The following is a 60,948-nucleotide window of genomic DNA, read 5'->3' as shown; positions in this document are numbered from 1 at the left end:
TTCAAAACCCTTGAAAAAGAAAACAATGTATTCGTGATACTAGTTTCGTGATAAAATTTGCAGTTCAGCATCATCTTAAATATCTTAGAGTTGCTGGAAAGTTCTTTCACTCACCCGAAGGAGGCGAGCCGGGTTCGAATCCCACCGATCGGTCGATTCGAATTCCGCACCCGACTCGCTTCGACCACTGCGCTGACGTAAAATATCCTCAGCGGTAGGTGGATCATGGTCTCGAGTCCCCTTGCTGTCGGGGTAACCGAGGAGGTTTATCAAAAAGTCCTCCACGAAGGCAAATTTCTCAAAAATACTTAACCCAGGTGCTCTCGTCTTCTGAATTGGGTTCAAAATTACAAGGCTACGATGTTGAAAATCGGTAGCGCCGTAAACTCAAAGTTGGGTCAGCTGTTAATTGAAATTAAATAACATTAAAAATAATACATAATTGAATAATTTAAATTTTAGTTGCTATGTTTTTAAATTCATAACGTTTGTTATATTGAATTTTGCAGAAATATGCATCTGATAGCAGAATTTATAATAAAGTGCCTATCAAAGTTATTCAAGATTGATTCAGTATTTAGATTATATATATATATATATATATATATATATATATATATATATATATCCAATATATATATATACATCCAATATATATATATATATATATATATATATATATATATATATATATATATATATATATATATATATATATATATATATATATATATATATATATATATAAACAGAGAAAAGTATAAGGAATTAGGAGAACAGAAGTTAAGTATTTTAGTTGTTCTTTAGGTATCTAATTTAAAATTTCTAAGAAAATGGCCAAAAGCCATTGAAAAAATATATTCTGAATATTTATAAAGCAATAAACACATTTTTATCCTCAAAATATTAATTCGTTCCTCCTGAACTCTTCTCAGACAGAAAGAAAAATTTTTGAAGGAAAAAATAACTTGTCTAAAAAAGATGCACATTTATTACCACTCATCATGCAGGTATTTTTTTCCATCCAAATTTAAAAATCTTTTCTCCGAGTCATCAACAACAATAACAAAACAATTACTTTTGCCGTACAGTTTCGATGTTGACCCACTGAGTAGCCATTCTGGTGAGTCGTAGGCGGTTCTCACTGCTTTCTCCTGCCATTCCGAATGGTAGCTTTTTTTAAAACTTTCTTCCCTTTCTCCTTCATTTTCCGTTTATTTTAGTTCAAGATCTTTAATTTTGCTTTTCTTTCTATTTTGCTTTTCACCTTTTACATTTGACGCTGCGGTGTCAAAGAACTTCCGATCCAGGGGTTCACGATTTTTTTCCAGGGTTTAAAAAGGGTTTGCGTGTCATATTCGTGGTCAGTTTTTGCTTGAGCTTACTCGGAGTATCATCTTCTTTTGGAATACCATTTCAGTGTAAGGATTTTTAACTCTTATAGGTAACGTAAGAATAACGAAAAATGATTTTTTATTTTTAATTTAGATGAATAATATATTTCATTTTTAAAATTTCGTTACAAAATATTTTATTTATATTTAAAGTATATTGTGTACCTTTTAATGCAGTTTTCTGGGTAATTCAAAAAACATTTTTTAGCTTTTTTAAAAAAATATCATTTTAGTTGTAAGGATTTTTAACTCTTATAGGTAACGTAAGAATAACGAGAAAAAAAATTTATTTTTAATTTAAATTAATAATATATTTTATTTTTAAAATTTCGTTAAAAAATATTTTATTTCATTTTTTATTTATATTTAAAGTATATTGTGTACCCTTTAATGCAGTTTTCCGGGTAATTCAGTAAACTTTTTTTAGATTTTTTAAAAAAATATCATTTCAGTGTAAGGATTTTTATTTCTTATAGGTAACGAAGAATAATGACGGATATTTTTTTTAATTTCAAAATTAAGTGAATGATATATTTTCATTTTAAAATTTCGCAAAAAATATTTTACTTTCAATTTTATTTATACTCAAAGTATATTCCGTCACTTTTAAAGCGGTATTCTAGATAATTTCCTCAACTTTTTTTGTAATATTTTCTGATGATATAACTTTCAATGTAAGGATTTTTTAACTCTTGCTTGAGCTCTGTACTAGAAATAACGAAAAATTGTTTTTATTTTTAATTTAAGTGAATAATATATTTATTTTTAAAACTTCGGTGAAGATTTTTCATTTTCATTTTTTATTTAAAATATATTGTCTCTCTTTAAATGTTGAATTTTAGGTAATTCGATAAACTTTCTTTGCGAGTTTTTCTAAAGAAATATCATTTCAGAGTTATGATTTTGAAAGTCTTAAAGGAGTTTATGGTAACAATAACGAAAAGTGATTTTTATTCCAAATTTAAGTAAATTATAAATTTTTATTTCTGTAATTTCGTCAAAAAATATTTCATTTTCATTTTTATTTATACTTAGAAAGAATCGTGTACCTTTTATAATATTATTTTAGGCAACTCAATATTTTTTTAATATTTACTAAGGAAATATAATAAGGATTTATTAGATAGAAAAAAAAACACTATCTCAAACAATTAATAAATTTCCAAAAAAATTCTTTGGAAAAAAGTTTTTAACTAGCCTAAATTTTATCTGAATAGTTTAAATTCCCAAAAGGTTTAATGAAAACAATTTACTTTCATAAATATCTAATAGTACCACAAATTATTAAAAATATCTAGTAGAATCAGAAAGTATTACTCAAATAACTGGAGAAAAAAAAATATTCGAAATTTCTAAGCATGATACAAAATTTGGTGAAAAATGTACCTGTAAGAAAATCACATTTAAATCACAAATAATTTTCTTAGCAATCATTGCTAATTTTTATTGCTAATTTTTAATTTAACTTTTATGTTAAAAAACACTAGGTGTTATTTTAAATTGCGCTTTTCAAGTAGATAAAAAATTAATGAATTTCATATATTTATAGCTTGAGTTTTGAGAATAGTTTCAGTCTTTATATTGAGTAACTCAATGTCTATCGAAACATGGAAACAAGTACTCAAATAAAATTAACTTTTAAAGATTAAAACAAAATAATACACAAATATTTTTTTCAAATGTGCTTGTAAAAGCAAGCTCATTTTATAGTTTTTTTTTTTAAGTCTTTTATTTGTAATTACATGATGAGGCAGCTACGTTACTAATCAAGCTCATATCAGTGAAGAACATTTAATTCCCATATTAGTAAATGCTCATTATATCTTTATTGAAGAAAAGTTTCTAACGGAAATATTAGTAGGATTTTTTTTTATTGTAGTAAAATATTATTATATGTAAAGATAATATAGTACGAATAATTTTTAATGAAAATCAAAATCATAACCATGTACTAAACTTTAATAAAAAATGTTTTTTTTTAAAAAAACATCCAATTGGTGTACTGCCAAAAGGAAGAGAAAAGTATGTATTCGTGTGGCTGTTTTGTAGGAAGACTAAGAGTGATTGAAAAAATTTATTTTGTTTCGTAATTTTGGAAACAGAACTAAATAAGTTATACAAATAAGTTATTTAATTTAATCATCTACATGATCAGTTTTTATTAATACTTAAAGCGGAAAAACAAGCTTTTATGAAAATTTAAATTTTTCCTTACTATTTATGAAAACACTTATTTTTCAACAAATTTCGCAAAAGAGTATTATTAATTAATTAATGTTTTCAAATTTTAGTTTAAGTGATGTAGAATGCGTGAAAAAAAAATTATTTATCATTTATTTTAAGGGATATAAATGATCTAATCTAATGGTCTTATACAGTAAGTAAAATCCCTGGATATGGTAATATAATTAAAAAACAAAATTTCTTATTCAAAATATTTACTTATCCATTAAAGTGTTAAAATTAATAATACATAAATAAATCACTTTTTTTTAATTATTATAGATTAAAAAAAGCAAGAAATACAGAAAAATTATTATTGTTAAACAAAAATTTTACATGTTGAGGTATTTTTATTTTAAACAGATATGCTATTTAAGAAATATTATTAAAATAACTTTCTGTTTCTCAATCTCTCGAAGTACGATATTATGCTTAAATCTTCTAAAAACGTATACTTTTTAAAGAGAAGAAAACTTTTATGCAAATTATTTAAAACTATTTAAACATTTCTGAAAAATATTTTTAATTTTAAGTTTTATTTAACATTTCTGAAAAACATTTTTAATAGAATTAACTATTTTTCACTATTATTATATATTTCATTACATTATTATTATTAATTCATATTTTTTGGTAGAATATTGTCATGCGTAAAAAATGAATTATCAATAGTTTCAAGTTTTTTTAAATAAAAAAAAGAGCTTTTAAAGCATGCGAAAAAATAGGTGGCTGTTTATGTTTGAGAAAATAATAACCAAATAGTTCTACACATTGTTGCCGTTTCAAATTTTAATCTTTAAAATGCTTTCAAAAATTTAAAACTTACATCTAATGATATCGTATGAATTTAAATCATGTAATGTTTGACTCATAAATATTAAAGTACTTTTTATGAAAACGAAGATTGCGTGCACCAAAGTTAAATTTGAAAAAATAGTATTAGTTGTTTGTGTTATAAAATTACTTTATGAATAGTTAAACTTTGAGTTCCATTAAAAATTAGGCATTGATTCTAAAAATAAAGTTCTTATGTAAATTCGAAGTTATTTTAAGTATAAACTTTTTTTGATGTGTTTATAACATAAAATGCGCATTATTGTTATAAGGTTTTATAAATAACAATTCAAAAAATAAAATTTGAAGAGAATTAGAAGTTACTTTTATTTCACGTTCTATGAAACTAACTAATTATCGTCACTACAGAATGTTTATTTTACGATTACATTTTTTTCTCTTACTTCGTGAATTATTTATAGTTCAAAAGGAATAAAAGCAGGAATCTGCAAAAGACTTTGCCATGTAAATTGTATAGCTTACATTTCCAAAAACCTCTTATTTTAATACATTAACTAATACAACTTTTTTCAATATTGATTTCAACCACTAAAACAGTAGTTGTGTTTTCAGTTAAAGTCATGATCTAATTCCTTTATAATTTTATGTAATAGAAATTAGCCTATTCTGTACAATTATAGTTTAGTAAGTCATCAAAAAATACCAATACATCATAAAATCTTTTGAACTAGAGTAAAAATTTAATAAAAACTTTATTAATTCTAAAATAATTAGTAGGCATTTCTCTCTCTCAATTAAAATATTTTTTTAAATTGTAAAAATTTTGTTAAAGTTTATTACATTGTAATAACGGTAATTGTTAAATTTATAAATTGTAATAATATGGTATAACATTTTAAAAAGTTAAATTCTGAACTACAAGACTATTTGATGCATATTATATGCTATTTTTTAATCAATCGATAATCATCGCTCTTTTTTAAATATGTGGATACTAAAAATATTAAATTCTAAATTTACTAAAATTAACTCTAAGCTAAAACTCTTCTTTATACTTTCAACTTTATCATTATTAATTTGTTAATTAAAGCAATGAATATTTTCTTATTAAAAAATAACATTATTATTGTTATTTTTAAATTAGCTATTATCTCGAACAGTCAGAATTTCTTTAATAAGTTTTGCTCTATGCTGTTGCATCTTGATTGTTGTAAACAGTGGTCAATTCTACGTTAGCGTTTTATGCAAGAATCTATGGCTGATATAATTTTGAACAACCAATAATAATGTTTTAGAATAAAATAAACTTTCAAATTTTCTTTAAAGAAATTGTTGCAACCTGAATTTCTTATTCATGGGATAATATTGGTTTAAAGACTTTTAAGGAAACTATTTTTTGCAAATTTATTTAGAATTCATCTTTATTTGTGATCGATAAAAAATTAGAAAGCTTTTTAAGCCAATAACAGCCTCTTCAGTCGATATTTCTATTTTTGAATCACTTAAGGACAGTTTTCACATTTTTTACTGTGCAGAATATATTAAAATGCAATATACTCGAATTGTGACTAATATGGTCGGATCATGTTCATTCTTTATTAAAAATTAGATTTCCGTATTAAAAGTTAGAAAATATATCCTGTATCGTAATGTCAAGAAAAAGGGAAAAAATTATTCATTATAGGGGTCGCAAATTAATAAATTTAGGGGTATAATAAACGAAATATATTAATAAAATCTGCTGCATTATTAATAAGAAAATCTAGAAGAAAGCTGGTTTCTAATTATTACTCTATTTTTCCTACTTCAATCAAACGGGTTTGGTTACGTCTCACCTTCTTCAATAATGCTTTGCTTGATTTCAACAGCATTTTGGCAAAAGCACTAAAAATGCATTAATGGAACGGTCTTTTGAGAAATAACTGCATTTTAAAGAATGTATTGTTGATATAGAATTATTTGCTTTAAAATTTACATTATTTTCTAACTTTAAAAGAATAATTTAAAATTAATGAATCACATCTAGAAACATATTAGTTTAGCAATTATTTTACGTTCGTAAATTGTGGGAAAAGTCGCATATAATTTCTTACAATAAATATAAATAAAGACATTTCCGTTACTTTCACATTACGGGTAATTCACTGGTTAAGTAAAGTATTTTAATTACATTAAATATTGGTTTAAATTAATAATAAATTAAATAATTGATTGCTGTTTTTTTTCTCGTTTCAGATCTCAGTCATAATGAATCGAAAATTCATTTGCCTATCTTTAGCAATATTGGTATTTAGTTCCTGCCTAGTTCGAGATATAGAAGCTGGACACAAACTACATCTGAAAAGAATAGCCAAGATGATTTTAATAGCCAATGCACTTACAGGAAAGAAAATTCTATTCCCCCTACCACTTCCCCTTCCCATCCCAGTATTTCAAGAACATATCAAACATGTTCCTTATGAGTAAGTATTTTTTTGCACAAAATGTATATGTAAATCCCCTTTTTTGTGATTACTTGGTACACTGTCAAAAATTTCTCGGAAAAAATTGGTTTAGCAACAATTGGTTTATTGGTTATTTTATCATATTCGAACGAAACAGTCAAAGAACCATAAATAAGATGGTATTCAAACCGTTAACTGTGAGAAAGCCCGTCTAATAACTGTTTTCCCCTAATACGGTTAAACAACTAATGAAGTCACTTAGTTCCTCGTAGCTGGGTACATGTTATAGCCGAGAGTGTTAATTCAACAATCTCCTGACAGACAGAACAGGGTTTTGAGTTCCAAAGCTGACACCACAATATTTCCTCCATTCCCTTAAACATATGGAGACTTTCCAGATTTGTGACCTTGCAGTATTAACATAAGATTATCTCATTCACGCCTAGATGGCAGCAACATACAGCTGCTTAACACAAAAACGTCTAATATTCCTAAACAAAAAGATAAATTAGTTAAACCACATTCATTGGCTCATTTGATAAAATACAAATCATTCACAGCCTACCTCCAATGTTTATTACCTAAAGAAAAGCCTACCTCCAATGTTCAGTTAAATTTGTATTTTATGGTTTTGAAACCATGCTAGTTGTAAATGGTTGCAAAACTGTATAATTTTGTATGCATGGTCTTTTAACCATACTAGTTGTAAACAGTTCCAAAACCATAAAGGTAGAAAAAAGTTCTTTACCGTAAACTTTACGGTTAATTGAGGGGACAGACAGCTGTCGGTCATTTTACAGTAATTTCAGAATGAAAAGTTCAACTGCGTATTCTTTATGTCCTTGTGTCAGAATGTTGTCCTTCTGAATTTTGGACAACGACTACATGGAGAAATTTTCACCCCGATCCTTGTGTTTTCCAAACACGCCTTTACAAAATTAAATAATTTAAAATTAAATAAAAATTTTATGAAATTAAATGAATTAGATATTACAAAATTTAAACATCCACTATAAGGAAAACTTTTAGCCTCCGAATACAAAAATAATTTTAAAATTTTAGTTAGTCGGTTCAGGAGAGACATTTAAAGAAATAAATTTTTTCTATTACCCTAGCACTTTTAAAAATAAACTGTAGACGATTCTGTTTCGTAATTTATTGCACGCTGTAATTTTCTAACTTTTTTTAATAAAATTAAATAATTTAAAAGCAACGGCATTCGAAAATAAAGAAAACTTATGTACTAAAAAGCGAAATTAATTGCTAAAGAAAAATTAATTTCGCTCTTACGATTTTCATTTCATAAGCCTTACTTATCAAGAATAACAGGCAATAGTTTAAACCTGAAATAAATTGCATTAAAAACTATTTAAATTTGAAAAAAAAAATTAAAACAATTCAAATTTGATTTAAAAAAACTTTGTAATCGTAATTTTAAGTAAACTACTACATTTAAAATAATTCAAACTTGGAAAAAAATTTTACGATTTCCATTTTATAAACTCACGCCTTACTTATCAAGAATAACAGGCAACAGTTTAAACCCGAAATAAATTGCATTGAAAACTATTTAAACATGAAATAAATTAAAATTAAAACAATTCGAATTCGATAAAAAAAAAAATTTCAATCATAATTTTAAGTAAACTACTACATTTAAAATAATTCAAACTTGGCAAAAAAATTTAGTGTCGCCTAGCTGCGTGCATTAAATCAAAGTTCAATATCCTAAATAATCTTAAATATTTTTGAATAATAGCAAATGTTTATTTACGCCTTTCAAAAAAAGCCAATGTTCCAAACTCATAAGTTGCCCATTGATTTTCTCCTTTACGACTTTTTGATTATTTTTATCTAAATCAGGAGGGAAATGACAAAATTCCAACTGAAACTCCATCACATTACTTTTGCAATTTTAGGAGGAAGGTAATTTTCGTGTAATAATGTTAGAAGACTTTTCAAAATTACTGGTTGAGTTATATCCGCATGACCTGAATATTGATATCGTCTACTTGTTATTTTTCACACACCGAAATGAAAGAATTTTAAGTATTTCTGTGAAAATTGGCAATAATAATAAAAAACTATTCCTGTTCAAACAATAGCTTGAAGGAAGTGATGTTTTCATAAAGATAGTAAATTGAAATACTAAAAAGAAATTACTTTTATTTTTATTACAAAGCCAGAATATTTACTGCCATTCTTCATCGTATTCACCTATAAACCATGGGAACATTACCATGTAGATTTTATAAATCGAAAACGAATTTGATCAAAATAAATTGGTGAGAAATTCAAGTTAATGTAGATTTCTGTCGCATTCTTTTACTTAGTTCTATATTGAATTGTCCCTTTAACTTGATAATCTATTTTAGCAGTTCCCAATTTTTTTCCGCAATTGAACCCTAACTGATCAAACTTCTATCGATGGAACTTCAACTTTATAAAAATGTATATAAAGGTAATTGTGAACGAATTCAACAATAATATAGTACTTAATTTCAAGAATACTTAATAAGACAAATGAGAGTCGTTTAGGCTTAGAGGATAGAGCGTTGAACAAGGTGAGGTAAACCGGGTTCGCATCCCAGCGATGGCTGGTCTATACGAATTCCGCCCCTGGCTCGCACCGACCACAGTGCAGACGTAAATTATCCTCAATGGTAAACGGATTATGGGTTAGAGTCCTCTTGCCGTCAGGCTAACCGTGAGAGGTTTTCGTGGTTTTCCTCTCCAAGTAACGCAAATGTTGATGAGTTCCATCAATATGACCTCTACAAAGGCCAATTTTAAGCATAAAATAATACTTAATACTAGGTTATACTTACACATATTAAACAATACTTAAACCAGGAGTTTCCTTGTCTTCCGGAAAGGATTTAAAATTACATGGCTACGGAGTTCAACATTAGTAATCGTAAACCCGAAATTGGGTCGGCTGTTCAACCACGGTTATAAAATAAAACCGGACGAATGACCACAGGGCTGACGTAAAATATCCTCAGTGGTAGACGAAACATATGTTCAAGTCCTCTTTACTATCAGGGTAGCCGTGGGTGCTTTTCACGGTTTTTCTCTCCAAATCAAATTTGGATTAGTACCATCAGTAAGTCCTCCACAAGGGCAAGTTTCTCTCAATACTTGATCCAAAAGTTCCCTTGTCTTCTGGGTTGGATTCAAAATTACAAGGCTTCAGAATAAAGCATTTTCGGTTGTTAACTCAAAATTAGGTCGGCTGTTATAGAATAAAACAAAAGGATGTTTTTCATTAATAATCTTAGTTTAGATTTTTTGTCCTACAACTGAATTCGCAGTCCCAGAGCTTCGTCTTGTCTAGTACTGAATTGATTTTTGGTGTATATACATGAACTGAAAACGAATAAAATAAAATGAATTGTGTTTTTTTTTTCAATGAAAACTAAAAAGAACTGCTCTAAACCTTGAAAGCGATTATTACGGAAACATATTTTTTAATTAGCAAATTTAGTTTGATATGAAAAAACCAGTGGTAAATAATATTTTTTTTTAAAAAATGCAAGTCTTTTTCCTAATTTATTTAATATATTGTTATTAAAGGAATTATGTATTTATTTTTTTATAAATTGCCATTACCTTTTTACTCGCCTTTCAACCGAAATATTAAATAAATAATGGCTTATTGATTAGATTTAAATATACTTAATAGTTCAAAAATCCTCGCGTTTTAGAACGAAAGTTCTAAATGTTAGAACCCCTTTAAACGTTCACGAAACTCTAGGGTTCCGCCAAACACCATTTCGAAACTGCTGATTTATTTTAAAAATTGATAAATGCAAGAAAAAAAAGGAAAGTCTATTTATTAATCAAAGCTATGTTTGGCAAATTAGTTTATATTCTTAAAAAAAAATATTTTCCATAAAATGTGTTTTGAAAAATATCGTTTAATGAACCATTACCAATGTAACAAATTCAACTTAATTACACTAAACCCTTTTTATTAAATCACGTGTTTTGCTCAAAATGTAAGATATTTTAATATTTTCAGCGAGCTTTTATTTATTTTATACTTTTCTTAATGCTTCTACTACCAAATTTTTCTTAAATTAAATAATAAAATAAGTAAAAAATATCATTTATATTGCTATTTATTGCAAAACTTTCGGCTAAAGTAAACATAAAGGAATTAAATATAAAGCAACAAAATATAAAGTAATTAAAAGATCCTGTTTAAGTTGCTCGTACCACGCATTTTTTCTTAGTGTCAAAAATAATTGAAAGTAAACATATTTAAACAAATATAAACATAACTAACGAATTACAGAAGTTAAGTTTATTTTATAATTGAACTTGATTATATTAACAAATATATTTAAAGTGAAAAATAAAAATAATTTTAAAGAGTATTAGAAAATACCATACTTCAGACTTTACTGAAAACCATTTTTAATTTAACGTATGAATTAATTTAGTTAGTTACTCAATATTAGTTCCTAATTCAATGTTTATATTATAATAATTCAAACTAAAAAAATTTATTTAAATCAAATTTTAATTTAAAAGCAAAATTGGTTTTCAATTAAAAGCTTAGTGTAAGAAAGTACCAAGTGACATTATAAAAATTCGAAAAACGTTGAATTTAAAAAATATCATGATGTAACTTACTTTTTTCTGACTAGTGTTTCGTAAACAGCTTCCTGTTATTTCTATAGTTTCTAAAGCTGACCTAAATTCCATAAAATCTCATTTAGAACCTTCATTTACTAACTCTTCAAATATGTGCTAAGTTTTCTGCAATTACAAAAATGTATAACTTCTTAAATATAGTAAAGAAAGTAATACTTTTGTTTTAAATGAAAACGATTAATTAAAAAGAATCAAACTATAATTTCTTCTTTTTTTATTTTATTTCAAATAATTTTTCATTCACAGAGCTTCCTATTGTTTCAATATTTTTTTTAAACTGATGTTCCCTAATTCACTAAAATGTATCATAGAACCTTCTTTCGCTAATCTCTTCAATTATATGTTATACTTTCTGAAATAACAAAAATTTAACCAAAATGACTTGCGTCAAAATTTTTCAGAAAAAAATAAAAGGAAAAATAGCAATACTTTTCTTTTAAAAACGAACGATGCTTTTTACAACAGTCAAAAAATAGTTTCCTCTTTTGCTTGAAATATCTTTTCAATCTATTTCCAGTTCTTCTTCTCAACATTCTTCATTCATAATACTTTAAAAACAGAAACTGGAATAGATATTCGAACAGAGGCTATTCATCTAGAGCAACGCTATTCTAAAGAATATTATTAACCAAAAACAAGTTCATATTATAGCTCTCATCTGCATTTTGATTTCTATGATTGATCTATTCAAGAACTCTTCTTTTCTTTTGTTAAGTTTCTTACTTTCCTTTTAACAACCTATAAATCTAGATTTGAATTTTTAATCAAAAACTAAGGTCATGATTTCTTCACCTTTCTATATATTTTTGAATCATTCAATTTCTTATCGGAGGACCAATTTAATGATGATGACCAGCTTTCGATTCTTTTAGAATCACGACTGCGGTGTTAGAAATCGTTATCTGAAAACTTGAAATAATTAGATTTCCATTTTATGCGTTTAAGAATCATGCATTAAAACGAAAGAGATAGAAATATTTTAAGTCCTATTTTCAGCTTTTCCTGGAGTGTTTTGACTTCCTCATCATCAATCAAACTAAAACTTTTGGCTTATAGTGCAATTTCTATAAGTTTTATTTTATCATTGTTACCTCTTCCTTCTTTAGGCTCTTCACATCATATATATATATATATATATATATATATATATATATATATATATATATATATATATATATATATATATATATATATATATATATATATATATATATATATATATATATATATATATATATATATATATATATATATATATATATATATATATATATATATATATATATATGTTTGTGTGTGTATGTATATATAAATTAATCAGACAAGAGAACAAGGGGAGAGATCTCGGACTCATTTGCAATTCAGTGCATAATAAAGATTTTGTTACATTTATAATTTCTGCTTCACACATTATCGGTAGTAAAATGGCTTTAAAATATAATTTTATAGTTAAAAAATCATTTTAAGTGGTATAACCAATTAGATCTTGAAATTTTAAACCATAAGGTAATCATTATTTCTATTTAATTAATTCAATTCAAACAAAAAATCTGCTTTCTGGGTAAGAAATACGTAAATTGAAATCAGCACTCATTATTATTATTGTAGCAATAGTACTTTATTTACGTCGTACTGGAGCAGCACACTAGGGTATAGGTGATGATCTGGGAAGCATGGCATGCATTGATCCAAAGACACGCATAACAATTTTGATCCTCTCCGACGATCAGCGAGCGAAATCAAGCACTTTACGGTAGAACAGTAACGAGAAACGATGCCGCACACCCTTGGTCCTTTCTTAGACAGTCAGTAATGCTTGACTTCTATGGTCTACTTGGAATTATGATCTACTGTTTAACGATCAGGCTCAACTGTGCGATCACTTATTTGGGTGTGGATATTTTCATTTACTATAAGTTACTCATTACAGTGTACTAAGAATTTATTTTTCTAACAGTGTGTTTTAAAATAAAAGAAAGAAAGAAACTAAGTTCTATTAAAATTATGACTCAATTTCAGAATTAAGTTAAAATATAGATAGAATTTAGTTTTACTCATCCTAATGTTTGAGCATTGACTGAGTTCAAATTCTGATCCGGTTCCTTAACTCTTCAATTTAGAGTTTTCGTAAATAATTCAATATGGTAGGCATAAAATAACACGAAAATTACCGTGATGTATCTTACTAGTATTATGGATATAAAATTTAAAACATCATGGATATAAATCTGTACATAATAATATTAATAAAGAAAGTTTATCTATCAAACTCCAGTGTTTAACGAATTGTTTAGTTTGGTTTAACAAAATGAATTTTTTTTTCCTCACTAAAAAATATTATTTTTATTGTTGTTAATAAATGCGAGAAACAAAATGAAAATTACTTTCATCAGCAATTATTTGTTACTACAGTAAACAATTTAAAAGAAAATATCACTTTAAATTGCTAGGACAATAAGAGGACAATAACAGTAAAATATATTAGATACTCCTCAATTATATGCATCTAATAATTGTTTTATACAGATTTTCTGACATCACAATTCTTTAACATGTATTTTTTATATTTTAGGGCTATGGACTATGGCATGGGTGGAGGCTATGGAGGTGGCATGGGAGGCGGCTACGGTGGCGGCATGGGTGGTGGCTATGGAATGATGGGAGGAGGCGACTATGGTATGGGAGGCATGGGTGGAGGTGGTGGATATGGCATGGGAGGAGGTGGAGGATATGGTATGATGGGTGGTGGAAAAGGCGGTTATTAAAAAAAGCATGAAAAATGTTTTTTCAAAAGTATTAAATCTTGTTCACCTCTTCTTCAAGAATACAGGAGAACTAATGTCAAATATAGTGGATAAAGAATTCATTGTAAATATTTCATCCTCATTTTTATGTACAAAATGTTTTAAGGTTTGAGGTATGTTTATGACGGTATGGCTGATGTATTTTTTTGTATATAGGTATTTTTCTATTAACATTTTGAATCGTATTTTGTTCTAACGTTAATATAAGTTTCATAGCTACACTACACAACATTCGAAAAAAATTAACTGTACAACTAATTATAATTTTTCTCTTAAAGAAGTAGAACTTGAGTAATCTAATTATTATCTCGAAATATTTACAATGATATGTTAACTATAGTTTACAATATTTGTTTTGGTCTCTATTTTAAAAGCATTGTTAGAAATAATACCAGGGCCTGATTGAGTTAGAACACATAATAGAATAATTTGCTGATAATTTCCCATTCAAAAAGTTTATGAGGCTTTATAAGAATAGCGTTCCCCATCTACCCATGTGATTAACAGGCCCTGCATGATCCAGTAAAATTAATGTTTATTGTTTCAATCGAGTTCAATTATAAATTCAATATACATATTGGCAGTAAATATTATAGTACTGGAAATATTGCAAAGATTTATGATTACATTATAAGGTAGTAAATTTTCTAATATAATTGACTAAAAGAAATGGAAAGTCAGAAACGAAATTTTAATCCTAAAAATTGCAGAAATATCACTTCAGATCTAAGCTGCTAACATATTATCAAATGATTATCATACGCTCATAAAGTTCTATCCAAGTAAAGTGTCAGCTGAATTTATTTGAATTTAAATTTATAAATGCAAGAGATAAATAAATTATGCTACCATTTTGAAAACCGAAATAAAATCTAAGAAAAATCCGTAAGAGTTAGCAGCTATGGGAGGGATAATTAATAAATAAACTAATAGAAAAAATCTTTTTTTAACTTTGTTCGATTATACTACCTTACTATCACTGCCTGTGTCACTTTAAGAAAGGGTATCAAGAAATTATAATGATATAATCCGAACGATTGGTAACAAGAAATTTACATTGCAAGAGTAAGCTTCTATTTTTCGTCAACTTTTGCAACATTTTTTTTAAATTTTATTATTTTAACATGGTCTTTCGAAACTCTTCCTCCAAGAAAAACATAAAGGTCAAAACTTGAAAACAAAATTTCAAGCGTTATATGCCATCTTGCTGTAAAGAATTATCTGGGCCTCAGAGCAGACAGTTAATTAAAATATTTCAAAAGTTTTTTAGTTTCTCTAAAAATCGCCGAGTTGGAGATAGTTTCCCCCTTTATGAAAATTAGCAGTGCCTTCAAAAAACAGCTTTAAGATGATCTCAACAAAATAATTAGTTATCTTTGTTTTCTAGATAAACAAATTTATAAATAAGGATGTCAATAATTTCTTGTTTCAACTATATGAGTTTTAAAATTTGTGAAAAAATTGAAACGGATGGAGTCTGACTGAAAGATTTTGTCCAGATTTTTTTACTTCCCAAGCATTTATAAACATTCAAAATGTGACATGCTATTGTTTGTAAATAGAGGTTCATTTATCTGTACAATGACTAAGAGCTTGAAAATTGTGCTTATTATTTAATAAAAGCAATAAGGAAAGTTTCTTTCTTTCTGCAATCAAGTTCATTGTTTTAAAAACATGTTATTCAAATTTTAAGATACTTACAAAAATTTATATCAAGAACTTTTTTGTCTTCCTAAAACAATCAAGATAATAATACTTAATGGTTATTACATTTTTTAAATACTTAAAAAATTTCAAATCTTTTGATATTTTATAACATATTTTGGCTTTTTAAAATAATGAGTTTTGGCAGATTGCTTGGGAATATGAAGATTTTTTTAATGAAGTAACATTTTTTTAAACTTATTCAATTTATTTTGTAAGCAATTGATTCTCAATTTTTTCACTAACAGGTTACGTATTGAAAAAAAAATTATCCATTCTTTCAATTGTTCAAAACGTTTCATAAATATATCTTATTATAATTATTAATAATAAAACTATGAATATCATTAATTTTATAAACATTAACTTCAGTCCTAACATTCGTAAAAATCTTTCCTAAAAAAATAAATTACAACAGTTTAACAACATTTGCTTTCATTTAAAAAGTATTTCAGTTATTAATATTTCGTCATAATCAATGCCATAATTGTACATATACAAACATTGTGATAAATTATGTACTCATTTACAATCTGTAATATATGTAAAATGTTCATTATAAGAAATATATTGTATATTTTGTTGTATAAAAATTGCCCCTGTCGTTTAAGGCAATAAAACATTTTATAAAAAAAAATATCCCTGCTTTGTTGTTTACATGACTCAGATACACACCTATGCAAATACTGTTTGTCTACGATAGGTACTCTGTCCGCCACAAAGTCTGCGGCAGTCTGGTGCTATGGAAACAAGAAGAGAGCATTTTAGGGAGGGTGGCTTCGATGAAGAGGTCTCCTTTTCTTTCGCCTTCGATGATAGCTTGTATGGGGAGTATACCAGATTGGCTGACTCAGCCACCAGTAGGAGACTTATTTAATCTGATTCAAGAACTTTTTTAAGATTCGCATGAATATTTCTTTCTTACTTAAAATAATTCTCTCGATTCAATCAGTTGTTATTTTTTAAATACAAAGGAAAAAAAGTGAACAAATTCTGACATTAAGGGTAGTACAGGTTTTTTTAATATTACTTTTTAATTTTACGATATTTATTATGAATGTTCATTGATTGTTAGATGGTTTAATTTCTAAACTTGCACATTTTTTAAAGCAGTTAATTTCTTTTATTACTTGAATTTTCTGGAAAAAGTGAAGAGCTTAAACTTAATAACTCTGATTTTAAAAGGAGATAAAACTTTTGCTGAAAATAAAAATAGTTCACGTTATCTGTGCCGGAGAAATATTAAATATCTTTGTTTTGATTATTAATTTTTAAATATTTTATTTATTTATTTATTTTTTTTTTTTGAAACTGAAAGCAAGTGACCGCAACTAGGATGAAATCTAAAACTATCAACGATGATTTTTATCAGCACCCATCAAACCATCTGAAATTATCTGAAGTTTTTTTTGCTTAAATTACGTTTTCTTATTCATATTTTATTGTAACCTGTACAGTTTTTTTTCACTATTTATTAAAAACAGTTTTTATTAGCAAATTTATTTTTTTCTAAATAACCAATTTACTATTTATGATAAATTTATAGATGAGTTATTTATTAATAAAACATTGAGCTGCTTTAAACAATTTTATACAACTTCCATACATATCCTATTTATCAATCGTTATTCATAGAAATAACAATTTCAATTTGTCATTGTATTTGGACAAATGGCATCGATGAAAATCAGAAGAGAGCTGAAACATAAAAAGGAACAATTTATTCAAGCTATTAAATTTAATAATTAATGAAAGAATTCCTGAAATTTTGAAAATGTTCGTTACTAATGCTTCTTTTGTAAAAACACGGTATCTCTTTTAAAACCATTTGAAGGCCAGGGAAAACATCAAAAGGGTTTTTCTTCAAAAGGTCTGAACATGTGTAAAAATAAATATTTATTCTCCAAACAGGAGTTTGGCATTTATGAATAGTACAATAAGAAGGATACTCTTTATTATGAACATGAATTCAAAAAAGTTAAAGGAGGAAAAATAAAATAAAAAATTTACAACACAAATAAATTTTTTTAATTTTTTTTCTGAAACAGAAGCTTTTGAAAAAGAGAAAAGATTAAAAAAAAGGAATCAAACGCTCTAAACGATGTTTCAGGCGCGAATGCTCATTTCTCTTAACTCTAGGGCTAATACAATAGATCGAAGAAAGAAGTCTCCTTTTCTCCCACCGAAACCAGTCTTAAAGAGGGACCCCGCACCCCTACTTGAAATAATCATACCTCGTTACCATAGTCACCGCCACCCCTCCAGACGAACGGCGGACAGAGTACCTATCGTAGACAAACAGTACTGTTCACATTACATTAAATTACGTAATTTGATAATGCAAAAAGCAAAATTTAAAATCTATTAGTTACTAAAAAATTTTTAATTTAAAAAGTCAGAAATACGAATATTTTAAGATATATTGTTAGCAAGACAGCACTTCATCAGGGGGCACATTGCCTGCCAGCATACAGGAGCCTTTCTGTTGTCAATGGTAATACCAAAAACTCAGAGTGCCCCGGAGGCCTCATCATGGATAAATAAATAAGAAAAATCAATTAGAAAAATCCAAATGTAATAGCAATGAAAAATTATGATATGGCCATTTATATTTTATTTTGGTTATTCTAACTAAAACTTTATTTATTTTTCTTATATGAGAGCGTTTCATTATTTAGTCTTACTCTGTATAATTTTAAATTGTGTTTATTTGTCATTAATTTTTCATTTCTTTTACATTTAAATTTTTCCAATTGTTTTTTCTTATTTGTTTATCCATTATGGGGCCTCAAGCATAACCACCGTCCTTAATAACATTGCAATTTTTTTTCTAAAAGAATAAGTACTATTTCTTCATTAATTTTTCTTTTCAGAGCTTCATTTATTTATTTATTTCAATTTGGTACCTATTACTAAAATTAAGTAAACATCATTGATATCAAAAATAGTAGGGAAAGTTTTAAACTTTATCCTAAACGAAACAAATCAGTTCCATTTCTTCATTAGTTTTGCGGTTTAGTAAGTAGCCTTAATTAATAAATACGATCAAATTAATGAAACATCACGAGAGTCAATAATAGTATGTCTAATTTTAATATTTTTTCAATGTGATTTGCTACTATTTTCAAAATATAACATTTCTGTGCACAGCTAAGTTATATTTGCAAAATATAACTTAGCTGTGCTTATATTTGCAAAATATAACTTAGCTGTGCTAACACTGAAATTAAAACCATAAATATAACTTGAAAAAAGAAATTGTTCCAATCAGATTTGCATTACAACAGTAAATAAACTAGGTTATTAAAAAAATAAACTAAAACATTAATCCTCTAATTCAGCAAATTTTTTTCAAAGGAAGAACAAAAAAAAACTTTTTTCTCATTTTTTACATTGCTAAAAATATCTCATTTATTTTTATTGGTATTTAAAACTATTCAGGGACCAACTAACAACTTAAGGTTTCAGTTTTAAGCTGTGGATCATAGGTTGTCCATCCCATGTATGACAGCTTCTGTGCTATTATTGTTTTATTTATTCATGTTTTCATATACATAGCACTAAGTTAACACTTTTCATTGAAATGTAAATAAGCGAAAAACTTTTTTTTTTCCATTGCCTACCAGATTTATAATAAAAATTCTGAAATTCACTTAGCAATACATTGCAAAGGGAAATCTTTGCATCAACCAACATTTATTGAAGCAAACATTTATTATTTATACAAAACAAAATTAATTGAATATTAAATATATTTTTTACCAACTTAATAAATGCCTTAAATTATGAGAACTAATATTCGGAAAAATTGATGAAAAACTATTTAATTAACTAACATAGGGTCATTTCATATTAAAGTTTTAAAGAAAGTAATGCAATTAAGTAATCATATAAACTTTGAGAACAAAAGATTCTTTGAGAATTTAAAAAACTCACACAAAACACAAATTATTTGATTATATTAAATTTTTTTATTAAAAAGAGACTCACATAAAAAAGAGAATGTAGAAATATAAAATGAAAATTGTTAATTGGTACTCAAATGAAAATGCAACAAATTGTCCACAAAAGAGAAAGTGTTTTCAAAATTAAATGCTTTTAAAAGTGTCCTACATTTCAGACCTTATTCAAGATGAAAAGAAATATTTTTATACATTCATCAACATATACTTACATACAAAAATAAGTGAAAATTTATTTAAAAAAAATAAAGAAAAAAAGTGTAAATAAAAATGTATCCAATACATAAAGATATGCATAATGTAAAGATATGCATAATGTATGATATGCATAAGATATGCACAAAACAATATTTCAGTACTTTTAAAAGTACAATAATACTAAAAAAGAGAGCTTATACTATGCAGTTAGACATGAACCATACAAAATGATAAAGCAAATTTAAAAAGAAAAAATTACATCTCTGGCAAACACAATCATAAATTTTAGACAACATATCAGATTTTTCAAAAATAAAAAGATACTTAAACGTCTTTTTTTCCCAAGAAAAAAAGTAGTTTATGAATTTAAAACCTCAAAACATATGATTTCAGAGTACAATATTGCAACTATAATATGTCTTATACTATATTATAAAATGTGTTATTTTCTAAAACTACATCCTTAAGAAACTACAAAAGAAATTTCGTTACAAATTTATTAGTTTATAGCACAAAACAACATAGCTGCAACAATTTTTCCTAGAAATTTTTTATGATGGTAGTTGAAAAGGCGAGAAAAAGCATTATTAAAAATATTTTATATATTTTGTCAGACTTTTACATAAACAAAGCATAAATTTTAGGGTTTTACAATTTTTTTTATTCTTCATGTTGTTAGTTTAAAATACTTTTAAATAAAATTTTACAAACTGAGAGTAATATATATTAGTCATCACTAGAAAATATTGTTCACATAAACTGCATAAGTTTGCAGGTATGCAAATAATAAAGATGTTTCCTCATTTACCCATTTAATTTTATATAAGCTTCTTTTTACTCAACAAGATTGATTCTTAACACAAGTCTATAAAATTTTATTTGTTTAGTGACTTAATTTTTTTTTTTACACATTTTGACTAAATAGTAGAAACTCACTATAAATATTATGTAACAGTAATTGTGAGTTATTATATAAACTATTCCATTATTGTAATACCCTCAAGACTTGCATTCAAACATACCTGAGGTAGTTGATTTGCTTACATAGAAAAATTGTTTTAAAAAAAACTTATATATTCCTTATAGTTAGAAATAAGTTAAATTAATAAATGTCTAACTTAGAAATAGTAAAATTCAAATTGTGATGTTGCATTGAAAAGCAAATATTTATTCATGCAAATCATATGAATGTTTTTTGCATTAAAAAGTCGATTTTTAAACTATTTAATTTTATGATAGTGTCTAATATTTTTAATGTAACGTTCGTGAATTTAGAAAATATAGATAACAGATTATTTCCTTAAATAATATTGCAGTAACAGACTAATCAAAAGTTTGCATGCTTCTGTAGTGTTTTTTAATAATTCGTCCTATAATTATACAAGTGGTGTAGTTAGTTTTAAACATTTGATATTCTGTTCCAGCAAGAGCTGAATAATCAGGATTATACGATATTCAGCTTAATGTAAATTATAAAACATTTTATGAAAAGTACAAATCATGAAGCGGCCCAGCTTAGATTTTAGGCAACAAAACAACCACATGTCTTTTTACATTTTATAGTTAGCTGAATTATAAAAATAAACTGCATAACTAAATATGGTGGGAAAAAAAATGTTCCTTTTATGAATTAATAAATAAAATGATTCATCACCAAAGAAATAACTGTACAATTTTAAGACTAAAAACATCTGTGATTAATAACATAATAGCTGATATTCAATTCAAAATTGAAAAATATTTGAAAAATATATTTTTTTCCCCTTTAATTAGTTTAAAAGCTTATCAAAAATATCCTCTGAAATAGGATTATCAAAAATAATCTCCAATTTAATACTAAGACTGGAATACAAGTCCAATAATAATCAATAAAGCAAAAACACAAGAAAATTTTCTCAGTAAAAACAGTATGAATGCACAGTTAAGTAATATATTTCTTTAGGAATTGGTTGCAGAAAAGGCACTTTTCCCTCTAAAAAAAAAGAAAGAAATTATGTAAAAAAACAATTAAAAAATAAACATACTTCCATTTTATTGCATTTTTATTTGCAATATAGCTGTTTTATTAAGTGTATGAAACAGGCAAAAACGTAAAATCAATCCTATCTTATGTAGTAAATAATGTAGGGGGAAAGTACGCAAACTTATTTATTTAAATTGGCTCTTACCAACAATTGGTGTATCTGGACTTCAGTTGTCATAGGATTAAGTCCTTCCATTGTTTCAAAAACTCAACAATTTTAACTTTTTTTATTAAAAAAAAAATACTTCAAAGTACAAGTTTGAAATATGTCTATGTTTAATTCAGCATTTAGTTTCATTTTGACCTAAGTTTGAACTTTAAAAAATTTGCTTTAACAGATGTTTTCTGAGTAACTCAAAATTCTTTCGTGATAATAATGCATAATTAAAATCAGCAATGTGTTTGCATATAAGGAAAGTTTGTATTTATAAATGTCGGACAGAAATAATTCAGTGAAAAATGACTCTTGAAAAATAATAATAATAATTGGAAATTGCAAAATCTTATAAAATAATTGGAGATTGCACTCAGGCTAGGCCATACTTAAGGGGGGAGAGGGGAGGAAGGACTCGGAACTGCTGAGGACTCAACCAAAATTTCTCTCAGAAAATAATGTTTATTAATTAGTTTCTTAAAAGAAATTTGCATAGAATTTCTTTATATCTATATATATAAATTAGTGTGGCTGGGTGGCGCAGTTGGTTTGTCATCCCCAGCCCAGACACCGGATTTTCGGGATGCAGAAAATCCTCTGCGGCCATGTTGTATGATTATGCGTATGATGTAAAAGATCCCTGGAGTGCCATATTGGCTCTTTGCATTTCCGAAAAAATTAAATTCCTAGTGCACTTAAGCATTCAAATAGAGTCTCAGTGCTGCCATCTAGTGTGGCAGAAACTAGACGTCCAAATTAACATGGTCAACGGTATCTCACCGATTGTGGTGGTCCTGAAAGTGTGGATACCACTTCTGGAGAACACACTATGTCTGCTCATCAGGAAGACTGATTGCGCAGCTCATAGGAAATAAAAGAAATATGTATATAAATTACAGTTTTGTATAAAAGTTTTTCAAAAATTCTACATACTATGAAAATAAAGCTTTTAGTGATTTGAGAAAGGGACTCACGATAAATTTTGTTCTGGGGGCCGCAAAACCTTTGTTCAACTTTGCATGCCAGATTTAAATGTAACTGCTTAATTTCAACTGACTTTTGTAGTTTACCTATTGGGCACCAAAGTTCTTATTTCAGGAATATGTTCTTTTTGTATAAAAAAGATTAAGACTTATAAAGCAAAAAATTTTTATCCACCATAATACATTCATACTTACTTTAAATAACCTGATTATCATTTCCCTTAGAACAGCTGTAACTTATACAAAAATATATGTGACATATGATACGAGCCATACTTTCCCTTTTCAATAACAGCATTTTTTAAATCAAGAAAAAAAAATGTGTCAGAACTAAAAATAGTTAAATAGTTGAAAGAAACCTTATACCTTCTATATTATAAAAATTTTATTTTACCTAAATTCATCATGTTATTTCTTCTAAAACAAATGCCAAAATTAATTCATTCCTCAACAAAATAATGCTCCTAAACGGTGTTACAATTATTTGAAATCAAAAGAAAAGTAAAAATTCCTTATAGTAATGCCATGGCCTCTGCAATCATCAGACCTCAATACGAGTAAGCAGCAGTGGGAACAGTTGGCTTGTCAACAGATTCGTAGAATAGCTCAAAAATTACTCTTCAATAGTAATGACTTGATTGTACCAATGTTAAAAATACACATGGAAAAATAATAGCAACAAAACACTGCAGAATTCCGTCTTCGAAGATGTAATACTTACAAAAGGCGGCATATTGATGAAAGCAAAGTAAAATAAAACAGCTTTTGTGATCAATAATGACACCTTACATTTATATTTTGTTGGAATATTCAATGCACGGTATAAGTAAATAAATTTTCTTTTAAATTTTCACTGTATTAAGTATTTTTTCTTAAGAAAAGACTTTTGCACGCCAGTGTATATATATATATATATATAACTATATATATATATATATATACATACACTGGCATGCAAGTCTTATATATATATATATATATATATATATATATATATATATATATTATATATATATATATATATATATATATATATACACAGTCGAACCCCGCTATAGTGAACCTGGGATATAGTGAACAGCTTAGAACTTGGAAACTTGGTTATAGTGGACTCAAATTTCATTTCTTTAAATATCTTTTTCAGTCCTCCATCTTTAAACTTGTAGGTGTTGGGACTGAAAATGAATGCATTCCTATAAAATGTGTCATATTACTCTCCTTTATGCTTATCACTTTTAACTATACTGTAATAAATGTCAAACAGATCATTTATCTTACTCTCCCCCCTCCCTGACAAGCCTTGCTTTATCTCTTTTCCCCAAGCTTGCTCTACAACTAGTTAACTTGGCCACCTGCTGATTTTTTGGAATTTTCTTATCTGTTCAAATCATATTCTTTACAAATCACCCCTTGACAATCAAGAAGGGGAACAATTTAACTCATTCTACAGCTGCTCTCTTCATATTCTTACATTATCTATTTGAGACAAGATTTTTATTTCAAAAGCAGTGAAAATGGCAAATTCTCTAAAGAGAAAAGCGTTTTCGATAGAGGGCAAAGTTAAAATTGTAAAGCGCATTGATGATGGAACCAATCAATCGACACTGTGTAAGGAATTTTCCTTGTCAAAATCTACAGTTTCAAACATTTGGAAAAATCGAAGTGCAATTCTTGCCGCATACGACAAAAACATGGTTTCATCGAAAAAACTGTGTGGAGCTGAAAGAGAAAACGTAGAAGATGCTTTGTCAAGATGGCTCGAAATCTTGTTCAGAATGTAAAAATCTTGCATTCTTTGCACATTGTAGATAAGAAAATTGATGAACTCAATTTAAAATCAAATTGTGTTCAATCAAAAATCACAAATTTTTTTCATAAAAAGTGAAAATAAAACTAATATTTAGCAACGTAATTATTTTTTCCATCAATTTTTGCTTTATTATCTGTTAATTAGTTAATAATTTTTTAAATAACTTACGCAAAATTGCAAAGTCAATTTTCAATCATTCAACTGTCTTATGCAAAAAATATTCTTCAAAAAATTTGGATATAGTGAACCATCGGTTATCGTGGACACATTACTGAGTCCGCAGACGGTTCACTATAGCGGGGTTCGACTGTATATATATATATATATATATATATGAAATCTGAGTTAACAGTAAAGCTGCAAAAATAAAGATTATTTTGCTTTAAAAACTTGAAAATGAATACAAATGTATTTAAATCAATAAAAAAAAATTGTACAAATATTAATCACAAGATTTTTATATTTTTACATAGTATAAAAAATAGGAAGAAATAATTATAATTTTTTTATTTTCACTATGGCGAACATTTTGTTTTCAATATTGTAACAGAAACATTAATATGGTAATTGTTAAGATATGAGTTTCAATCTTAGGTAATTTCATAGCTTGATTTTGATTGTTGCTGATACAAATAAGATCTTATTGTTACACATCTGTTAAATATATTTACGAACATGGATGGTTTGAGTATTGGACAAAGCAAAAATAAGGTTTGATAGTGTGAATAATAAATGCATATCTACCTACATATAAAATTGAATGACTTTTTGCATGCATAACTTGATTTAGATCGTTTTTTTCACAATATCCTAAAAACTAAAACTTATTTCAATTTATCACTTTAGATTAAGTTTTCCTCAATAACTTTAAATAGCTGAATTGATAGGCAATGCATCCCTTCTTTTTTGTTCCAGTAATTTTCTGAATTATTTTGCAATAATTGATCCCCCTTTATATTTATACAATATTCAAAAAATATATTTTGTATTGTTTTAGCTAGGCTTTAAAGTTTATGAATTTTTTTTTTAGAAAACAGCTTGACATAAAAAATTTATAATAAGTTTACAACATATTTTAACATCAGTAGAAATTTATTTTGGCATGCTGACCTTTAATCCTTCAATAATCTCTTTAAGCCTCATGAAAGCCCTTTAGTCTTAATCATTGGCTGCAACTATAGTCATGAAAGTGGTGTCCAGCAAAGCAAAGATAATATATGCAGCAAGATAAGAAGACTGTTTCCAGCTCCACACAGTGGAAAACTGAAGTTAATGATCCTATCTAAAAAACAATATGAGGTTAGAGGGAAAACTAACTACAAAATACACAACAAACATTTATTCCTTAATATAACTTCTAATTACAGTGTCTTTTTCATTTTAGAGCTTCAAGTTTCATGCCATAAATACTGATGTTTCAGTTTCAATTATACCATTCAAATTTAATATATAGGGTTAGATGGTATAAAGTGGATTTAACTTTAACTAACAAAATTTATCAGATATAACAAGTAGAAGTAATTTAAGTTAATTTAAAACTATTAGCACATTTAAATTTACAGCAATAATAATCTTGGTGATCTGGAAGATAAAAGCAAATTAAATTTTAAGGATTCACATCCAACAGCATAATTAATCCAGACTAAATATTTTTATTCAAAGAACTTAATCATAATTCAAATAAGTTTACAATTTAAAAATGAGTTGCTTCACTGCTACATAACTTACATTTTAGTTCGACAGGTTATTTAAAATTAATCATTTCTCTTTAGTTACGTCATACCAAAATTATACAACAATAAAAGAATTTACGGGCACATAAAAATATATTTAAAAAAAAATGGTAAAGGACTTATCCTAGAAGCGCGCGTGGCCGGCCACCCCGCATCCTTCCACAGATCACGTTGAATCTCCGTCGTCAGCAGCAGGGAATACCTAAAATCGAACTGCCGCTCTTTCCTCCCGCTCATGTATTCCTCCGCACCGAAGGGTGGCGCTACTGTCGCTTTGACTATTCACTCCTGTGAACGAATCCACTCTCAAGCAGGGGTGAAGGAAGGAATATTGGAAGGCGTTGAAGGATAGGGGTGTAAGTGAAAATCAGATGTGGTTGTTGATTAAAGTAAAAAAAAAAATATAGATTAAAAAAAAATGAGATTATTTAAATTAAAACGCGGTGCCCAAAAAGAATTAAATAAAATTGTGCCCATAAATAACTAACAAAATAACTTAAACATACCATCATAACACTCTAAAACCAAACCATTCAATTTTTTTTTGTGGAAAATTTGAATGAATTTTATAAACATTGGATTCATATAGATTAAATATGAGGCATAACTTATCTATTTAGCTTGATTTTTTTTTTTTTTTTTTTTTTTTACAGTAATGTATTCAAAAGAACATGTTTTGATATAACCACTTAATCCCAAAGTCAAGTAAAGTAAGAATAGTTCTAGTGAGTATTAGTACATATATTTCATTCAAAAACTTATGTTAATATTTTTTTGGAAAAAAAATATATGCTCTTAAATAAATGTATCTTAAATACATTTTTAAAAAAAATAAGAACTAAATTTAAAAAATACTTTTTTTTTTCATATTGAAAAGTTAATGTTTAGGACTATAAAAATTACATTTCACTTCTAATAGTATATTTTGCTGAACTCTACACAATAGTGTTTGGTTTATTTGAAATATAAATAAGATTGTAAAAATTAATATCAGTAGTGGTAATTTAAAGTATTTTTACTTTTTACAGCAGACATATTTTTAATGAATTTAATTACTTTAAGGATATTGTTTTGTTTTCCATGAAAAAACTGCCATATGAAGGCAGAAACTAGCATGAAAACTCATCTATATCTTAATATGATCGTTAAGTAACAATATTATGCTACTTTGATAATTTGTTTAATTGTATAATATGTTTGTTATATCGCTATTCCTCCAATCATTCTTCTCTTCAAAAGATGAAATTTAAAACAAATTGTTTTTCATTGTTAAAATCATTATGTAGGGCTATAGTCAAACAAGTAACTTGTTTTTTAGCTATTTCATAATAAAATATAGAACATTAGATTCTTATTAAAACTAATACAGAAGTAAAGAAAATATCCTTACCACACAAAACTTAACTAAACCTAACCATATACCCTCTTTACCCTACCTCAGAAAACAATTCATAATAAATAGAATTTTAAAATTTCTTCTAAAATTTCTATGTAGATATGTTTTTTAGATATCTCTCTACTAGTTTGTACTAAAACTAATAGTTTTTGAAAGTTTCAAGTGATATTAGAAGAAAGTTCATCAACAGCTTAAACTAACAAACATTATAAGTCAATCATAATCAGATAGTTTGTAAACATCGAGTTTCTAAAACTGAATTAAAAATGCTTACCTCAATCCCAGTAAACATCTCTAAAAATATTGAACAAATTATCTCAGCATAAAAGGAGAGAATACATATTTTTTAACATATACAGCGCCGATTATCCGAACCCATATTATCCGAACGTCCAATTATCCGAATTATGTCTGAATTGCTTTTTTTTTTTTTTTAAGTTAAGAATACTTTTTTTTAACTTATAAAAAAAATTTCTAAATTTCTGAACGTTTCCGGTGAAAAGATGCCAGATTATGCAGCAGAAGAAATAGAAGACTGGTGTTGAGACACTGAAAACGTCCCAGGATTTTAAATTATGATGAAACTGTTGCTGAAATTTTGAGTGAAAATCGAAACTCCACAGACGAAGCTCAAGATAATGGACCTTCTCATATAGAAGCATGCAATTCATTAGATATTGCAATGAATTGGCTAGAACGTCAAAATGATGTTGATCCACTTCAGTTGATTTATTTAAAAAGAATAAGGGATATAGCTGCTCAAAAAAGAGCATCTTCTTTGAAACAAAAGTCTTTGCTGGATTTCTTTTGCAATGGAAAATAAAGAAAAGTGTGTTAAAAACAGTAATTGAAAAAAAAACTACAAAAGCTGAAATATGATTGAAATAATTCAAAATGAAACGAAGTAAAAAAAAAATAAATAAATAAAAAAATATTTAAAAATTGAAAAAAAAAAGAACTGTTAAACAGAGCTATATTAGATACTACTGCCTGTCCTAAACCTGGAAAAAGTGTGAAGGGAAGTTACTGCATAAATAATAATCATTTTAACTAGATTTTAAACAACTTTCCAATTATCCGAACTTTTCATTATCCGAAACACGTTCGGTCCCGGGCAGTTCGCACAATCGGCGCTCTACTGTACCCACTTTATCCCCATCTACACTTTTTACCAAAGCTGACTCTACAAAAAAAAAAATAAAAAAGCTGTAAATATCTTTTAATATTTTCACTTTTAAATACCTTTTTTTATTCCCTTCTGAGGATATCACTCCAAAAAAAGCTAGATATTTTGGCATTTCTAAATAATCAAGTAATTCTATTAAAAAGTGAATTTATACAAAATTTTACGAAACTTTTAGAACCACTATTGTGTTTGGCACACAAAATGAACTTAAAAAGCAGGAAAAATAACAATTACAGATCATATTGATAATTCAGAAGCGTAACACAAAATTTCTTGTTCAAGGAAAGGACTAGGGCAAAACAGAATTGCATACAGATCAAAAGTAACCAACCTTCTTGAGAAGAAAGTCACTATTTGAAAAAAAAAAGTACTATAAAAACATCAAATAAGTTTAAAAGTTATTAGAAACTCATAAATAATCACTTTAGGAATGCATATAAAGAATAAAGCATCAATTCAATTAAATGATATAATTAAGTTTAAATCAAAACATGCAAAGGAAATTTCTTTGAAATTATCTCTTATTTCAAAAAATAAATAATGAAAAGAAACAGAAAATGAACAATTCTACGATTGACAGCAACATCACTCGTGTTGCTTTCAATTTGTTGTCAATAGTCAGGTGAGTAACAGGGCTTGACGTTCCTCTATTTTTGGTACTCAAATGCAGTTTCATGATATGCAGTACGGTTGTCGTAAACAAAAACCAAAAATTACTTACAGAAAATTATCTAAGTAATACAATTCTAAAAATAATTTAACTACATTAAAAGAACACAAAACAAAATTAAACAAGAATTAAACTCACCGAACTATTAAAGAAACAACAATTAGTGCGTCTGACTTATTGTTCTTACAGATGTTTAGTTCAAAATAATCAGTACTTTGTTGGCAGCTAAATGGGGAATGAAACCATCAGCAATCATAGAATCAGTGGCTGGCATGTTAATCTATCACTGAAAAAAAATCAAATGAAATTTAATACAGCAACTAATAAAAACTTAACAATTAAATAACACAACTAACAGTTGATAATTTGAATGCAGTTTTGAAAAATTTCAAGCAAAATATAAGTAGCATTGTTAACTAAATAATAATTAGCACTAGTAATAGTATAATTTAAATAATTTTAATTACATTAAAATAGGGCAAGAAAATAAACTATAGATCAATATTTAAACTATCAACCCTACAGGACAAAACAAACCTTAATAAGTTTTACTACTTCTGGCATACATCTAGACTACATATCACACAGAGAAAAATAATAACTAATACCCACCTTTACTATTCATAATTGATATAGTTGTTTCCTCTGTGAATTCATGATATTGAATTTGAAGGAAGGTGACAATATTAGAATCCATACCTCACAGTAAAATTAATAACTTTTGCCATGCATTTTTTACAGCCTGCATTTTTTATCTGCCATACTAAACAGTAGATTTTATACTTCTAGTTTAATGATTAGAGGTAATAGTTTAGTTTATGAGTTCTTTTCCACTTCGCTCTAAAGAGGAAAAAGTTATATGAAAATTTTATGCAATATAAATTCACCGAAGGAAAGATTGACAAGTTATCGCTCTAAGTTGCATTGATCACTGAGCCTTTAACAACTAAGTAGTTTAAAAAGACATTTTCTTTACAGAATGAGGTAATTCTCTATCATTCCAACAGGCAACCACCAGCACTTCGCTTAGTTATGAATTGATACCAGTATGGAAACGATTCTGTATTGATATTTTAATTCAAAAATATTTTGCAGCAAGAACTTAATGAAGAGTTTATGTTGCAACTCTGGTGTACATTAGAGTCTGTCATCTAGTAAGCCAGATGCAGAAAGAAATATGGTGCTGCAATCAAAATCAAATGCTCTTTAGTCGTGTAATGAGGTACAGATTGTTTCCAATGAGGATTTTTTACATAACCAAGCTAATGTGTAAAGTAGACAATGTTAGACAAAAAATTAACATTTCATAGCCACATAGACATCATACTGAAAACAGGTACTGACTTAGAAACTTAAGGGAAAAACTAACCCTTCCTACCATTTTAGGAAAAAAATAAAACTGTGTTCTCAAATTGGCCTAAAATAAAAATTAAACTGGAAAAAGTATTGAAAAAAAGAACTTTTAAAGTACTTAGTATGCCACTAAGTCAGAAAGTGAAAGTTAGACTAGCATGGATGTTATTTCATTCTCTGTTCTATCTGTCTTTACTGTGGAAGATGCATTAGCACATCTATTATGGTGCATCTGGGTGGCTAACAAATCTGCCCTACTCATATTTGAATGAGGAGTGTCAATCAAGTAGGCATTGAAGAAAAAAATATTTCTTTTAGATAGAAAACACCCATAATAAAATTTTAGTTGTGTTAAAATGTATTTAAACTTAATAATACTTAAATAAATTAAAAAATAAAATTAAATAATACTTAATTAAATTTTAAAAAATTGTGAAAATTAATTTCTGTAAATTTCTTTGTTTCTCATTCTTTTTATGTATATTAAGTTGAAACTAAATTAAAAATCACAATACAGATCCTGTTTTGCTAATAAAAATAACAACATTAAAAGAATAGAACTAAAATTTAGGATTCTGAGAATGTTATGAAATATTTAGATTTATGCATTCATTTAAATATTTTTTAGAAAAATATTATTTTATCTTAATACATCTTTAATTTTGAAATTTTCCCTTTTGACGTGAATTATTAAGTTATGAGACTAAAAAATTAAGATTCCAAAATTGTAATTAATTTGGGTGAAGTTATCGGTTGAACAAGAGAAAATTAAAATGTTAAAAAATTTAAGAGCCTTCTCTGAATTGATTGACATGCGCAGGAAAAAGAGTATCATCATCCTCTTTAACCCTCAAATGACTATAAACGGATGGGAAACAGTAAAACATTATTTAAATATCTGTATTCAATTTTCATCAATAAACTAATGTTTGTCATTTACTCAACTTTGCAACATCTTTCGAACAGTTAATACAAGATTGTTCTGAAATTAAAAACTAGAAACAGATTGTTTCTTTAAAAATTATGTCTAAACAATTCTGTGACAATCATTTTTAAAAAGGTAGTTCTGGTTTATTACATTTGCATGCCTTTAGATTTTTGAAAATATCTTTGTGTTTATGTAACTTGCATCAATAAAGTACTATTAGAATCATTCAAATTAAACAACAAAAAAAAATTTAAAACATCTGAAAAGAAGCAAGTGTACAGCATTAAATCCACATCCCAATTGTATTACACATCATATAATTTCATTACATTAAGCTTATGAGAAAATATCTAGAACACTTGCAAAAATTAACAAAAACTTTCTATATTTAATAAAGACTTTTTTTTAATTCTTAAATAGTATGACTCTTTAGAACTACACACTATCATTAAAAGTTTGTGAAGAACAAAAAACATTAACAAAATTAAATTATTTTTTTTGTAAAACTCAAGAAAACAAAGGAAGAGGTCTCTTAATTAGACTCTATTTTGCCACTTAGCCCAAAAAGGCTTGTAAGGGTTCTGTATAGGACAATACATACTTACCTGCCTTTATTTTTTGAGCTGAAAAAATAACTAAAACTAAAAACTAGCAGATGTATAGAAAAAGGCTAATAGAGCATGTTCAGAAAACATGCAGTCATAAGTAGTAAAAAGTACTGAAAACAGCACTGAAACATCAATAAAATTTTAAAAGAAAGCACATTTTTTTGTTTCTAACAATCTTGGCATTATACGAGAGAATATCTAATCAAATAATGAATATCGAAGCACAGTTGAAACCATCAGGGATGAACACAAGGGGATACCAAGAAAGGTAAGTTGGCATAGATATTCCTGGGAGAACGTGATTTTTCTTAATAGTATTTCATATAATTTTGTAGTCCTAAAACTGTTAACTAGACTTGAATACTTACAATAATTAATTATGTTCAGTCTGTTAAACTTTTCTTAAAGTATTGGGGAAAAAAAGATCTTGATTTTTTAAAAATAGCATACTTTTTTGTAACAATGCAATTTTGTCAGAATGAATCTTTTGTATATGTATGCTCTTTGCCTATTTAATAATTCCTATTCTACATGAAATACTGCAAAGCATGAAATTTTTTAACTTAAAAATATCTTATGAACATTGCCTTGGGAGAAGGGAATACATAACAAAGAGCTCTGACAACAGAAAACTGCTCATTAATTCCTGTCACTCTCAACATCTGAATACAATTTTTTCCCACTGTTATGTGTTCTTGTAATATTGGACTTTTACTATGTGCATTTGACTCATAAAATAAAGAGATTAAAAAAGTTCTTACCTACAAATTGCAAGAGTACAGTGGTCTATTGGAAGGTTGAACTTGATGCATAACTTCTTAAACAAACTTGCAAAACTGACATCACCAAGAGCAGAATCCCATTTAATTAAGTCAAAAGACTTACTTTCTTGACACATAAAGATAAACCTAAGTGGCTTCTTCATAGTTCTTCCAACTCAAAAGCAATAAAGTAAATAACATGTTCACTTATCCTGTGTCTTCTTCAGATGACTAAGATAATCTTGCAAAAAATTACTTACTGAATGGATTTTATTCAATAGCACTTTCACCGATAACAAAAGCTTAAAAACTTTTAAAGCAGTTCTTGGTTTGCATACACAGTTCAACAAAAGTATACAAAGTTTTTAATGTTCGATAAAATATATAAGTCGAACATTCAAATAATTCAGGAAACAAGTTGCTTGATGTTCCATATAAGTAGGGCTAATGATATCAAATAAAGTTTAGACATTAGCTAAATTTCTTTAAACAGAATAACCATTTTTTTAGCACCATACATTAATTTATCAGATTGCGTACTTTCTAATAAAATATTAGATTCAAAAGAAATTTGGCAGCCTAGCTAGCAACTGTAAATAAAACAAAATCTTGGCATATTTTTTACTGGTAAAAGAAAAATATATAAGTCACTTACTTTGAAAAATTCTTCAAGTATTTTACTCAGAGTAAAATAAAATTTTATGAAATGATTTAAAACGCGATGTTGAGAGCAAGGTTGGAGTTTTTGCCGGCAAAAAGGGGTTTTTGCCAGGACAGTGGCAAAAACCTGGTAAAAACCGGCAAAAACTGGTAAAAACCGGCAAAAACCAAATTATCTAAATTGCTGATTAAATATTTATACAAAATACTTGAAACAAATTTAAATCAATCATAAGGAATAATAATTTTGATACATTTTCATGAAAAAATTATTTTTAATATATTAATAATTAATATACCTAAGGGTAATAATTTTTAAAAGATTGAAAGTTTTTGATCTCTTTTCATTTTAGAATCCTAAAATAAATGTTTTTTTACAAATAAATATTATTATTTGTATAATACTATTATTTATTATAAAAAATTATTATTTTTACAATAATTAACTACACATGTTGATAGATATTTTATGCTTTAAATTATATTTGTATTAATTTAAAAATAAGTTCATTTCACTGAAAAAAAGAGAATAATCACAAATTTTCCAATCAATAATGTTTTAAACTACTAAAATGATACATTATCATTTAATTATGGAGTAATAGTTTTGTTAATTTTTTTGTAATTATTTATATTCATAGTATATATTTCAATTTTAGGAATAATTTTGTATCAAAAATGTGTTTTTGTCCTCTCATCTTGGAAAATATAGGTTTTTGCCACTTTTTGCCAATTTGCTTGGCAAAAACCTGTTTTTGCCAGGACGGTTTTTACCGGTATTTACCATGGTTTTTTCCACCTGCGGCAAAATCTTGCCAACCCTGGTTGAGAGAAAAAAAAACGCTTTTTAAGAAGAAAAATCCTTTGGACAAAATTTTAAAAAAAAAAATTTTTTAATTTCTTCAGCTTGCTTTGTAACATGTTCTTTGAGTTGTTAGAATTTAGAAAGATAAAAAATAGAAACAAAATTGAAAATATATATGTATGCTAATAAAGTTTTATGCAATCTTTAACAGAAAAAGAGTTCAAAAACACTTAACCTAACATAGATATTACATTCTGTATTGTATTCATATTAAGATTGAATCTCTAATCATTCAGAATGGAACAGAAAGTTTCTGAATACCAATACAAATATCCAGCATTCTTAAATCTGTAATTCAATACTAAAGCTTGTTAATATAACATTTTAAAGCTTTAGTTAAGAAATTCTTGATAAAATAAGATTTCTTTTTTCAATTAATTTACTTTCAGTTTACTATCAAACTAAATGGAAAAACTTACTTCACTGTGTAAATTTAGTTTACTGTATAAAATTATGCAGAATATGTGTTGAAGGCTAAGTAAAAAATTTGGCTCTCAGCAAACATTGCCATAATTTTACAATTCACCAAGGTAATTGAAAAATCAGTATTTTAATATCTGCCTTACATTTTTTGACTTGCTTCAGCAAGCCGTCAAGCTTTTTGGAAAATAAGATTAACAAAACAATTCAGTTTTAAAATTAATTTCTTTTAAAACAGCCGGAAATTTCATTCAAATTAAGGTATTAAGTTGAAAAAATTCATAACAGAATTCAAGATGCTGAAGGAAAACAAAATTTTTTTGTTTAACTGTAAAATAAAACAAAACTTATTAATCTAAGCATCATATAATATTTTAAGTCTAAATTTATTTCTTAAAAAAGGATATTTGATTTTAGCTTTGGAAAAGGAATAAAAAAAATTTGTAGAAACAATGCAAACTAAGCAAATTTCTATTTTATTTTATTAATTAATTAATTTATTTATTTTTGAAAATAAACTTGGGGCTTTCTTAGTTTCCGATAAAAAAAAATTCATCACTGATGAAATGAATTAGCGTATACTGACATAACTCATCAGAAAAAAATTAAGTAAAATGTGCACACAAAAAAAAATTTATGAATAGTTTTTTGCTTTAATGATCAGATTTTCAAGAACTCAGATCTCAATGATCAGATTTAGTGCAAATCCTAATGGTTCAAAGAGTGATCTCCAATTTTCCAATTAATTAGTGCAGAATATTTTTTAAGTTAAAGTTGGACACTGAATCATATTTTCTCATAAAAAGAATTCAATTTCTCTTTTATGATTTAGGTTTTTTGACAATCAAAATTCGGAGAAACATAATCTGAAATATGGTGCCAATAGATAAGTTAAGAAAGTTTTGGAAGTTTAAGCTTCTTAATATTAATTTACTTCTAACATATTTTACAATAAAACAGAAAATTTATAAGCTAATAAAAACTGAAAAACGTTGTACACAATTAAATTATTAGCGAAAGATATATAGTTTCCAACAACATATTATATTTAATTAAGATAGAAAAATATTGAAGTGTAAGATATACTATTTTTACACCCTTTTAAACAATGTTATTTTTAATGACCAAGCACAAAACTTTAATAAAATATGGTGAAAAAGTTTTCTGTGTAACAAAATGTTGGAAAAATCTGTATTTTTAAACCTTTACCTTTAATTGAAATATGTAATTTAAATTCTGTAATTCATCATTTAAAATTACAAAGTTTAAATTGGGTTAAATTATTATAATTTACAATTACAGAATTTTTTGATGATTATTAAGAAAAAATAAATAATAAATACTTTATTCAAAATTATTTTATGTTCGATAAACTTAAACTATAAAAATTTTTGAATTGAATGCAAAAATTTTTTATTTGCAGAAAAACTTCAAGATAACGTGAAGATTAAAATAAACTTAACTTTGGAAAGAAAACAAAAGGTATGTTTAGTAACGTATGTCTGATTTCAGAATTTAAAATATTGTCACCATAAACTAATTGGCAAATATGAAGCATTTAATTTACACTGATCATCATTAGAACAAACATTATTTAGAATATCTTTTTTGAGCACAACACATACAATGACTGAAACAGACCATTACTGCCTTTTTTAAAGTCCATATTTTAATGTTATAGTAATTTTTTAAAAAAAGATGAAAATAAAATAAAAATTCTTAAAATTTTAAGGGAAACTTGATTGGGAATGAAAAATTGGAATAAAAAAAATAAATATGGGCTCATTCATTATTTAACTCACCTGAAATCCAGATTTAAAATAAATTTTCCATGAGTTCCAAATGAGAGACATAAAAATAATAAAAAACACAAAAAAACATACAAGTACTTAGCTTTTACAAATAACAAAAATTAAAATGCAATAGATTAAATAAAGCTTAATAAATTATTGAATAAACAAAAAAAAATTACACATAGAACCAAAAATGACAGGTCTCGAAATTTAAAAATTTTGCATGCAAATAACATTGATATCAAACAAAAGATCAGAAAAATAAATTTGAAGATTTAAAAAATTTAGCACTATAGTTCTGAGTTATAAGTTTCCAAGCAGTTTTCACAAATAAAATATAACCTTGTCATCTTTCACAAAATGTAAAGTAAATTACAGAAAGCATTTTTGTAATTCTTCCAACTGCGTCATTCCACATCAGATCAATCACTTCAGGGCCGACCCCTTTGATTTTAATGAAATTATTTGGAATGGATAAATGTGATAAAATAAGCAACTATTATCAATTTGTAGATATTTTATTTGAAAATTGTCAAAGTTTTGGACATTTGAATGAAGTAAAGTTTCCATAAAAAACGACAAACTTGCATACAGAGAAATTGGTAGCAACTTTTTGTCTAATTATAGCAGAAGAAAATTTCAAACTACAAGACCTATCAATTGAAACAACATATGACATTCTGAAACTAGGTCAAACATTCAAAGTAACCTGATTTGATCTTTGTCCTAAAATAACTCGTAGCATGTGGTCTCAAAAAATTATGAATAAAGTACATTTTCTTATTGCAACATTCCTTAACTTAAGTAAGAATTAGTACCTAGGAGTCTTAAGAGAAAAAAAGGTATAAAGAGTTAAACACTGTATAATTAAAAGTGTTATGCTTTTCAATGCAAGCAACAAATATTTCTTTTCTTGGGAGAAAAATATTAAGTTTTAAAATTACTAATATAAATAATATATTTTTTAATAAATCAACACATATTAACAGAACAACACATATCGACAAATCAACACATATCACTTTATTAAAACATCCTTTATTTCAACCTTCTCATTTTTATGTGTTATTAATTTACTTATTTTTCATAATACATTTTTCAGAATTTTAAAAATTAAAATCCATTTTTTAGTTTAATCAAAAAATAAAATATTTTATTAAGTTATTGAGAGTTATTAATTTTACTAACTTTATAACAAATTTATAAATGTTTTAAAAGTAACAATATTTCAATTGCTTAATCAAATAAATGTCCTGATTATAAAAGAGAGAAGACAATTGCACTATACAAAATAAACTGATAGAAGTTACTTGAATATTTATTATTTTTTATTTTATTTAATAATAGTCAAAAAAATTTTGAATGGTAAGGTATGCAGTTTTTTACATCATTTTAAAGAATATAATTTTACAAGACAATATACAAAATTTGTCCAATAGTTCCTGAGAAATCAAATTTTAAATATCTAATTTTTTTAAAAATTTAATATCTCCGGAACTATTCAACCAATTTTGCTCAAATTTTGTACCTTGCCACATAAAATTATATTCTTTAAAATGATGCAAAAAAAAACGCACACACAAATTTTGTAATTGAGTGCAAAAATGTAATTCATTTAAAATCTTTTTGAAATATAGTGAAACACGCAAAATGAACCATAGGGGATACAAACTTTGGAGCGCTGTCCTGTCAAACTATTGAAACCATATTTCCCAGATTACAGCGACCCACTATATTTAGGAATCAGAAATCTGAATCCATGTAAAAAAAAAAGGCATATTTAGTCAGAGAAAATACATTTTCATATCTGATTTTGTAACTTAAAATATTGTCTGCACCCCTTTTAATTGGAATCTTTTTTAAAAACGAATAGATTACAATTTGGACAAAACAGTGAAAAAAATTAAAAATTGGCAAAAGTTTTAAAAGATTACTATAGTTATCCAAAAAGAAGGAATTCTCAAACAATGTCGGATGAATCTACTGTTTCCCAGCTGAAAGAAAAGTTTCAAGAATTATCTCAAGCTCCAAATACAGTAGAATCCCAATTTTACATTTTATCTTGGAACAGTGCTAAAAAACATTAGAACAGGGGAAAAGGTAACATCGGGTCATAAAAAAAAAAACATAAGCATATTTTTCAAAAATTGACACTAAGAGATAATACTGAAAGGAGTTTTTAAATCAATTCAGTGAAAAAAATATACATTAGAAAATATGCCTCACTCCTCTCTCAAGAAGAAATTTCATTTCACCACTAAAAAAAAAAAAAAAAAAAAAAAAACGTACAGAGGAAAGTTTTTGAGTATCATTTACAATAAAATAACAGAGCTGTCTGTGAAAAAAAACTTAGCCACTATTTTTTCCGATGAAAACATCTAACTTTACTGGGCTATAAGGTTGAAAATCGAATTCAGTTTTAAATTTATGAATAAACTAAGTTTTAAATATTTAAATGCAACCAATGTATATTTAAAATATTTATGGAAAGCGTAAGTATTAGACCCCAATTTTAAATTTCTGGACACCCTCTCAAGGAAAAGATATGCCTAAGTGCTAATGAAAGCAAGATCAAGACTGTGTAGTTAAATAATTAAAAAGTGCCTTTAGAGGATACTTGTTGCTGTGTTGTTTTATGGGACTGCTGATGGTGGGTAGGATATAAGCTTAGAGTAAATTAAGGTATATTTTTTAAAGCCTCATTGACTTTTGTTGTCATAGTTGTGCGAACAGAAGCTTAGGACTTTAAAAGTAGACAAAACAAAGATTATTATGAATGTTGATGTACAAACAACAGGTTAAGATTTTTTAATACGGGTGAAGGAGATGAAAATGTCTTAGATGTTACTAGATATAGTTGTATAGTATACAACTTATATGAATTCTTCAGATCTTTGATGTTGACACTTCAAAGTACAAATTCTTACATGTGTAGAAGAATATTGCAGTGATAAATTTTTTGTTTAATATTTTGAGACAGTATGTTTTGGGATATTTCAGGTCAAATGACCAATCAAGTCACTTTAAAAGTTTGACCTAGCCTCAGAAAGTGTTGAAAAGCATCTATTGAAAGCCTCAATTCTTAGCTTTACGATGGTTTCGAAAGTTTCTTCTGCTATAATTTGAAAACAATTACATCCACTTGCTAGTTCAGTTGCTTTTCATGAAAATTTTATTATTTAAAAGTTTATAACTTGAACAATTTTCAAATTAAAACTTGATGCAATTAATTAATGCCCATTTCACCAAATTTATTTAAAATCATGGGTTCGGTCTTAAACTGATAGATATGACATGGAATGACACAATATTACCAAAGCATTAACCATATTAGTACTAAAACAAATTGCAAAATAACAGAATATTACCACACAAATAGCTTTCAAATATAAAACTCAAATGAATAAGGAAAAAGATAAATATGAAATAAAATAAGTTTAGAAGAAAAAAAGCTAAATATTATGATAAAAATTTAATTAAAATATTTTATTAAAATTTGGAAATCAAAAAAAGGAATCAGACATAGAAGTAAATCTAAAATTTTTTTAGTTTTTCAATAAAAAAAGATGAACATTAAATGGGGAAAAAAAAAAAAAGCTTAATGAGATATTGAAGAGAAGCCTAAAAATTTCCAATTTTTCACCAAAGTAGCTCCAATTCCAGAAGTGTGTTTTTTGAATAAATTTGGAAACCTTTCCAATAAACTTTCTATATCTGTAGCATTTACATTTGAATCAATCTTGATTAAATATGAGCATATGCAATCAATACTAACTCCAAAGGGATGGACATTCAAGAATGTCGCAATCAAAGCAATTAAACACATCTCATGTTGAGTAATAGTGCTCATACTATTACCGCTTTCATCTACAGAACTGGATCTAACATCATGTGATTGGCTAGAAGCGGTGTTAAGACCTTGAGTAGCTACAAATTCTTCTTTAAATTTTTCTAATTCAGATAACTCTGCTTGTTTTGCTATAGCTTCTTTCTTTTCTTGCAGAATTTGAGCATATGTATTACAAGTTGATTCCATCTTTATTTTTAATGTAGCATTTTTTTCAACAGCATTTTGATAACGAGTCCTCAACTCCTCTACTTCTTCACGCAGTTTCCGAACTTCATCTTTAGATATGCCTTTGGTATTTTCAGAAATATTTGATGATTTTTGCTCTTCTTCCTCTCCTTCACTTAGTTCCATTTCATCTTCAACACGTTCTTCAACTAATTCTCTGGAATGGGTTTTGATGATCATCAATGTTTTTTTTCTCATTATCTCAATTTCTTTTCTTTGAGCTTTTGTGAAAATATCCATTGAAGATGGTAAGCTTTGAATTGTTTCAAAAACTTTATATATCTCATTGAAACATAAAGAAATATAAGTCATTTTTTGCTGCATCTGTTCCTTGGCAATGGACATTTTTTCTTCTAACTCTTCTTTCTCATTGAACAATGTCTGCAAATGAAAAATTGCACACTTAATCATAGAATAAAAACTTCCAAAAGTTTTCTTGTTACATTCTCCTCTTTCTAACCAAGTAATCAAAACATGAGTAGCAGATTTGAAATGTTCTTTGCTCTTAAGTTTATCAGTTAACAGATTTGCTTCATGCTCAGAATAATAAACAACAGGTGGTGGCGTTGGAGGATTTAAAGCTTCTTGCTCCTTTCTTTCTCGATGACGAGCTTCTCTTTGTAATGCCCGTTGCAAACATTCCCATTCATACTCATCATCACTTGCTTTAGCAAAATCAACATGGAGCCTTCCAGAATAAGCGCTTTCGTCTTTATTTTCTATTTTTAATCTATAGCCTAATAACATCATTGCTTGGTCTACATAAGCTTCTGCAATAAACCGCACATGGCAAAAATTCTTTTTACTCATTCGAACAGTACTTATTTCACCACATCTACTAAAGATTTCACGGACTATTTCTTCGGAAATTTTTTCCGGTAAGCCTCCAACAAACACAGTTTTACAACCTGGATGTCTTTCTCTCGTCTTAAAATGTTGCCCTGGATGAGGAGGATAAAGAACACAAGAGGATAAAGTGATAGTTTCCTTAACTGGAGGAATCATCATAGAGTTGTCTGGAGGATACATAGGATATGGTAAATAGTTTCCCATCATACCATACATATCACCTGTCATGGGCATGTAGGCTGCATAAGGATTGATACCAGCACTTGTACTAGGTATCATATCCATGCCTGAGCTAACAGGAAGTGAAGTAGAAGCTTGCATTGTATTCGGAGGCATTCCCATGCCATCCATTTGGTAACTAGGCCACTGAGGATTCATTGCAGCATACATGTTAAAAGGAGTCATCATAGAAAGAGATCGTTGATTTGGATCAACATCATTCTGTTCTGGAACGCCATAATAATAAGCAGAAAAAGTCTGAGCTATTGCAGGAATTGTTGGTTGCAGCGAGTGAGATTGATGCGATTGTTGCGACGAGATCGTTGGATGAGATGGCTGTAACTGCTGCTGAATATTAGAATTTGAATTTATCTGCTCTTTATTAGAGTTTACTTCTTTATTAATATTTGTCAGATTTCTAGAGTGAGGGTTATCTTTCTTACATTCTTTCTCAGGACTCCGTTCTCTTTTTTTACCTTGCGTGCAATTCATATCTTATATCTACTTTCTTGTCAGTGATAATTGGAACAAGACGGATTAAATGATCGAAATTCAGTTCCACTCGACTTATTTTTGTTTTCAGAAGGAAAATCTGTACTTCTGTTATCTATTGTGGTAAATGAAAGTAATGAACGAATTTGATGATCAACTAGATTTAATTATGGTAGTGTATAACGTGAGGATGCCTGTGAATCCTCAGGAAACAGGATGACCCTTCAAGGCATGTTTTCAAGCATGCGCAGTATACTAATCATAATGAGTAACGCCTCCTCCCTGTCCTTCTTACAGACGTCTACAGAACAGAAAATGGCGCGCTCATTTCAAATCAAAGCTTATCAAGAAATAATAAAAGATTATTAAAAGGGTATGTAATTATATTTTATTCGATGTATTGATTTTCTGCCTTTTCATCAGAAATATGTATTTCCTTAATTGTTGAATGATCATCTTTTTTAATTAATTAATGAACGTTGAATAAATAAAAAGCTTTGCAAGAATCAATGTTCAGTTTCTTTCCTATTTTCTTTATTTGATGTTAAATGTACAATGTAATGACTGGTGATTAAGACGTTAAAATGCAAAAATCGCGAACAGAAATCCGAATAAATTATTTATAGTTTGTAAGTGCAAATATATTTATACAATCCTTAGTATTTAACGATCATTCAATGTAAAGAAAAGGCAGCATTTCATGTATTGAATGAAATATATTTACTGCTTATAATAAGATCTCTTTTGTTCACTCGTTTTTCATTGACTCAAGAGTCTTCACGTGATTATTTAATAAAAAATACAAAAGAAATACACGTGATACAATTGGTGTGACTAATATAAAGCATGTTTCCTTAATTAGACTAAGCAATAATGTAAAATTTGAGGCACTTATTTATTGAGTGTAGGTAAATTTTCCGTCATATTTGAGGGAGGTATGAATTCATGACAAAGTAATGAATTTAAAAAGTTTGGGCCAATATTTTTAACTTCAATGCGAAATAGAATAGACTTGATTAAAATCATCGACAAAATAAGGAATTTTTGCATTAAATTGACTAACATAATTCGAATTAATTAACACATAATTTTTGCTTTCTTTTCCCAAACTCAATGTATTTAATTACAAATTTACACAAATCATTTTAAAAATTTCTTATATTTCAATAACGCCTCTGTAGATGGCACCACCACTATCTTTCTTTCTAAACTTTTTTTTAACTGATGCTTCCCTTCCCTTCACCAACCTTTTGAGAAAGGATACGCATGAACGAATAACTTACAAAATAGGCTGTTTACTCGGTAGCTGGTAGCAATAAATTATGAAAGATAAGATGATTGAGAGGATCCTAAATATTTCAGATTAGAGTTAAAAAAATTAAACTTATAAGCATTCAAAAATTAAAAGTATTTAGGTGCACCTAAAAAAAGCAATCACAGGACGTAGCATAAATAATTTATGTAGTTTCATTATAAATATGTTTTGTGAAAAAATTGTTTAAGATTTTTGCCCTATTGTTCAAGTAAACAGCTGAGTTTGAAAATTGAAATGAAATACATGAACAGTAAGAATAATTAATAAGTTAGAAAATAGGTACAACAGTTACAGTTGAAATATCAATATTAAGTTTTATTGTGATAATAATGTTGTTCGACTAACACATTTATTCTTTAAACTAGATTGTATTTAATAATTATATGCATTTTTTTCCACGTTTTATTCATTAAAATTGATTAATTCTGACACAGTTGAAAATTCAAATGTAACGTAATCTTTAAAAAAAAAATTTCCAATACAAATTTTACAATTTGTTTTCAACTTCAGAAATTCCATTTCCATCCATCTGTACACATGCCACATTTATATCAAAAATAATTTTTCCATTAAGTTTTGTTTTACTGATCAAAAAAAAAAAATTCCTATTGTCCATATTTTCTTGCTTCTCAGTTACATTCATTATTTTAAAGTTTTGATGTGAAAAAATTCAAAATTGATATACTTTTCTAACAGGTATTTTTGTAATGGAAATGTTTACATCCTGGCTTAAAGACTGAGAATTAATATTACTCATTATGTTTTAGACTTAGGTGCGCCCCCCCCCCCCACAGCAAAAATTATAAATGCACTCAATCTTAGACTAAACACAATTTTTTGAAAAATATTATATGAGACAAGAACACTGTGAAGAGATAATCGTGAATTTATAGTCATTCATTTTATTTTTAATTTATAATCATTCATTTTATTCTAATTTATAAAAATTTATAGATTTTAATTTAAATTATTTTTATATGAATTAGCAAAGAATTAATAATCGCGATGAAAAGGCGAAATTTAGAAAAGTACATTGTTACTGAGTAACAACATTGAATTCATCTATAGTAGAGTGCACTACCATTCTGAATGAAGGGCTACGTTCCAAGTATTTAAGTAGATTAGATATAATTTTAATGTAAACATAAGTGTTTTACACACAGCTCTTTTCATCAGTCACTAAGTGATAAATTTCTATTAAATTAAATTCTTTTAAATAATTATAATTCTTTTTTATTATCTTAATTCATTCAACTAATTCTTTCTTTTTTATCATTTAGCTTTGTAATTGTAATTATATTTGCATAAAATTAAATTCTCTTAAGCATCAAAAACTGAAGAAAACCAAAATAATACTCTCATAAATAAAAATATTTCCTTTTTATCAAAAATAAATGAATAAATAGATAGATTTAACGAAAAATATAAAGATGGGGAAAAAGTGACGGTTTTATATCACATCAAGTAACATAAAAGTATAATTTAAAATCAATTAACTGTAATGTTCTTGAATGAAAGTAAAAAATAAAGAGATAAATATTTTTTGAGAACATAACTGCAAAGTAAATATTTTAAGTAAAGAAATCGTATGGGGTAATTTAAATTTTAAAATAAAATTTAAAAAAAAAAACACGGATAATTGCTCAAAATAAGATTTAATATTAATTTGGGATTAAGTTCTGTATATTCTTAACCTTAGGACTTTGCTAATTAGTGAATTATAAGAGATTTCATGAATATTAAATCATAAAAGTTTTTTCTTCTTATTTTTTTAAACTACCAAAAATTAGAAATTAAGCTCAAAAAATTAAAAACGCATTAAATCCTACAGTCGAATTTTGCGTTTTGTAATAATGTTATTGTATTGAAAAAATTAAAAAAGGGAAATAATGGCTATTTTCTAATGATTAAAATGCCTCGAAAGTTGCAAGTCGTTTTATTGCCGGATTAAAAATAACAAGATTTTTGAAACCCTGTGGAGAAGCCTAGCAATAACAGTTGAAAGAACAATAAAAAATCTCTTAGATTTTTGATGAATTTGGCACAAATCAAGTGCATATTCGCGATTTAGTGTCGTGTTAATATATATTAAAAGTATGGTATTTTCAAAACCATGAGAAAATGCGTATTGCCGAAAACAAGCAATGGAAAAATAGCCTGTTTTTACGATAGGACTGACATAAATAACGTACTTCAAAAGAAATTATTACTTGCCCGATTTGAAAGTCTCGAGCCGGTATAATATTGCATTTAAGAGATCGGACAAGAAACATTTGGAAATCCGACTCAGGGGGGTGGGGTAGCTCTTGAAAATTTTACTTCCGATAAAACGCGATCGAAAATAACTTGGATTAACTTTGAAATGGACTCAAATAAAGAGCTTTAAAAGCATTACTAAAATTCGAAATTCACGCATTAATTCTGCCGAGGTAAAATTATCGGGATTTTAAAAACTATGAAAATTTGTAGTAAAAAACAACGAAAAGAGCTATAAAAAAAACTACAATGATTTAGATTTGGCGCGTTCAAAGACTCATTTGCAATTTAAAATTCCTAATCTTTTTTTCTTTCTTATTTTTTTCTTTCTTATTTTTTTCTTTCTTATTTTTTTCTTCCTTTTTTTGTGAAAAAAATGTATAGTTTTTATTTTATTCATGTTTTTATTTTATTTATATGTTTAAGAAAGACCGCAGGCTGTAGAAGGCTCATCAATATAGATGAAATTTATTAATTCTGGAATCGTGCGTCCTTTAAACCTCGTGTATTCTCTCCCCCCCCGCACCGCGGTGGTAGATGAGGTGTTATTAGTTAAAATAATTAGTATTTAAGAACATTTGTTATTTTATTTCATTTACTGAAGTGTGTATTTGCATAAAACAAAAACGGTGGTTTATTTTTTTGAAGATTTGACAACTGCAAAGAAAATGCTACTTAGAATGCTTTAGAACATACAAGAGCATTTCATGTACTTTTATTTCTTCTTCTTTTTTAAATTCTCTTTGGCGCCTGGGGTCCCAGGCAATCAGGGGGAGGGGGGGTTAGCTCTTGAAAATTTGAGTTCCAATTAATTGTATTAAAACAAAAATCTACGAAGAAACACATTGCCTTGTAAATCTTTTAAAATAAATATATTATACTGAATAAATAGTATATATTTTTTTCTTTTTTCAAATTGTGATACTCAAAAAGTGACCGGAAACCAAATTCTCTACATTTCAATGAGGTGTTTAGGTACTCAACTTTCATTTCCTTTTCAATTTGCTCCCCTCTTTTCCTTTTATTGTTCGCACTTCCAAAAACATCACGAAGTCCCAGGGGCGCCCTTGGGCAAGTAAAAGGAACACGGACCATAAATTTTACTAGTCTAAAAGGCTATTTATAGAAAAGCGTGTCTAATTAAAAGAGTTTTATTCGATTGGTTTCTGTTAGTTGATTTAAGACTGTTGGCATCGTTTTTAGCTATAATCTACATCCATGTTAGTTTATGGGAGAAGTAATTTTCACTTTTTCTCAAAAACTTATTACCGTCTGACAACTTAATATACGTATCATATTAAAAGATCTCATTAAAACTTAATCACCTAATGCTTCAAATTATTTTAAATTGTTATTATAAATTTTTAGAGCAATATCCATGATGTGTTTATGAAGTTATTTTTTTAGCTATTCATGAACTTGAAAAGAAAAAACATAACACAAAAAAACATAAATACATAATTGATTTCTGTTGCCTACAATAAGGAAAAAAAAAAAAAAAAAAACTTCTGTGACTGAAAATTACCACATGAGCACTTAGGGTGCCTTGGGTGAAGTAACTTTGGGATATCTAACTTATAGTTTTAAAATCAACTAAAATACATTCAATTCTAGAGCATAGCAAATTTTTTTGATATCAAATATAGACAAAAATTTTAAAAATATCCCTAGAGATTTCTGATAGAAATTATTTGCGGAAAACATTTTTAGAAGGGGAATAAAAAAAATTTGAAATCAATTTTTTAGCTATACTATATATAAATTTCTAGCTAGAACTTATAATAGTCTAGCTATATTAAGTTCTAGTTATAACAGTTTTAACTCAGATTCGCTGATTATTATAAAAAAATGGGGACTTTAATGAGATATTTAATTCTTTTGCAGTGTTATTTTATGTATTTTTATGAAATATTTTCCTTAACATTTCTTGTAACGTAAATCATTTTAACGATAAATTTTACAATATAATAATTACTTATTTTAGTTTGGGCATTTTAATTTATCGTTTTAGTTATGTTCTAATATATTAAATGACATTAAAAATATTAAATAATGCATGAGATAATTTTAAACTATTTTGTAATAATATATTGATCAATATTTTACTTTATTCTAAATTTAATATTTGTTTTAGTTTAATTTTTATGAAATTTATTTTGCTTATGAAGTTTACTTTAGCTATAGAACGAATAGTTCAAAATTCTCAATCATGTATATAAAAAAAACTACTCTTGACGTTTACTTATTCACACTTTTTGCTTCGCTATATAGGGGCTATCTGAAGACATTAGATACACTTTTCGATCTAGTTTTTCATGCTTAATTGCATGAGATAAAATTCAATTCATAATTGGTTTTAAAGCTGTAAGAAGTTTCTTTTAAATAAATATACTATATATAAAAAAAACGCATTTTAAATATTAGTCCATTAGAATAAGCAAGAAAAAATGCATTGGGAACAATATTTATAATTAAATACGATTAGGAATAAGCAATGTAAAATGCATGAATAAAAACTTAAAACCCTCTATTCGATTCCTGTTACATATCTCATTCTATTCAACACACATAAGAGGGAACACCCTTTTTTTCTTTCTTAGAAAACTGTTAGTTTATTTTAAGTATTTATGCATATACGTATGTATACGCATTCATATTTGTATATCTATACACATGTATACATATGTATGGATACGTAATATGTTTACGAACGTAATATGTATACGTATGTATATTTATATATAAATGTGTTTATAAAACTTAAAGTAGACAAACAGTTTTCTAGAAACAAAAAGCGTGTAAAAATTTCTAAAAAAAAAGGTCGATAGATAATACCCTTTTACAATTAATATTTTCGGAGATATCAATAGTTCCTTCTCAATGTAAATATTTTTTAACTTTTAAATAACTATTTTTTAAAATAATTTAAAATCAAAGATCAGGAACAGATAAATTCTAAAAAAGCGAAACGAATGACGCCAACCGATACCAAAAATTCTAATTAAATACCATTACATAAGCTGAAACGTAATTTGCCTTTTTCAGGCAGACACTGCAATTGTCTATCCATCGACGTTGATCATTTATGTTTTGACGTATAATGCGGTTTTCGGAATTTTATGTTATGCAATATTTAATTTAATTATGAGCATACGATAATTTTAAGAAATTTCATATTTAAAATTTTTTATAGTATTTAATTTTTTTAATATTTTAGAATTTATACAAGCAGAAATTCAAATTTGAACCATTCGAATTCGTGGCTGCAAAAATTCATCATTTTAGAGCTAATATTTTCACGCTCAAAGCAAATAAAAAAATAAATTTAGAGTTAAAATAACTCTTATAAAACTTATTTCCGCATCAATAACACTTTCAGAATATTCCTGATATATTTCACTAAAATGGGCAAATTTTCCTATTATACTATACCCTTGTTTCTCTACGGGGGCGGTGGGAGTATGCTGAGGGGCAGGGAACTTGTTTTGGGCTGTAGGGGGGCAATGAGCATGGTTAGTCATTCAAATTTAGTTTTAAAACTCCCAAATAAAATTATTAAATTAAGATTAATTTAATAAGTAAAATAAATCTTAAATTAATATTAAATGAAAAAATAAGAATATTCGATGCATCATTTGCACCAGCAATAAAACGAACTTGTACGACACCTATTCTCCGTTTCGAAACAGTATTGCACAGCGCATGAGTCATTTATTTTTGCCTCTGACTTTTTCAAACCATTTGGCGTATGGTTCTAACTCATTTAAGCGGTTTGGCGAAAATTTGATTCATAAATTTCTTATTTCTGGGAACGCCTTATTTATTTTGAATAAAACTTTTTTTTTTTTACTATCGAGCAATAAATTTGCTGTTTTATTTTCATCAAATTTAGACTGGCACAGAATTTCGAGAGTTACATATTCATTAGATCTATTTTTAGATTTTAGTGCGGGGTGACTACTGTGTTCTGAACTATTGGACGGATAGGCGTCAATTTGATATTCATATTCGCTTAATAATTTTAAATCGAAAGTGCTATGCTGTTTAGTTTTTTTTAGAGTAAAATCATTACTAGAACGAGAGGAAATTATTATTATTTTTTTAAAATTCGAGTGTATTCCATTTTTGCTTTATTAGGATCCTCAAAAATATTAGGGGGGTTATTAATTCACAATTAAGATTTTGGCAGACAGCTGCCGTTACTGTTATCGGATTTTCTAAGACTGTCTCCTATAGCTCTGACTCATTTAAGCCGTTTGGCGAAATTGAAGTGCATGCTCTTTTAGTAAGAATGTTTGATTTGATCAGTATTTCTTATGATAGTTTTCATTCACTCCTTTCAGTTTTTTCCCAGGTTTCGATTCGATTTCATTATTTCTTTGGCCAGGTACGTGTGTGAATTAGTTTTTCATAGTATATTATTCATTAATTTTAAGAAATAGTTATTTTTTTTTCATCGTTTGCATTTTGTTGCCGCCAACAATGTCATTTAACAAAAAGAAGTGTCGTCAATACAATGCCACTTACTGGAAGTTTGGATTTGTTCAATCACCGTCGAACTCTCAACTACCTATGTGTTTACTTTGTAACAAAGTTTTATCGAATGAGGCCATGAAACCCTCTCGTTTGCAGGAGCATTTGCAAAAAATTCACCCTGACAAACAGAATAAAGACTTGTCATTTTTCAAGAACATCAAGGACAAGTTTCTGAAGGCACCTTCGGTCTCGGGCTTACTAGCAACCTCGTCCCAAAAATGCGACGATGGTCTGATAGCCTCTTATAATATATCAAAATTAATTGCCAAATCTGGGAAAGCTCATACCATAGGCGAAGAGTTGATACTTCCATCTATTAAGGAAGTCTTAGAAACAGTTTTACATCATCCAGCCGCATCTAATGTAATAAAAAATATCCCATTAAGCAACGATACAGTGCGGGGACGAATTGATGAGATGGCGGAAGATGTTGAGGATTCCTTATGCAAACTTTTGATATCGAATGAATTTTCCCTGCAAGTTGATGAATCAACCTTGCCAAGTAATGAGGCTTTATTGTTGGCGTATGTCCGGTTTGTTGAGGAAGGAAAAATTGTTCAAGATATGCTCTTTGCACGAAGCTTGATTATAGATACCAAGATACCACAGGAGAATCTACTTTTAACACTGTCAAAGATTATTTTAAAGAGAAAAACATTACTTTTACGAATATTATGTCTGTTGCCACTGATGGAGCTCCAGCAATGGTGGGTTTATCGCCTTTTTGAAGAGGGAGGTACCAGATATTTTAGCTGTTCACTGCGTGATTAACAGACAGCATTTAGTTGGAAAAAATCTCAGTGACCGCTTGCATCAGTCACTGCAATACGTTATCTCTGCTGTGAACAAAATTCGCAATAATGCTCTTAACGATCGATTATTCAGACAGCTATGACCTGTCTCAATAGGTTTTGGAATCTTTTCGACTCTGTGCTTGAGTTCCTGGAAGACAAAGATGTAGCTCTGAGAGACAGATTACTAGAATTTAAGATAGACGTTGCCTACATGACGGATTTATTTGCAAAATTTAATGGTGTTAATTTAAAATTTCAAGGCAACGAACTCAATTTGATCACTTCAAAATCAGTTATTTCTGCCTTTCTAAAAAAACTCATTTTGTGGAAGCAGAATTTTGGTAGGAATGAGTTTAGCCAATTTCCGATCTTATCGGATCTTAAAAAGAATGGTGAAATTTCCTCTGGTGATATACAAGAATATTGTCAACATCTTGAGTCTTTGTACATGGGCTTTTCTAATCGTTTTAAAGATGTGTTGACCCTGGAAGTCCCTCAATGGGTTATGAACCCTTACGTGAATATTGAAATAGCAGAGGTTAATATTCAGGAGGAATTGGTCGAACTTTCAACTTATGAAACTTTGAAAGCTAGCTTCCAGAATGGTGATCGTCTCACAGAATTTTGGCTTCAAGATAACATAAGTCGTCTCTGCCCTGGATTGTGGGCTATCGTCAAAAAATTTTTTAATTGCCTTCCCTTCCTCCTACCTCGTCGAGCGAGGATTCAGTGCTGTGACGGATCTAGTCACAAAAAAGAGAAATCGACTCGAAATCGTGCAACGAGGGGACTTGCGTCTTCACCTCACTGAAAATATTGAATTGAATGTTAAGAAACTAGCTCTGAACCATCAAGCACAATCATCCCACTGACATAGTTACTTGATTGCTTCGTTGATACCACGTTTCAGTGTAAAAAATTATTTTTGATGTTTTTTAAATTATCTAATTAAGTTTAAATAACTCTTTTTAGCATAGATTTCTTTGTTTGTTTTCTCATTACCGTATTTATTTTGATTATAATAAATAGATTACCTGTCGGGAGAAAAGTATCGAGTTTTTTTTTAAAAAAACCAAACAATATTAACGCGTAAGAATATTGCTTAAAAATGTTACCTCTTACACTGCTGGACAATTGCTAAGGACGGATAACACTATCATCCATATCAACCACAAAATGAAAGGAAGCAAAATGTGGAAAATTAGAATAAGTGCGGGATATAGTAGGAAGAGGTATGTGTATGCAAATTTTTTTTTCCACGTCTGTTCATCACGTGATAGCGCTGATAAGAGTTTAAAGGTTTTGACGCGTCTGGAGAGTTGTTGTTTCTAGTCAAAGTTTTACAGGAAAGATTTCGTTGACGAACTTGAAATTTTCGGCGTGTCTTCCCGATATCACTAAGATGATTTTAAGCGTGGCCGAATTATTGTAAAGATCGAAGAAGGGCGAAAAATAACAGATGTTGCCTGGGAGTTCGACATCGCTCACAGCGTTGTTTCACGGCTATGGAAATCATTTAAAACTACTGGAATGTGTAGTAGGCGACACGGGGTAGGTCGTGTTAGAAGTACGACGCCTGCAGAAGACAGATACATCGTCCTATCAGCAAAAAGGAACAGACGCACCACAGCTCAGCAGGTGGCAAATCAGTTTCTTGCTGCCACAGGAAAGCAGATCTCCCAAAAAACTGTAGCCAGACGTTTGAGGGGAGGAGGACTATACGCCCGCAGATCTGTTGTGTGTGTCCCATTGACCAGACAGCACCGTACTGCCCGTTTGCAATGGTTTCGTGAGCATCACAATTGGACTGAACAGGAATGGGCATGCGTACTATTCTCAGATGAGAGTAGGTTCAGTCTGTCATCGGATTGTAGACGCCAACTGATTTGGCGTGAGAGTGGTACTAGTTATCGTCCAGAAAATATCCGGGAAAGGGACCGACATCCGACATGCAGTGTCATGGTGTGGGCCGGTATCATGATCAATGGCCGCACGCGCCTACATGTGGTTGCGAATGGGACTATGACAGGCCAACGATACATTGATGAAGTTCTACTTCCTCATGTTCGTCTTTTCCGTGGTGCTGTCGGTGATAAATTTGTTTTTATGGACGACAACGCAACATGTCATCGAACACTCGCTGTTCAGGATTTTCTAGACAGCGAGGGTATTCAACGCCTCGTATGGCCATCACATTCTCCAGATCTAAACCCCATTGAAAATGTTTGGGATGCTTTGGGGAGGCAACTTGCTGGTCGAAACTATCCTCTGACAAACAAGAACATCCTCATCCGTGCACTGACAGAGGAATGGGATAAATTGCCTCAACAGCTGCTGGATAATGTTGTGCTAAGTATGATACGACGTGTAGAATGTTGCATCACACTCCACGGTGGACATATCCCGTACTGGCACCTTTCTTCAAGTTGCCTGCTAAAATTTAGATGCATTGTTCCATTTTCCGTACGCAGCATCAAATGAGCATTTCTTTTCTTTCAGATGTTTCATAGCTTTTATTCTTTCCAGAACAATGAATATTCTTTATTCTCATGTCTGAACAGTGAGGCAACTATATTTTATCCTACTAGGCCTCATGTCTCGCTTAATGTTATGCTACATTGCAATTTGTGATCCGTCCTTAGCAATTGTCCAGCAGTGTATAATTCAGCTCACCCTATGCTCCAAATAACTGAATTTTCACAAAAGGGGCGTTTAAACTTTTTTTGCTCCTTATGGGGGCGGCAGCGTTAAAAAGGTTGAGAACCTATGTACTATACCATAGTTTATTGCTTTTGACATGAAGAAGAGTTAGATATTCCTCTATGGGCTGTCGCGCCACTGAGTTCAGTTTTTAGTACATCGTGTAACATATCATGTGAAAAAAAAAAAAAAAAAAAAACCGAGAGCAATATTATTTTTTACCAGATAACGGCCTAATTGCGAGGACATTATGGTCATGGATATAGGTCCATAATGTTCGTTGCGACTCAGTCTTCAATTTTCCCTTCTACAAAACAAGCATGAATTTAATGATGGAGCCTAAGTGGAGTAATAGTTATTTAAAAAAGCAGTTAATAAGTAAAATTATATGCAATTTTTTAAGTAATAGTAATTATTGAAAAATAATAGAGTAATAGTTAATCACAATTTAATTAAAAAGCAATAGTTAGTAGTTATTTAAAATTTTTATAGAAATATTTAAGGTTGTCAGGAAAAAAGGAGAATGTAATACATTATAAAACATCCCTTTCTGTGACCTTGCTTTTTATTGATCATAAAATGAAAATAGTGGAGATAATGATCATGAGAGTAATAATTTTCTCGCTTTTTCGCTGCATTAATTTGAATTTATTCAACCCCTAACTGAAAATACTGTGGAATGACTCTTCCAGGTGACAATACTGAATACAAGCAATATCTTTGCTATGCAATCAAAATTTTGCTTACACCATAATTAACAAGCATTTTAGCTGACTAATTTATTGTGCTTATTGACATACTTTAAAAGAGCTAAATAAAATAACTTTTTTAATACAGTTTCAATAAACGTGTTTTCATTATATAAACATTGCTGTTCTATATTTAAATTTGCAGATTTCATTTACAATAGGTATTTTAAATTACATTTGAACAAACCAGTTATTAAAGAATAATAATGAAATTGAAAAAAAATATTTTGCTGGAACTTTTCAAAGATATCATTTAATTTTGTAAGCAATACAAAATAGATAACAAAAGAAACACAGAAATGCAAAAGAGATAATATTCCACGGCAGATAACAGTCAGGTGAATAGTAGAAGGTTAAACCCTTTGACGCAGAATTTTCATTCAAAATATTTTTTATTATTTCGTAATAATTAAAGTCAAAATAAGTAAAAAACTTAATATTTTGAATTATAATAATTTATGGTTATGAAATAGAGAAAACTAAATGTAGATAAGGATACAAGTGTCCATTGCAAAGTATGGACTGACGGCGCACTTCCAAACAATGCCTTTCCAAATTTGCACTTATTTGTAATCATTTAAACATAAGTAATTCAACATGTAAATTTCTTTAATTTTCAAAATTAATTATTGATAAATTTTTGAATGTAAATAAAAAAACATTTTTTCAAACTACTTTTTTTTGGATTTTAATACAAATATAATTCAGTAACTATTAGACGGTTTCTTATGCATTTAAAAAATAAAAAAACCATGTTTCTATTAGTAATTAAACTGTCTGAAAAAATATATAAAAGGGACGTCGCTCTTTCTTTTAAACTGTGTGCATCTTTGACTACAAATGAAGAATCATAACTTAAAAAGTGCATTTAAAAACCAACAAAAAACATATTTATAACAAGATAACATGCAAGCAATTAAGTAACAAAAGATTAGCTGTAAACATCTATTAGTAAAGTCTTTATATACTCTCTGGATCAGTGAGGCAGCGCCGCTGTTCGACTGTCGTCATCGATTAGTTCAGAGCCGTTTTTATGTTTTTCGGGGCCCTGGGCCTGTAGTTATTTGGGAGTCCTTTATGATTAATTTTAGTATAAAAATTTTTAGCTTAAATCATTTTTAAAAAATTATTTTATTTTAAGGTTGAAAAACAAATACATTATTATAAAAGCGTTAATACATAATTAGTATTGAAAGTTTAAGGTAACAGTACTTTTCATGGTTTTTGAGAGTCTTCTGTCACATCATTAAAATTCATTTCCTGCCAGACATCATATTCAATGCTCATGATTGACAAATAATTAAATCTTTTTTAAATTTTTATTATTTGAAACACATAATTAAAATTTTCTGTCATATAAAAATTTTAATTTTTTAAAAATAAAAAGAAACATAAAGTATGTTCTAGTATGTATGTATAGAAAGAAACATTTGTATTGTTCTACTGTTTTTGGCTGGCATACAAAAATCCCCTTTTCAAGAATTGTATAGCTGGTGCAGTAATTGAGTAAAACAAACCACCCCTTTAGAAATCAAGTTTCGAGTCCCCTTCTACAAGAACGTATTAATTCAATCATTTGCCACATGTCTTCATGCCTTGGGTCAGGCCCATCCTTAAAAACGGCTCAGGATTTGTTAATAATGACGGATAGTGGCGTTGGCTGGCATCACTACAGCTTCGCCAGCGCCAAAGGGTTAATGATTTCTCTTTTGATGGGGAATTAGGGAAACAGAGAGCATCTCTGAATTATCCATATTTCAAGCAAGAACCATATTTCAAGTTTCAATATTATATGTGCAGTTGATTTTTATATATAAAAAAAAAATAATTAATAAATAAAACGTTATAATATAAAATTTTTTTAACAGTTTGAAATACGTTTTACTGTCAAAGTTACAATGAGTACTATAGATAATGAAAAGAGTAAGCAAAACATTTATCCAAAGTTCCTAAGTCAGATTTTTTTCTCAGTTTGCATTGTTATAATAGTAAAAAGTAAAATTATGGAAATAAAATCACTATAGACTATTTTAAGAAATTTTTTTCGTGACTCATCGAATTTCAGTAGAAGAAAGAATGCAAAAAAAAAAAAAAAAAAAAAAAAAAAAAAAAAAAAAAAAAACGAAAAAATAATAATAATAATAATAATGAATAAATAATAAATGAAAGTACTACGTGCAACATCAAATGTTTTCAATTGGAGAAAATTGTGAAATATTTTCTTAAATAAAATAAACAAAGGTTTTAACTCTACGATGAATATTTATGATACACTGATGTGAAACAAACATTTGCTGTGGGTGGACTAATTCTCATGCATGTTAATTAAAAAAGTATAACAAACATGAAGAATAATTTTATTAATAAAAGCAGTGATTCTCAACCACTGTGCCGTGGCACTTTTGTGTGCCGCCAAATTCTTAAAATGTGCCGCCAAATATTAGAAATAGTACAATAAAAATTATAATGCTTTTTTTATTACAAGTAAAGTTTAAACTATAAAAAAAGTGTATAGATATATAATATTATATATATACTTTTTATAATTTTTTCACGTTTTAACCACGTGAACATCTCTTTGTGGGCGATTGTCTTGTCTCTGACAATCTTAAAATAAGAAGGAAGTGTTTAAATTGTCTTTGACACACAATTTTAAAAAAATGTTGAAATTAGTAGGAAATTTAATGACTATTAAAATTATTAATTAACAAGGCTAAAACAAGCTAAATACTAACTTCCAAGCGAAAATAAAAGCTAATCATTAAAGTAAGCTATGAATTTAATAGTTGTAAAAACAAATTAACAAAGGATAACTAGCAAGAAAAATAATAAGCTAACAATTAATAATTAGCAAAAAAGTTAGTTAACAAGAAATCACAAAAAATAACAATGTAATAAAAACAACATTTAATAACTATAGAAAACAGGCTAACAATTAATAATTAGCAAAAAAAAACTGTTACTAACTAATAAAAAATTAGTCGAAAGAAATAATAATTCCCTTAATAAATGTGCCTTTGTAGTACATATTATTTTATTTCACATTCAAAATTATTATCACAAACTAATTAACACAGTGTATTATAGGTAAGTAAATAACTTTAAAAAAAATTTTTTTCATTGTGTGCCGTCAAATTTCAAAATCGTTAAAAGTGTGCCGCAACAAAAAAAAGGTTGAGAATCACTGAATAAAAGGTTCATTTTCCAGTTAATGATCCTTTAAATTATCTATTAATTTTATAACCAAAAGATAATATGCTAGTGCTTTTATTAATGAAAAATCATAGCAAAAATCTAAGGACCGAAACATGTGAAATGAGACATCTTAAAAATTTAGATACAAAAAGTACGAGAAATCATTCTTATATCCTTGCTAAGTGTTCAGAAAGGAGTAAGAGGGAAAAACGGTGAGAAAAAAAAAGAAAAAACTATTCCCACTAATTTAAGAGAATCCGTCAAACATCCCCTCCCCTCCCACTAGATTTGACAGTCCAGACAAAAGTAAAATTCCAATGTATCTCAGTGCCATCTTTTGGCGATATACGTCTCCACTAACTAAAAGAAACTATTATTATTTATTTTAAATAACTGGTGCAGCCATCTATTAACAGAATAAAAAATATATAATCCACACTAGCAAAGACTCTGTTTTATGATTTAATTCAACTAAATCTTTATATTGTAACATATTTTGTTATCAACTGAATGAAAGAGTATAAAAACAAAATATGAAATGAAATTGATAAATTTGAGTAAAAAACAAATGCATTATGAGGATTGAAACATTTTTAAGTACTTGAATTAAAATTTCAAATGTTTCTTAAGAAGCTATATTTTTAGATTAAGGTAAAATTAAAAGGTATTTTTTTTCAATATTTATTTGGATTTTTTGTTTTCGGAATGCTTTTAGTAATAAAGAATGGGAACGTCACCTTAATTATAATAGTAATAAAAAAAATTTGAAGTTTAAAGTAAAAATTTTAAAGACATCAATTTGCATATTTTAAAGTTTTATGAAGTAAAATTAATGAAAAAAAAAACCCTATATTTTTATATATAAATATTTAATTTCAAACGAATTTTTGGGAATAAGAAATGAACTCTGAAAATTTAATGTTTTTTTATAAGAAAATAAAGTATTTTTTTATAACAGTGATTAGAAGTTCATTATTGCTTAAATAATATATTGCTTTGATGAAATGTTTTTTTATTTATTTTTCTTATGTCATTTATGGCAATCTTATGAATATTCTATTGAGTCAATGAGTGAACAAAAGGGAACACAGTATTATGAGTAGTAAATATATTTTATTCTATATATTTATTGCTGCCTTTTCTCTATATATTATTAAATGCTCGTTAAATACTATTACTAAGAATTGCATAAACATATTTAAACTTAAAAATCATTCTCTATTCGGGTTTCCTCTGGTAATCCACCAGTCATTGCACATTTTGACATCAAATAAAGATTTTCGTTAGTCAAATATTTTAAAGAAATGATCATTCAACTCTTAAGGAGATGTAAATTTCTAGTGAAAAGGCAGATAATAAATATTTTGAATAAAGTATAGTCACATACCCTTTATGTAATCCTTGATTAGTTATGGATAAATTTGAAGTAGTCACATTTTTGAAATGCCATTTCTCGCCATTTTCTATCGCGTAGTCATCTGACTAGGAAGGACAGGGAGGAGGCGTTACTCATTATGATTAGTATACTGCGCATGCTTGAAAACATGCCTTGAGGGGTCATCCTGTTTCCTGAGGATTCACAGGCATCCTCACGTTATACACTACCTTTAAATATTTACGATACAAAATATCTAGTCTTAGCTTGTTTGAAATTTCAAGATGATTAATGGCTTATCTTCCGTTCTGTATGTGTGCATACAGCTCACAAATGACAAACAAAATTTCACTAGTTTCTCAAGAGAAAGGCTGGTTTAGTGGCAGGCTGTTGCTTGGCTGACCGATTTGTTAATAAATAGAGGCATTTGATTGGTCAATTTAGTCATCGTTTTCATCTTTATTGCTTAATCGTTTTGTCAGGTTTGCTAAAATGGCATTTTTAGCATTTTTGTTTGGCGCAATTTTACCAATGCGCATGCTTGGTCTGATAATTTATTCAAACCAATCGAAGTACTTCGTAGACAATGAATATAGAGGCTTATATCCCCTCTTTTGCTTGTGTATACTCAGACAAAGACATAAAGATAGAAAGATCAATCACTATACCAAACGAATGTCAGGGTGAACTTTGACTAATGTGGTCTTTACTCTATTTCTTTTATTTGATTTTTGTAAATTGTTATGCTAAATTATAACATTGACTCTATGCTAGAAAAATTTGAACACATTTTTTCCAAATTCTTTAAAGATTTATAATTTGTAAATTTTAAAATGAAAGAATGTATTCCTAAAAATTGATTTC

The 60,948-nt window shown here is 27.8% G+C and overlaps 2 protein-coding genes across 7 annotated transcripts; one reads left to right on the top strand and one right to left on the bottom strand.

Moving 5' to 3' along the window:
• The first annotated feature begins 1,221 nt into the window (after positions 1-1,221).
• LOC107445263 (uncharacterized) lies at positions 1,222-16,663 on the top strand. Of its 2 annotated transcripts, none has more exons than XM_016059625.5 (3): positions 1,222-1,444; positions 6,648-6,874; positions 14,091-16,663. In XM_016059625.5, exons 2-3 carry the CDS (start codon positions 6,660-6,662, stop codon positions 14,281-14,283), a joined length of 408 nt encoding a protein of 135 aa, XP_015915111.1. In that variant the 5' UTR covers positions 1,222-1,444; positions 6,648-6,659; the 3' UTR covers positions 14,284-16,663. The 2 variants fall into 2 exon arrangements, with proteins under 2 accessions (XP_015915111.1, XP_015915105.1); XM_016059619.4 differs by having other exon boundaries at positions 1,243-1,421.
• A 3,311-nt stretch (positions 16,664-19,974) lies between these two features.
• LOC107445216 (ecto-NOX disulfide-thiol exchanger 2) lies at positions 19,975-43,490 on the bottom strand. Of its 5 annotated transcripts, XM_043046755.3 has the most exons (6): positions 41,388-43,490; positions 39,464-39,523; positions 33,792-34,235; positions 30,280-30,427; positions 26,267-26,438; positions 19,975-22,158 (listed from the first exon to the last, which is right to left on the bottom strand). In XM_043046755.3, exons 1-2 carry the CDS (start codon positions 43,162-43,164, stop codon positions 39,510-39,512), a joined length of 1,791 nt encoding a protein of 596 aa, XP_042902689.1. In that variant the 5' UTR covers positions 43,165-43,490; the 3' UTR covers positions 19,975-22,158; positions 26,267-26,438; positions 30,280-30,427; positions 33,792-34,235; positions 39,464-39,509. The 5 variants fall into 5 exon arrangements, 4 of the variants coding, with proteins under 4 accessions (XP_042902689.1, XP_042902690.1, XP_042902687.1 ...); XM_043046756.3 differs by lacking the exon at positions 33,792-34,235; XR_011637039.2 differs by lacking the exons at positions 39,464-39,523; positions 41,388-43,490 and having other exon boundaries at positions 33,792-34,635.
• Positions 43,491-60,948: the final 17,458 nt, after the last annotated feature.

The sequence above is a fragment of the Parasteatoda tepidariorum genome, chromosome 4, assembly GCF_982258835.1.
Source record: "Parasteatoda tepidariorum strain Cologne lab strain chromosome 4, Ptep-v5.0, whole genome shotgun sequence".
Classification (NCBI taxonomy): Eukaryota; Metazoa; Arthropoda; class Arachnida; order Araneae; family Theridiidae; genus Parasteatoda; species Parasteatoda tepidariorum.
This window is presented reverse-complemented; position numbering and strand designations above follow the sequence as displayed.

What these genes read in the sequence shown, in the direction of transcription:
- LOC107445263 (XM_016059625.5), top strand. Translation starts at nt 6,660, where the DNA reads ATGAATCGAAAATTCATTTGCCTATCTTTAGCAATATTGGTATTTAGT. An exon ending in ATCAAACATGTTCCTTATGA is followed by an intron (nt 6,875 to 14,090) that starts GTAAGTATTTTT and finishes TTTATATTTTAG; the next exon opens with GGCTATGGACTATGGCATGG.
- LOC107445216 (XM_043046753.3), bottom strand. Translation starts at nt 43,164, where the DNA reads ATGAATTGCACGCAAGGTAAAAAAAGAGAACGGAGTCCTGAGAAAGAA.